Here is a 71900-nt window from a genome sequence, read left to right on the forward strand (position 1 = left end):
GTAAGTCCGATAATAACGCAATAAGTGTGAGGGGGGTCAAGCTGATAGTGACTCAGTAAGTGTGAGCAGTCTCGCAGATATTGATGCAGCAAGTGAGAGATGGTCAGTCTGATAGTGACACAGTAAGTGTGATGGTATCAGGGAGATACTGACGCAGTGAGTGTAAGGGATCAGTCTGATAGTGACGCAGTAAGTGTGATGGTATCAGGGAGATACTGACGCAGTGAGTGTAAGGGGTCAGGGTGATAGTGACATAGTAAGTGTGATGGTATCAGGGAGATACTGACGCAGTGAGTGTAAGGGGTCAGGGTGATAGTGACACAGTAAGTGTGATGGTATCAGGGAGATACTGACGCAGTGAGTGTAAGGGGTCAGTCTGATAGTGACGCAGTAAGTGTGATGGTATCAGGGAGATACTGACGCAGTGAGTGTAAGGGGTCAGGGTGATAGTGACACAGTAAGTGTGATGGTATCAGGGAGATACTGACGCAGTGAGTGTAAGGGGTCAGGGTGATAGTGACGCAGTAAGTGTGAGAGCATCAGGCTGATAGTGACACAGTAAGTGTGAGATGGTCAGGCTGATAGTGACACAGTAATTGTGAGAGCATCAGCCTGATAGTGACACAGTAAGTGTGAGGCAGTCTGTCTGATGGTGACGCAGTAAGTGTGAGATGGTCAGCCTGATAGTGACACAGTAAGTGTGAGGCTGCCAGGCTGAGAGTGACGGAATAAGTGTGAGGGCAGCGGGCTGATAGTGAGGAAGAAGGTGTGACGGGGTCAGGCTGATAGTTATGCCATAAGTGTGAGGGGGTCAGGGTGATAGTGATGTAATGAGTGTGAGGGGGTCAGGGTGATAGTGATGTAATGAGTGTGAGGGGATCAGGGAGCTAGTGACCCGATTAGTGTGTGGGGGGGTGGGGGGGTGTCAGGCTGATAGTGACACAGTAATTGTGATGCAGTAAGTTTGAGGCGGTCAGGGTGATAGTGATGTAATGAGTGTGAGGCGGTCAGGGTGATAGTGATGTAATGAGTGTGAGGGGGTCAGGGTGCTAGTGATGTAATGAGTGTGAGGGGGTCAGGGTGATAGTGATGTAATGAGTGTGAGGGGATCAGGGTGCTAGTGATGTAATGAGTGTGAGGGGGTCAGGGTGATAGTGATGTAATGAGTGTGAGGGGGTCAGGGTGCTAGTGACCCGATTAGTGTGTGGGGGGGTGGGGGGGTGTCAGGCTGATAGTGACACAGTAATTGTGATGCAGTAAGTTTGAGGCGGTCAGGGTGATAGTAACATAGTACGTGTGAGGTAGTAAGTCCGATAATAACGCAATAAGTGTGAGGGGGGTCAAGCTGATAGTGACTCAGTAAGTGTGAGCAGTCTCGCAGATATTGATGCAGCAAGTGAGAGATGGTCAGTCTGATAGTGACACAGTAAGTGTGATGGTATCAGGGAGATACTGACGCAGTGAGTGTAAGGGGTCAGTCTGATAGTGACGCAGTAAGTGTGATGGTATCAGGGAGATACTGACGCAGTGAGTGTAAGGGGTCAGGGTGATAGTGACACAGTAAGTGTGATGGTATCAGGGAGATACTGACGCAGTGAGTGTAAGGGGTCAGGGTGATAGTGACACAGTAAGTGTGATGGTATCAGGGAGATACTGACGCAGTGAGTGTAAGGGGTCAGTCTGATAGTGACGCAGTAAGTGTGATGGTATCAGGGAGATACTGACGCAGTGAGTGTAAGGGGTCAGGGTGATAGTGACACAGTAAGTGTGATGGTATCAGGGAGATACTGACGCAGTGAGTGTAAGGGGTCAGGGTGATAGTGACGCAGTAAGAGTGAGAGCATCAGGCTGACAGTGACACAGTAAGTGTGAGATGGTCAGGCTGATAGTGACACAGTAAGTGTGAGGCTGTCAGGCTGATAGTGACACAGTAAGTGTGAGAGCATCAGCCTGATAGTGACACAGTAAGTGTGAGGCAGTCTGTCTGATGGTGACGCAGTAAGTGTGAGATGGTCAGCCTGATAGTGACACAGTAAGTGTGAGGCTGCCAGGCTGAGAGTGACGGAATAAGTGTGAGGGCAGCGGGCTGATAGTGAGGAAGAAGGTGTGACGGGGTCAGGCTGATAGTTATGCCATGAGTGTGAGGGGGTCAGGGTGATAGTGATGTAATGAGTGTGAGGGGGTCAGGGTGATATTGATGTAATGAGTGTGAGGGGATCAGGGAGCTAGTGACCCGATTAGTGTGTGGGGGGGTGGGGGGGTGTCAGGCTGATAGTGACACAGTAATTGTGATGCAGTAAGTTTGAGGCGGTCAGGGTGATAGTGATGTAATGAGTGTGAGGCGGTCAGGGTGATAGTGATGTAATGAGTGTGAGGGGGTCAGGGTGATAGTGATGTAATGAGTGTGAGGGGGTCAGGGTGCTAGTGATGTAATGAGTGTGAGGGGGTCAGGGTGATAGTGATGTAATGAGTGTGAGAGGATCAGGGTGCTAGTGATGTAATGAGTGTGAGGGGGTCAGGGTGATAGTGATGTAATGAGTGTGAGGGGGTCAGGGTGCTAGAAACCCGATTAGTGTGTGGGGGGGGTGGGGGGGTGTCAGGCTGATAGTGACACAGTAATTGTGATGCAGTAAGTTTGAGGCGGTCAGGGTGATAGTAACATAGTACGTGTGAGGTAGTAAGTCTGATAATAACGCAATAAGTGTGAGGGGGGTCAAGCTGATAGTGACTCAGTAAGTGTGAGCAGTCTCGCAGATATTGATGCAGCAAGTGAGAGATGGTCAGTCTGATAGTGACACAGTAAGTGTGATGGTATCAGGGAGATACTGACGCAGTGAGTGTAAGGGGTCAGTCTGATAGTGACGCAGTAAGTGTGATGGTATCAGGGAGATACTGACGCAGTGAGTGTAAGGGGTCAGGGTGATAGTGACACAGTAAGTGTGATGGTATCAGGGAGATACTGACGCAGTGAGTGTAATGGGTCAGGGTGATAGTGACACAGTAAGTGTGATGGTATCAGGGAGATACTGACGCAGTGAGTGTAAGGGGTCAGTCTGATAGTGACGCAGTAAGTGTGATGGTATCAGGGAGATACTGACGCAGTGAGTGTAAGGGGTCAGGGTGATAGTGACACAGTAAGTGTGATGGTATCAGGGAGATACTGACGCAGTGAGTGTAAGGGGTCAGGGTGATAGTGACGCAGTAAGTGTGATGGTATCAGGGAGATACAGACGCAGTGAGTGTAAGGGGTCAGTCTGATAGTGACGCAGTAAGTGTGATGGTATCAGGGAGATACTGACGCAGTGAGTGTAAGGGGTCAGGGTGATAGTGACACAGTAAGTGTGATGGTATCAGGGAGATACTGACGCAGTGAGAGTAAGGGGTCAGGGTGATAGTGACGCAGTAAGTGTGATGGTATCAGGGAGATACTGACGCAGTGAGTGTAAGGAGTCAGGGTGATAGTGACACAGTAAGTGTGATGGTATCAGGGAGATACTGACGCAGTGAGTGTAAGGGGTCAGGGTGATAGTGACACAGTAAGTGTGATGGTATCAGGGAGATACTGACGCAGTGATTGTAAGGGGTCAGTCTGATAGTGACGCAGTAAGTGTGATGGTATCAGGGAGATACTGAAGCAGTGAGTGTAAGGGGTCAGGGTGATAGTGACACAGTAAGTGTGATGGTATCAGGGAGATACTGACGCAGTGAGTGTAAGGGGTCAGGGTGATAGTGACACAGTAAGTGTGATGGTATCAGGGAGATACTGACGCAGTGAGTGTAAGGGGTCAGTCTGATAGTGACGCAGTAAGTGTGATGGTATCAGGGAGATACTGACGCAGTGAGTGTAAGGGGTCAGGGTGATAGTGACACAGTAAGTGTGATGGTATCAGGGAGATACTGACGCAGTGATTGTAAGGGGTCAGTCTGATAGTGACGCAGTAAGTGTGATGGTATCAGGGAGATACTGAAGCAGTGAGTGTAAGGGGTCAGGGTGATAGTGACACAGTAAGTGTGATGGTATCAGGGAGATACTGACGCAGTGAGTGTAAGGGGTCAGGGTGATAGCGACGCAGTAAGTGTGATGGTATCAGGGAGATACTGACGCAGTGAGTGTAAGGGGTCAGGGTGATAGTGACGCAGTAAGTGTGATGGTATCAGGGAGATACTGACGCAGTGAGTGTAAGGGGTCAGGGTGATAGTGACACAGTAAGTGTGATGGTATCAGGGAGATAGTGACGCAGTGAGTGTAAGGGGTCAGGGTGATAGTGACACAGTAAGTGTGATGGTATCAGGGAGATACTGACGCAGTGAGTGTAAGGGGTCAGTCTGATAGTGACGCAGTAAGTGTGATGGTATCAGGGAGATACTGACGCAGTGAGTGTAAGGGGTCAGGGTGATAGTGACGCAGTAAGTGTGAGAGCATCAGGCTGATAGTGACACAGTAAGTGTGAGATGGTCAGGCTGATAGTGACACAGTAAGTGTGAGATGGTCAGGCTGATAGTGACACAGTAAGTGTGAGAGCATCAGCCTGATAGTGACACAGTAAGTGTGATGGTATCAGGGAGATACTGACGCATTGAGTGTAAGGGGTCAGGGTGATAGTGACACAGTAAGTGTGATGGTATCAGGGAGATACTGACACAGTGAGTGTAAGGGGTCAGGGTGATAGTGACGCAGTAAGTGTGATGGTATCAGGGAGATACTGACGCAGTGAGTGTAAGGGGTCAGGGTGATAGTGACGCAGTAAGTGTGATGGTATCAGGGAGATACTGACGCAGTGAGTGTAAGGGGTCAGGGTGATAGTGACACAGTAAGTGTGATGGTATCAGGGAGATACTGACGCAGTGAGTGTAATGGGTCAGGGTGATAGTGACACAGTAAGTGTGATGGTATCAGGGAGATACTGACGCAGTGAGTGTGATGGGATCTGGGTGATAGTGATGCAGTAAGTGTGATGGTATCAGGGAGATACTGACGCAGTGAGTGTAAGGGGTCAGGGTGATAGTGACACAGTAAGTGTGATGGTATCAGGGAGATACTGACGCAGTGAGTGTAAGGGGTCAGTCTGATAGTGACACAGTAAGTGTGATGGTATCAGGGAGATACTGACGCAGTGAGTGTAAGGGGTCAGTCTGATAGTGACGCAGTAAGTGTGATGGTATCAGGGAGATACTGACGCAGTGAGTGTAAGGGGTCAGGGTGATAGTGACACAGTAACTGTGATGGTATCAGGGAGATACTGACGCAGTGAGTGTAAGGGGTCAGGGTGATAGTGACGCAGTAAGTGTGATGGTATCAGGGAGATACTGACGCAGTGAGTGTAAGGGGTCAGGGTGATAGTGACACAGTAAGTGTGATGGTATCAGGGTGATAGTGACGCAGTGAGTGTAAGGGGTCAGGGTGATAGTGACGCAGTAAGTGTGATGGTATCAGGGAGATACTGACGCAGTGAGTGTAAGGGGTCAGGGTGATAGTGACACAGTAAGTGTGATGGTATCAGGGAGATACTGACGCAGTGAGTGTAAGGGGTCAGTCTGATAGTGACGCAGTAAGTGTGATGGTATCAGGGAGAAACTGACGCAGTGAGTGTAAGGGGCCAGTCTGATAGTGACACAGTTTGTGTGATGGTATCAGGGAGATACTGACGCTGTGAGTGTAAGGGGTCAGTCTGATAGTGACGCAGTAAGTGTGATGGTATCAGGGAGGTACTGACGCAGTGAGTGTAAGGAGTCAGGGTGATAGTGACACAGTAAGTGTGACGGTATCAGGGAGATACTGACGCAGTGAGTGTAAGGGGTCAGGGTGATAGTGACGCAGTAAGTGTGATGGTATCAGGGAGATACTGACGCAGTGAGTGTAAGGGGTCAGGGTAATAGTGACACAGTAAGTGTGATGGTATCAGGGAGATAGTGACGCAGTGAGTGTAAGGGGTCAGGGTGATAGTGGCACAGTAAGTGTGACGGTATCAGGGAGATACTGACGCAGTGAGTGTAAGGGGCAGGGTGATAGTGACACAGTAAGTGTGACGGTACCAGGGAGATACTGACGCAGTGAGTGTAAGGGGTCAGGGTGAATGTGACACAGTAAGTGTGATGGTATCAGGGAGATACTGACGCAGTGAGTGTAAGGGGTCAGGGTGATAGTGACGCAGTAAGTGTGATGGTATCAGGGAGATACTGACGCAGTGAGTGTAAGGTGTCAGGGTGATAGTGACGCAGTAAGTGTGACGGTATCATGGAGATACTGACGCAGTGAGTGTAAGGGGTCAGGGTGATAGTGACTCAGTAAGTGTGACGGTATCAGGGAGATACTGACGCAGTGAGTGTAAGGGGTCAGGGTGATGGTGACACAGTAAGTGTGACGGTACCAGGGAGATACTGACGCAGTGAGTGTAAGGGGTCAGGGTGATAGTGATGCAGTAAGTGTGATGGTATCAGGGAGATACTGACGCAGTGAGTGTAAGGGGTCAGGGTGATAGTGACGCAGGAAGTGTGATGGTATCAGGGAGATACTGACGCAGTGAGTGTAAGGGGTCAGGGTGATAGTGACACAGTAAGTGTGATGGTATCAGGGTGATAGTGACACATTAAGTGTGAGGGTGTCAGGGAGATAGTGACTCAATAAGTGTGAGGGGATCAGGGTGTTAGTGACGCAGTAAGTGTGACGGGATCAGGGAGATAGTGACGCAGTAAGTGTGAGGGTGTCAGGGAGATAGTGACTCAATAAGTGTGAGGGGATCAGGGTGTTAGTGACGCAGTAAGTGTGAGGGGATCAGGATGATAGTGACGCAGTAAGTGTGATGGGATCAGGGAGATAGTGACGCAGTAAGTGTGAGGGTGTCAGGGAGATAGTGACTCAATAAGTGTGACGTGACAGGGTGATGGTGATGAAGTAAGTGTGATGTGGTCAGGGTGATAGTGATGCAGTAAATGTGAGGGGATCAGGGTGATAGTGACGCATTAAGTGTGAAGGGATCAGGGTGATAGAGAAGCAGTAAGGGTGAGGGGGTCAGGGTGATAGTGACGCAGTAAGTGTGAGTTGGTCAGGGTGATAGTGACGCAGTAAGTGTGATGGGATCAGGGTGATAGTGATGCAGTAAGTGTGATGGGGTCAGGGTGATAGTGACGCAGTAAGTGTGATTGGGTCATGATGATAGTGCCGCGATAAGTGTGATGGGGTGAGGGTGGTAGTGACGCAGTAAGTGTGATGGGATCAGGGAGATAGTGACGCAGTAAGTGTGATGGGATCAGGGTGATAGTGACGCAGTAAGTGTGATGGGATCAGGGTAATAGTGACACAGTACGTGTGATAGGGTCAGGGTGATAGTGATGCAGTAAGTGTGATGGGATCAGGGTGATAGTTACGCACTAAATGTGAGGGAAACAGGGCAATAGTGACACAGTAAGTGTGATGGGGTCAGGGTGTTAGTGATGCAGTAAGTGTGATGGGGTCAGGGTAATAGTGACACAGTAATTGTGATTGGGTCATGGTGATAGTGCCGTGATAAGTGTGATGGGGTCAGGGTGATAGTGACACAGTAAGTGTGATGGGGTTAGACTGATAGTGGTGCAGTAAGTGTGATGGGGTCAGGGTGATAGTGACACAATAAGTGTGATGGGGTCAGGGTGTTAGTGATGCAGTAAGTGTGATGGGATCAGGGTGATAGTGATGCAGTAAGTGTGATGGGGTCAGGCTGATAGTGACGCAGTAAGTGTGATTGGGTCATGGTGATAGTGCCGCGATAAGTGTGATGGGGTCAGGCTGATAGTGACACAGTAAGTGTGATGGGGTTAGATTGATAGTGTGCAGTAAGTGTGATGGGGTCATGGTGAAATTGACGCAGTAAGTGTGATGGGGTCAGGGTGATAGTGACGCAATAAGTGTGATGGGGTCAGAGTGATTGTGACACAGCAAGTGTGATGGGGTGAGACTGATAGCCATGCAGTAAGTGTGAGGGGGTCAGGGTGGTAGTGTTACAGTAAGTGTGAGGGGGTCATGGTGATAGTCACGCAGTAAGTGTGAGGGTGTCAGGGTGATAGTGACACAGTAAGTGTGATGGGGCCAGCGTGATAGTGACGCACTAAGTGTGAGGGGATCAGGGTGATAGTGACACAGTGAGTGTGATGGGTTTAGACTGATAGTGGTGTAGTAAGTGTGATGGGGTCAGGGTGTTAGTGCCGCAGTAAGTGTGATGGGGTCAGGGTGAAATTAACGCAGTAAGTGTGATGGGGTCAGGGTGTTAGTGACGCAATAAGTGTGAGGGGGTCAGGGTGGTAGTGACACAGTAAGTGTGAGGGGGCCATGGTGATAGTGACGCCGTAAGTGTGAGGGTGTCAGGGAGATCGTGAGGCATTAAGTGTGAGGGGATCAGTGTGATAATGATACAGTAAGTGCAAGGGGGTCATGGTGGTAATGACGCAGTAAGTGTGAGGGGGTCAGTGTGATTGCGACTCAGTAAGTGTAAGGGGGTCAGGGTGTTAGTGACGCAGTAAGTGTGATGGGGTCAGGGTGATATTGACACAGTAAGTGTGAGGGGGGCAGGGTGATAGTGACACAGTAAGTGTGAGGCTGTCAGGCTGATAGTGACACAGTAAGTGTGAGAGCATCAGCCTGATAGTGACACAGTAAGTGTGAGGCAGTCTGTCTGATGGTGACGCAGTAAGTGTGAGATGGTCAGCCTGATAGTGACACAGTAAGTGTGAGGCTGCCAGGCTGAGAGTGACGGAATAAGTGTGAGGGCAGCGGGCTGATAGTGAGGAAGAAGGTGTGACGGGGTCAGGCTGATAGTTATGCCATAAGTGTGAGGGGGTCAGGGTGACAGTGATGTAATGAGTGTGAGGGGGTCAGGGTGATAGTGATGTAATGAGTGTGAGGGGATCAGGGTGCTAGTGACCCGATTAGTGTGTGGGGGGGTGGGGGGGTGTCAGGCTGATATTGACAAAGTACGTGTAGGTACTAAGGCCGATAATAACGCAATAAGTGTGAGGGGGGTCAAGCTGATAGTGACTCAGTAAGTGTGAGCAGTCTCGCAGATATTGATGCAGCAAGTGAGAGATGGTCAGTCTGATAGTGACGCAGTGAGTGTAAGGGGTCAGGGTGATAGTGACACAGTAAGTGTGATGGCATCAGGGAGATACTGACGCAGTGAGAGTGAGGGGTCAGTCTGATAGTGACGCAGTAAGTGTGATGGTATCAGGGAGATACTGACGCAGTGAGTGTGAGGGGTCAGGGTGATCGTGACACAGTAAGTGTGATGGTATCAGGGAGATACTGACGCAGTGAGTGTAAGGGGTCAGGGTGATAGTGACACAGTAAGTATGATGGTATCAGGGAGATACTGACGCAGTGAGTGTAAGGGGTCAGGGTGAGAGTGACACAGTAAGTGTGATGGTATCAGGGTGATACTGACGCAGTGAGTGTAAGGGGTCAGGGTGATAGAGAAGCAGTAAGTGTGATGGTATCAGGGAGATACTGACGCAGTGAGTGTAAGGGGTCAGGGTGACAGTGACACAGTAAGTGTGATGGTATCAGGGAGATACTGACGCAGTGAGTGTAAGGGGTCAGGGTGAGAGTGACACAGTAAGTGTGATGGTATCAGGGTGATACTGACGCAGTGAGTGTAAGGGGTCAGGGTGATAGAGAAGCAGTAAGTGTGATGGTATCAGGGAGATACTGACGCAGTGAGTGTAAGGGGTCAGGGTGATAGTGACGCAGTAAGTGTGATGGTATCAGGGTGATACTGACGCAGTGAGTGTAAGGGGTCAGGGTGATAGTGACGCAGTAAGTGTGATGGTATCAGGGAGATACTGACGCAGTGAGTGTAAGGGGTCAGGGTGATAGTGACACAGTAAGTGTGATGGTATCAGGGAGATACTGACGCAGTGAGTGTAAGGGGTCAGGGTGATAGTGACACAGTAAGTGTGATGGTATCAGGGAGATACTGACGCAGTGAGTGTAAGGGGTCAGGGTGATAGAGAAGCAGTAAGTGTGATGGTATCAGGGAGATACTGACGCAGTGAGTGTAAGGGGTCAGGGTGATAGAGAAGCAGTAAGTGTGATGGTATCAGGGAGATACTGACGCAGTGAGTGTAAGGGGTCAGGGTGATATGACACAGTAAGTGTGATGGTATCAGGGAGATACTGACGCAGTGAGTGTAAGGGGTCAGGGTGATAGTGACGCAGTAAGTGTGATGGTATCAGGGAGATACTGACGCAGTGAGTGTAAGGGGTCAGGGTGATAGTGACACAGTAAGTGTGATGGTATCAGGGAGATACTGACGCAGTGAGTGTAAGGGGTCAGGGTGATAGTGACGCAGTAAGTGTGATGGTATCAGGGAGATACTGAAGCAGTGAGTGTAAGGGGTCAGGGTGATCGTGACACAGTAAGTGTGATGGTATCAGGGAGATACTGACGCAGTGAGTGTAAGGGGTCAGGGTGATAGTGACACAGTAAGTGTGATGGTATCAGGGAGATACTGACGCAGTGAGTGTAAGGGGTCAGGGTGATAGTGACGCAGTAAGTATGATGGTATCAGGGAGATACTGACGCAGTGAGTGTAAGGGGTCAGGGTGATAGTGACACAGTAAGTGTGATGGTATCAGGGAGATACTGACGCAGTGAGTGTCAGGGGTCAGGATGATAGTGACACAGTAAGTGTGATGGTATCAGGGAGATACTGACGCAGTGAGTGTAAGGGGTCAGGGTGATAGTGACACAGTAAGTGTGATGGTATCAGTGTGATAGTGACGCATTAAGTGTGAGGGTGTCAGGGAGATAGTGACTCAATAAGTGTGAGGGGATCAGGGTGTTAGTGATGCAGTAAGTGTGATGGGATCAGGGAGATAGTGACGCAGTAACTGTGAGGGTGTCAGGGAGATAGTGACTCAATAAGTGTGAGGGGATCAGGGTGTTAGTGACGCAGTAAGTGTGATGGGATCAGGGAGATAGTGACGCAGTAAGTGTGAGGGTGTCAGGGAGATGGTGACTCAATAAGTGTGACGTGACAGGGTGATGGTGATGAAGTAAGTGTGATGTGGTCAGGGTGATAGTGCCGCAGTAAGTGTGATGGGGTCAGGGTGATAGTGACGCACTAAGTGTGAAGGGATCAGGGTGATAGTGACACAGTAAGTGTGAGGGGGTCAGGGTGATAGTGACGCAGTAAGTGTGATTGGGTCATGATGATAATGCCGCGATAAGTGTGATGGGGTCAGGGTGGTAGTGACACAATAAGTGTGATGGGGTTAGACTGATAGTGATGCAGTAAGTGTGATTGGGTCAGGATGATAGTGCCGCAGTAAGTGTGATGGGGTCAGGATGAAATTGACGCAGTAAGTGTGATGGGACCAGGGTGATAGTGACGCAGTAAGTGTGATGGGGTCAGTGTGATAGTGACGCAGTAAGTGTGATGGGATCAGGGTAATAGTGACATTTTACGTGTGATAGGGTCAGGGTGATAGTGATGCAGTAAGTGTGATGGGATCAGGGTGATAGTTACGCAGTAAGTGTGATGGGGTCAGGGTGATAGTGACGCACTAAATGTGATGGGAACAGGGCAATAGTGACACAGTAAGTGTGATGGGGTCAGGGTGTTAGTGATGCAGTAAGTGTGATGGGGTCAGGGTAATAGTGACACAGTAAGTGTGATTGGGTCATGGTAAAAGTGCCGTGATAAGTGTGATGGGGTCAGGGTGATAGTGATACAGTAAGTGTGATGGGATCACGGTGATAGTGATGCAGTAAGTGTGATGGGGTCAGGCTGATAGTGACGCAGTAATTGTGATTGGGTCATGGTGATAGTGCCGCGATAAGTGTGTTGGGGTCAGGGTGATAGTGGTGCAGTAAGTGTGATGGGGACAGGGTGATAGTGACACAGTAAGTGTGATGGGGTTAGACTGATAGTGGTGCCGTAAGTGTGATGGGGTCAGGGTGAAATTGACGCAGTAAGTGTGATGGGATCAGGGTGATAGTTATGCAGGAAGTGTGATGGGGTCAGGGTGATAGTGACGCACTAAATGTGAGGGGAACAGGGCAATAGTGACACAGTAAGTGTGATGGGGTCATGGTGATAGTGATGCAGTAAGTGTGATGGGATCAGGGTGATAGTTACGCAGTAAGTGTGATGGGGTCAGGGTGATTGTGACGCACTAAATGTGATGGGAACAGGGCAATAGTGACACAGTAAGTGTGATGGTGTCAGGGTGTTAGTGATGCAGTAAGTGTGATGGGGTCAGGGTAATAGTGACACAGTAAGTGTGATTGGGTCATGGTAAAAGTGCCGTGATAAGTGTGATGGGGTCAGGGTGATAGTGATACAGTAAGTGTGATGGGGTTAGACTGATAGTGGTGCAGTAAGTGTGATGGGGTCAGGGTGATAGTGACACAATACGTGTGATGGGGTCAGGGTGTTAGTGATGCAGTAAGTGTGATGGGATCACGGTGATAGTGATGCAGTAAGTGTGATGGGGTCAGGCTGATAGTGACACAGTAATTGTGATTTGGTCATGGTGATAGTGCCGCGATAAGTGTGATGGGGTCAGGATGATAGTGGTGCAGTAAGTGTGATGGGGTCAGGGTGATAGTGACACAGTAAGTGTGATGGGGTTAGACTGATAGTGGTGCCGTAAGCGTGATGGGGTCAGGGTGAAATTGACGCAGTAAGTGTGATGGGGTCAGGGTGATAGTGACGCAATAAGTGTGATGGGGTCAGAGTGATTGTGACACAGCAAGTGTGATGGGGTGAGACTGATAGCCATGCAGTAAGTGTGAGGGGGTCAGGGTGGTAGTGTTACAGTAAGTGTGAGGGGGTCATGGTGATAGTGACGCAGGAAGTGTAAGGGTGTCAGGATGATCGTGATGCAGTAAGTATGTGGGTGTCAGGGATATAGTGACGCAGTAAATGTGTGGGGATAAGGGTGATAGTGACGCAGTAAGTGTGAGGGATCAGGCTGATACTGACGCAATAAGTGTGATGGGATAAGGCTGATAGTGATGCAGTAAGTGTGAGGGGTCAGGATGATAGTGATGCAGTAATTGTGAGTGGATCAGGGTGATAGTGATGCATTAAGTGTGATGGGATCAGGGTGATAGTGACACAGAAAGTGTGAGGGGATCAGGGTAATAGTGACACAGTAAGTGTGATGGGGTCAGGGTGTTAGTGATGCAGTAAGTGTGATGGAATCAGGTTGACAGTGACACATTAAGTGTGATGGGGTCAGGGTGATAGTGACGCACTAAGTGTGAGGGGATCAGAGTGATCGTGACACAGTAAATGTGATGGGGTCAGTGTGATAGTGACGCAGTAAGTGTGATTGGGTCATGGTGATTGTGCCGTGATAAGTGTGATGGGGGCAGGGTGATAGTGACACAGTAAGTGTGATGGGGTTAGACTGATAGTAGTGCTGTAAGTGTGATTGGGTCAGGGTGATAGTGCCACAGTAAGTGTGATGGGGTCAGGGTGAAATTAATGCAGTAAGTGTGATGGGGTCAGGGTGATAGTGACGCAATAAGTGTGATGGGGTCAGAGTGATAGTGACGCAGTAAGTGTGAGGGGGTCAGGGTGGTAGTGTCACAGTCAGTGTGAGGGGGCCATGGTGATAGTGACGCAGTAAGTGTGAGGGTGTCAGGGAGATCGTGAGGCATTAAGTGTGAGGGGATCAGTGTGATAATGATACAGTAAGTGCAAGGGGGTCATGGTGGTAATGACGCAGTAAGTGTGAGGGGGTCAGTGTGATTGCGACTCAGTAAGTGTAAGGGGGTCAGGGTGTTAGTGACGCAGTAAGTGTGATGGGGTCAGGGTGATATTGACACAGTAAGTGTGAGGTGGGCAGGGTGATAGTGACGCAGTAAGTGTGAGGGTGTCAGGGAGATAGTGACTCAATAAGTGTGATGGGGTCAGGGTGATAGTGGTGCCGTAAGTGTGATGGGGTCAGGGTGAAATTGACGCAGTAAGTGTGATGGGGTCAGGGTGATAGTGACGCAATAAGTGTGATGGGGTCAGAGTGATTGTGACACAGCAAGTGTGATGGGGTGAGACTGATAGCCATGCAGTAAGTGTGAGGGGGTCAGGGTGGTAGTGTTACAGTAAGTGTGAGGGGGTCATGGTGATAGTGACGCAGGAAGTGTAAGGGTGTCAGGGTGATCGTGATGCAGTAAGTATGAGGGTGTCAGGGATATAGTGACGCAGTAAATGTGTGGGGATAAAGGTGATAGTGACGCAGTAAGTGTGAGGGATCAGGCTGATACTGACGCAATAAGTGTGATGGGATAAGGCTGATAGTGATGCAGTAAGTGTGAGGGGTCAGGATGATAGTGATGCAGTAATTGTGAGTGGATCAGGGTGATAGTGATGCATTAAGTGTGATGGGATCAGGGTGATAGTGACGCAGAAAGTGTGAGGGGATCAGGGTAATAGTGACACAGTAAGTGTGATGGGGTCAGGGTGTTAGTGATGCAGTAAGTGTGATGGAATCAGGTTGACAGTGACACATTAAGTGTGATGGGGTCAGGGTGATAGTGACGCACGAAGTGTGAGGGGATCAGGGTGATCGTGACACAGTAAATGTGATGGGGTCAGTGTGATAGTGACGCAGTAAATGTGATTGGGTCATGGTGATTGTGCCGTGATAAGTGTGATGGGGTCAGGGTGATAGTGACAAAGTAAGTGTGATGGGGTTAGACTGATAGTAGTGCAGTAAGTGTGATTGGGTCAGGGTGATAGTGCCACAGTAAGTGTGATGGGGTCAGGGTGAAATTAACGCAGTAAGTGTGATGGGGTCAGGGTGATAGTGACGCAATAAGTGTGATGGGGTCAGAGTGATAGTGACGCAGTAAGTGTGAGGGGGTCAGGGTGGTAGTGTCACAGTAAGTGTGAGGGGGCCATGGTGATAGTGACGCAGTAAGTGTGAGGGTTTCAGGGAGATCGTGAGGCATTAAGTGTGAGGGGATCAGTGTGATAATGATACAGTAAGTGCAAGGGGGTCATGGTGGTAATGACGCAGTAAGTGTGAGGGGGTCAGTGTGATTGCGACTCAGTAAGTGTAAGGGGGTCAGGGTGTTAGTGACGCAGTAAGTGTGATGGGGTCAGGGTGATATTGACACAGTAAGTGTGAGGTGGGCAGGGTGATAGTGACGCAGTAAGTGTGAGGGTGTCAGGGAGATAGTGACTCAATAAGTGTGAGGGGCTCAGGGTGTTAGTGACGCAGTAAGTGTGAGGAGATCAGGATGATAGTGACGCAGTAAGTGTGATGGGATCAGGGAGATAGTGATGCAGTAAGTGTGAGGGTGTCAGGGAGATGGTGACTCAATAAGTGTGACGTGACAGGGTGATGGTGATGCAGTAAGTGTGATGTGGTCAGGGTGATAGTGATGCAGTAAGTGTGAGGGGATCAGGGTGATAGTGATGCAGTAAGTGTGATGGGATCAGGGTGATAGTTACGCAGTAAGTGTGATGGGGTCAGGGTGATAGTGACGCACTCAATGTGATGGGAACAGGGCAATAGTGACACAGTAAGTGTGATGGGGTCAGGGTGTTAGTGATGCAGTAAGTGTGATGGGGTCAGAGTAATAGTGACACAGTAAGTGTGATTGGGTCATGGTGAAAGTGCCGTGATAAGTGTGATGGGGTCAGGGTGATAGTGACACAGTAAGTGTGATGGGGTTAGACTGATAGTGGTGCAGTAAGTGTGATGGGGTCAGGGTGATAGTGACACAATAAGTGTGATGGGGTCAGGGTGTTAGTGATGCAGTAAGTGTGATGGGATCACGGTGATAGTGATGCAGTAAGTGTGATGGGGTCAGGCTGATAGTGACGCAGTAAGTGTGATTGGGTTATGGTGATAGTGCCGCGATAAGTGTGATGGGGTCAGGGTGATAGTGGTGCAGTAAGTGTGATGGGGTCAGGGTGATAGTGACACAGTAAGTGTGATGGGGTCAGGGTGATAGTGACACAGTAAGTGTGATGGGGTTAGACTGATAGTGGTGCCGTAAGTGTGATGGGGTCAGGGTGAAATTGACGCAGTAAGTGTGATGGGGTCAGGGTGATAGTGACGCAATAAGTGTGATGGGGTCAGAGTGATTGTGACACAGCAAGTGTGATAGGGTGAGACTGATAGCCATGCAGTAAGTGTGAGGGGGTCAGGGTGGTAGTGTTACAGTAAGTGTGAGGGGGTCATGGTGATAGTGACGCAGGAAGTGTGAGGGTGTCAGGGTGATCGTGATGCAGTAAGTATGAGGGTGTCAGGGATATAGTGACGCAGTAAATGTGTGGGGATAAGGGTGATAGTGACGCAGTAAGTGTGAGGGATCAGGCTGATACTGACGCAATAAGTGTGATGGGATAAGGCTGATAGTGATGCAGTAAGTGTGAGGGGTCAGGATGATAGTGATGCAGTAATTGTGAGTGGATCAGGGTGATAGTGATGCAGTAAGTGTGATGGGATCAGGGTAATAGTGACACAGTAAGTGTGAGGGGGTCAGGGTGATAGTGACGCAGGAAGTGTGAGTGGATCAGGGTAATAGTGACACAGTAAGTGTAATAGGGTCAGTGTGTTAGTGATGCAGTAAGTGTGATAGAATCAGGTTGACAGTGACACATTAAGTGTGATGGGGTCAGGGTGATAGTGACGCACTAAGTGTGAGGGGATCAGGGTGATCGTGACACAGTAAATGTGATGGGGTCAGTGTGATAGTGACGCAGTAAGTGTGATTGGGTCATGGTGATTGTGCCGTGATAAGTGTGATGGGGTCAGGGTGATAGTGACACAGTAAGTGTGATGGGGTTAGACTGATAGTAGTGCAGTAAGTGTGATTGGGTCAGGGTGATAGTGCCACAGTAAGTGTGATGGGGTCAGGGTGAAATTAACGCAGAAATTGTGATGGGGTCAGGGTGATAGTGACGCAATAAGTGTGATGGGGTCAGAGTGATAGTGACGCAGTAAGTGTGAGGGGGTCAGGGTGGTAGTGTCACAGTAAGTGTGAGGGGGCCATGGTGATAGTGACGCAGAAAGTGTGAGGGTGTCAGGGAGATCGTGAGGCATTAAGTGTGAGGGGATCAGTGTGATAATGATACAGTAAGTGCAAGGGGGTCATGGTGGTAATGACGCAGTAAGTGCGAGGGGGTCAGTGTGATTGCGACTCCGTAAGTGTAAGGGGGACAGGGTGTTAGTGACGCAGTAAGTGTGATGGGGTCAGGGTGATATTGACACAGAAAGTGTGAGGTGGGCAGGGTGATAGTGACGCAGTAAGTGTGAGGGTGTCAGGGAGATAGTGACTCAATAAGTGTGAGGGGATCAGGGTGTTAGTGATGCAGTAAGTGTGAGGGGATCAAGATGATAGTGACGCAGTAAGTGTGATGGGATCAGGGAGATAGTGATGCAGTAAGTGTGAGGGTGTCAGGGAGATGGTGACTCAATAAGTGTGACGTGACAGGGTGATGGTGATGCAGTAAGTGTGATGTGGTCAGGGTGATAGTGATGCAGTAAGTGTGAGGGGATCAGGGTGATAGTGATGCAGTAAATGTGATGGGATCAGGGTGATAGTTACGCAGTAAGTGTGATGGGGTCAGGGTGATAGTGACGCACTAAATGTGATGGGAACAGGGCAATACTGACACAGTAAGTGTGATGGGGTCAGGGTGTTAGTGATGCAGTAAGTGTGATGGGGTCAGAGTAATAGTGACACAGTAAGTGTGATTGGGTCATGGTGAAAGTGCCGTGATAAGTGTGATGGGGTCAGGGTGATAGTGACACAGTAAGTGTGATGGGGTTAGACTGATAGTGGTGCAGTAAGTGTGATGGGGTCAGGGTGATAGTGACACAATAGGTGTGATGGGGTCAGGGTGTTAGTGATGCAGTAAGTGTGATGGGATCAGGGTGATAGTGATGCAGTAAGTGTGATGGGGTCAGGCTGATAGTGACGCAGTAAGTGTGATTGGGTTATGGTGATAGTGCCGCGATAAGTGTGATGGGGTCAGGGTGATAGTGACACAGTAAGTGTGATGGGGTCAGGGTGATAGTGACACAGTAAGTGTGATGGGGTTAGACTGATAGTGGTGCCGTAAGTGTGATGGGGTCAGGGTGAAATTGACGCAGTAAGTGTGATGGGGTCAGGGTGATAGTGACGCAATAAGTGTGATGGGGTCAGGGTGATATTGACACAGTAAGTGTGAGGGGGGCAGGGTGATAGTGACACTGTAAGTGTGAGGCTGTCAGGCTGTTGGTGACACAGTAAGTCTGAGAGCATCAGCCTGATAGTGACACAGTAAGTGTGAGGCTGTCAGGCTGATAGTGACACAGTAAGTGTGAGAGCATCAGCCTGATAGTGACACAGTAAGTGTGAGGCAGTCTGTCTGACGGTGACGCAGTAAGTGTGAGATGGTCAGCCTGATAGTGACACAGTAAGTGTGAGGCTGCCAGGCTGAGATTGACGGAATAAGTGTGAGTGCAGCGGGCTGATAGTGAGGAAGAAGGTGTGACGGGGTCAGGCTGATAGTTATGCCATGAGTGTGAGGGGGTCAGGGTGATAGTGATGTAATGAGTGTGAGGGGGTCAGGGAGATAGTGGTGTAATGAGTGTGAGGGGGTCAGGGTGCTAGTGACCCGATTAGTGTGTGGAGGGGTGGGGGGGTGTCAGGCTGATAGTGACACAGTAATTGTGATGCAGTAAGTTTGAGGCAGTCAGGGTGATAGTAACATAGTATGTGTAGGTAGTAAGGCCGATAATAATGCAATAATTGTGAGGGGGGTCAAGCTGATAGTGACTCAATAAGTGTGAGCAGTCTCGTAGATATTGATGCAGCAAGTGAGAGATGGTCAGTCTGATAGTGACGCTGAAAGTGTGAGGGTGTCAGGGAGATACTGACGCAGTGAGTGTAAGGGGTCAGGGTGATAGTGACACAGTAAGTGTGATGGTATCAGGGAGATACTGACGCAGTGAGTGTAAGGGGTCAGGGTGATAGTGACACAGTAAGTGTGATGGTATCAGGGAGATACTGACGCAGTGAATGTAAGGGGTCAGTCTGATAGTGACGCAGTAAGTGTGATGGTATCAGGGAGATACTGACGCAGTGAGTGTAAGGGGTCAGGGTGATAGTGACGCAGTAAGTGTGATGGTATCAGGGAGATACTGACGCAGTGAGTGTAAGGGGTCAGGGTGATAGTGACGCAGTAAGTGTGATGGTATCAGGGAGATACTGACGCAGTGAGTGTAAGGGGTCAGGGTGATAGTGACGCAGTAAGTGTGATGGTATCAGGGAGATACTGACGCAGTGAGTGTAAGGGGTCAGGGTGATAGTGACGCAGTAAGTGTGATGGTATCAGGGAGATACTGACGCAGTGAGTGTAAGGGGTCAGGGTGATAGTGACGCAGTAAGTGTGATGGTATCAGGGAGATACTGACGCAGTGAGTGTAAGGGGTCAGGGTGATAGTGACACAGTAAGTGTGACGGTATCAGGGAGATAGTGACGCAGTGAGTGTAAGGGGTCAGGGTGATAGTGACACAGTAAGTGTGACGGTATCAGGGAGATAGTGACGCAGTGAGTGTAAGGGGTCAGGGTGATAGTGACGCAGTAAGTGTGATGGTATCAGGGAGATACTGACGCAGTGAGTGTAAGGGGTCAGGGTGATAGTGACGCAGTAAGAGTGCTGGTATCAGGGTGATAGTGACGCAGTAAGTGTGATGGGATCAGGGAGATAGTGACGCAGTAAGTGTGAGGGTGTCAGGGAGATGGTGACTCAATACGTGTGACGTGACAGGGTGATGGTGATGCAGTAAGGGTGATGTGGTCAGGGTGATAGTGACGCAGTAAGTGTGATGGTATCAGGGTGATAGTGACACAGTGAGTGTAAGGGGTCAGGGTGATACTGACGCAGTAAGTGTGATGGTATCAGGGAGATACTGACGCAGTGAGTGTAAGGGGTCAGGGTGATAGTGACGCAGTAAGTGTGATGGTATCAGGGAGATACTGACGCAGTGAGTGTAAGGGGTCAGGGTGATAGTGACGCAGTAAGTGTGATGGTATCAGGGAGATACTGACGCAGTGAGTGTAAGGGGTCAGGGTGATAGTGACGCAGTAAGTGTGATGGTATCAGGGAGATACTGACGCAGTGAGTGTAAGGGGTCAGGGTGATAGTGACGCAGTAAGTGTGATGGTATCAGGGAGATACTGACGCAGTGAGTGTAAGGGGTCAGGGTGATAGTGACGCAGTATGTGTGATGGTATCAGGGAGATACTGACGCAGTGAGTGTAAGGGGTCAGGGTGATAGTGACACAGTAAGTGTGATGGTATCAGGGAGATAGTGACGCAGTGAGTGTAAGGGGTCAGGGTGATAGTGACGCAGTAAGTGTGATGGTATCAGGGAGATACTGACGCAGTGAGTGTAAGGGGTCAGGGTGATAGTGACGCAGTAAGTGTGATGGTATCAGGGAGATACTGACGCAGTGAGTGTAAGGGGTCAGGGTGATAGTGACACAGTAAGTGTGATGGTATCAGGGTGATAGTGACGCATTAAGCGTGAGGGTGTCAGGGAGATAGTGACTCAATAAGTGTGAGGGGATCAGGGTGTTAGTGACGCAGTAAGTGTGACGGGATCAGGGAGATAGTGACGCAGTAAGTGTGAGGGTGTCAGGGAGATAGTGACTCAATAAGTGTGAGGGGATCAGGGTGTTAGTGACGCAGTAAGTGTGAGGGGATCAGGATGATAGTGACGCAATAAATGTGATGGGATCATGGAGATAGTGACGCAGTTAGTGTGAGGGTGTCAGGGAGGTGGTGACTCAATACGTGTGACGTGACAGGGTGATGGTGATGCAGTAAGTGTGATGTGGTCAGGGTGATAGTGATGCAGTAAGTGTGAGGGGATCAGGGTGATAGTGACGCAGTAAGTGTGAGGGGGTCAGGGTGATAGTGACGCAGTAAGTGTGATGGGGTCAGGGTGATAGTGATGCAGTAAGTGTGATGGGCTCAGGGTGATAGTGACGCACTAAGTGTGAAGGGATCAGGGTGATAGTGACACAGTAAGTGTGATGGGGTCAGGGTGATAGTGACGCAGTAAGTGTGATTGGGTCATGATGATAGTGCCGCGATAAGTGTGATGGGGTCAGGGTGGTAGTGACGCAGTAAGTGTGATGGGGTTAGACTGATAGTGATGCAGTAAGTGTGATTGGGTCAGGATGATAGTGCCGCAGTAAGTGTGATGGGGTCAGGGTGAAATTGACGCAGTAAGTGTGATGGGACCAGGGTGATAGTGACGCAGTAAGTGTGATGGGGTCAGTGTGATAGTGACACAGTAAGTGTGATGGGATCAGGGTAATAGTGACACAGTACGTGTGATAGGGTCAGGGTGATAGTGATGCAGTAAGTGTGATGGGATCAGGGTGATAGTTACGCAGTAAGTGTGATGGGGTCAGGGTGATAGTGACGCACTAAGTGTGAGGGGAACAGGGCAATAGTGACACAGTAAGTGTGATGGGGTCAGGGTGTTAGTGATGCAGAAAGTGTGATGGGGTCAGGGTAATAGTGACACAGTAAGTGTGATTGGGTCATGGTGATAGTGCCGTGATAAGTGTGATGGGGTCAGGGTGATAGTGACACAGTAAGTGTGATGGGGTTAGACTGATAGTGGTGCAGTAAGTGTGATGGGGTCAGGGTGATAGTGACACAGTAAGTGTGATGGGCTCAGGGTGTTAGTGATGCAGTAAGTGTGATGGGATCAGGGTGATAGTGACGCAGTAAGTGTGATGGGGTCAGGGTGATTGTGACACAGCAAGTGTGATGGGGTGCGACTGATAGCCATGCAGTAAGTGTGAGGGGGTCAGGGTGGTAGTATTACAGTAAGTGTGAGGGGGTCATGATGATAGTTACGCAGTAAGTGTGAGGGTGTCAGGGTGATCGTGATGCTGTAAGTATGAGGGTGTCAGGGATATAGTGACGCTGTAAATGTGTGGGGATAAGGGTGATAGTGACGCAGTAAGTGTGAGGGATCAGGCTGATAGTGACGCAATAAGTGTGATGGGATAAGGCTGATAGTGATGCAGTAAGTGTGAGGGGTCAGGATTATAGTGATGCAGTAATTGCGAGTGGATCAGGGTGATAGTGATGCAGTAAGTGTGATGGGATCAGGGTAATAGTGACACAGTAAGTGTGAGGGGGTCAGGGTGATAGTGACGCATTAAGTGTGAGGGGATCAGGGTGTTAGTGATGCAGTAGTGTGATGGAATCAGGGTGACAGTGACACATTAAGTGTGATGGGGTCAGGGTGATAGTGACGCACTAAGTGTGAGGGGATCAGGGTGATCGTGACACAGTAAATGTGATGGGGTCAGTGTGATAGTGACGCAGTAAGTGTGATGGGGTCAGGGTGTTAGTGATGCAGCAGTGTGATGGAATCAGGGTGACAGTGACACATTAAGTGTGATGGGGTCAGGGTGATAGTGACGCACTAAGTGTGATGGTATCAGGGAGATACTGACGCAGTGGGTGTAAGGGGTCAGGGTGATAGTGACGCAGTAAGTGTGATGGTATCAGGGAGATACTGACGCAGTGAGTGTAAGGGGTCAGGATGATAGTGACGCAGTAAGTGTGATGGTATCAGGGAGATACTGACGCAGTGAGTGTAAGAGGTCAGGGTGATAGTGACGCAGGAAGTGTGATGGTATCAGGGAGATACTGACGCAGTGAGTGTAAGGGGTCAGGGTGATAGTGACACAGTAAGTGTGATGGTATCAGGGTGATAGTGACGCAGTGAGTGTAAGGGGTCAGGGTGATAGTGACGCAGTAAGTGTGATGGTATCAGGGAGATACTGACGCAGTGAGTGTAAGGGGTCAGGGTGATAGTGACGCAGTATGTGTGAGTGTATCAGGGAGATACTGACGCAGTGAGTGTAAGGGGTCAGGGTGATAGTGACACAGTAAGTGTGATGGTATCATGGTGATAGTGACGCAGTGAGTGTAAGGGGTCAGGGTGATAGTGACGCAGTAAGTGTGATGGTATCAGGGAGATACTGACGCAGTGAGTGTAAGGGGTCAGGGTGATAGTGACGCAGTAAGTGTGATGGTATCAGGGAGATACTGACGCAGTGAGTGTAAGGGGTCAGGGTGATAGTGACGCAGTAATTGTGATGGTATCAGGGAGATACTGACGCAGTGAGTGTAAGGGGTCAGGGTGATAGTGACGTAGTAAGTGTGATGGTATCAGGGAGATACTGACGCAGTGAGTGTAAGGGGTCAGGGTGATAGTGACACAGTAAGTGTGATGGTATCAGGGTGATAGTGACGCAGTGAGTGTAAGGGGTCAGGGTGATAGTGACGCAGTAAGTGTGATGGTATCAGGGAGATACTGACGCAGTGAGTGTAAGGGGTCAGGGTGATAGTGACGCAGTATGTGTGATGGTATCAGGGAGATACTGACGCAGTGAGTGTAAGGGGTCAGGGTGATAGTGACACAGTAAGTGTGATGGTATCAGGGTGATAGTGACGCAGTGAGTGTAAGGGGTCAGGGTGATAGTGACGCAGTAAGTGTGATGGTATCAGGGAGATACTGACGCAGTGAGTGTAAGGGGTCAGGGTGATAGTGACGCAGTAAGTGTGATGGTATCAGGGAGATACTGACGCAGTGAGTGTAATAGGTCAGGGTGATAGTGACGCAGTAAGTGTGATGGTATCAGGGAGATACTGACGCAGTGAGTGTAAGGGGTCAGGGTGATAGTGACACAGTAAGTGTGATGGTATCAGGGAGATACTGACGCAGTGAGTGTAAGGGGTCAGGGTGATAGTGACACAGTAAGTGTGATGGTATCAGGGTGATAGTGACGCAGTAAGTGTGATGGTATCACGGAGATAGTGACGCAGTAAGTGTGATGGTATCAGGGAGATACTGACGCAGTGAGTGTAAGGGGTCAGGGTGATAGTGACGCAGTAAGTGTGATGGTATCAGGGAGATACTGACGCAGTGAGTGTAAGGGGTCAGGGTGATAGTGACGCAGTAAGTGTGATGGTATCAGGGAGATACTGACGCAGTGAGTGTAAGGGGTCAGAGTGATAGTGACGCAGTAAGTGTGATGGTATCAGGGAGATACTGACGCAGTGAGTGTAAGGGGTCAGGGTGATAGTGACGCAGTAAGTGTGATGGTATCAGGGAGATACTGACGCAGTGGGTGTAAGGGGTCAGGGTGATAGTGATGCAGTAAGTGTGATGGTATCAGGGAGATACTGACGCAGTGAGTGTAAGGGGTCAGGGTGATAGTGACACAGTAAGTGTGATGGTATCAGGGAGATACTGACGCAGTGAGTGTAAGGGGTCAGGGTGATAGTGACGCAGGAAGTGTGATGGTATCAGGGAGATACTGACGCAGTGAGTGTAAGGGGTCAGGGTGATAGTGACACAGTAAGTGTGATGGTATCAGGGTGATAGTGACGCAGTGAGTGTAAGGGGTCAGGGTGATAGTGACGCAGTAAGTGTGATGGTATCAGGGAGATACTGACGCAGTGAGTGTAAGGGGTCAGGGTGATAGTGACGCAGTATGTGTGATGGTATCAGGGAGATACTGACGCAGTGAGTGTAAGGGGTCAGGGTGATAGTGACACAGTAAGTGTGATGGTATCAGGGTGATAGTGACGCAGTGAGTGTAAGGGGTCAGGGTGATAGTGACGCAGTAAGTGTGATGGTATCAGGGAGATACTGACGCAGTGAGTGTAAGGGGTCAGGGTGATAGTGACGCAGTAAGTGTGATGGTATCAAGGAGATACTGACGCAGTGAGTGTAAGGGGTCAGGGTGATAGTGACACAGTAAGTGTGATGGTATCAGGGAGATACTGACGCATTAAGCGTGAGGGTGTCAGGGAGATAGTGACTCAATAAGTGTGAGGGGATCAGGGTGTTAGTGACGCAGTAAGTGTGACGGGATCAGGGAGATAGTGACGCAGTAAGTGTGAGGGTGTCAGGGAGATAGTGACTCAATAAGTGTGAGGGGATCAGGGTGTTAGTGACGCAGTAAGTGTGAGTGGATCAGGATGATAGTGACGCAATAAATGTGATGGGATCATGGAGATAGTGACGCAGTTAGTGTGAGGGTGTCAGGGAGATGGTGACTCAATACGTGTGACGTGACAGGGTGATGGTGATGCAGTAAGTGTGATGTGGTCAGGGTGATAGTGATGCAGTAAGTGTGAGGGGATAGGGTGATCGTGACGCAGTAAGTGTGAGGGGGTCAGGGTGATAGTGACGCAGTAAGTGTGATGGGATCAGGGTGATAGTGATGCAGTAAGTGTGATGGGCTCAGGGTGATAGTGACGCACTAAGTGTGAAGGGATCAGGGTGATAGTGACACAGTAAGTGTGATGGGGTCAGGGTGATAGTGACGCAGTAAGTGTGATTGGGTCATGATGATAGTGCCGCGATAAGTGTGATGGGGTCAGTGTGGTAGTGACGCAGTAAGTGTGATGGTGTTAGACTGATAGTGATGCAGTAAGTGTGATTGGGTCAGGATGATAGTGCCGCAGTAAGTGTGATGGGGTCAGGGTGAAATTGACACAGTAAGTGTGATGGGACCAGGGTGATAGTGACGCAGTAAGTGTGATGGGGTCAGTGTGATAGTGACACAGTAAGTGTGATGGGATCAGGGTAATAGTGACACAGTACGTGTGATAGGGTCAGGGTGATAGTGATGCAGTAAGTGTGATGGGATCAGGGTGAGAGTTACGCAGTAAGTGTGATGGGGTCAGGGTGATAGTGACGCACTAAGTGTGAGGGGAACAGGGCAATAGTGACACAGTAAGTGTGATGGGGTCAGGGTGTTAGTGATGCAGAAAGTGTGATGGGGTCAGGGTAATAGTGACACAGTAAGTGTGATTGGGTCATGGTGATAGTGCCGTGATAAGTGTGATGGGGTCAGGGTGATAGTGACACAGTAAGTGTGATGGGGTTAGACTGATAGTGGTGCAGTAAGTGTGATGGGGTCAGGGTGATAGTGACACAGGAAGTGTGATGGGCTCAGGGTGTTAGTGATGCAGTAAGTGTGATGGGATCAGGGTGATAGTGACGCAGTAAGTGTGATGGGGTCAGGGTGATTGTGACACAGCAAGTGTGATGGGGTGTGACTGATAGCCATGCAGTAAGTGTGAGGGGGTCAGGGTGGTAGTGTTACAGTAAGTGTGAGGGGGTCATGGTGATAGTTACGCAGTAAGTGTGAGGGTGTCAGGGTGATCGTGATGCTGTAAGTATGAGGGTGTCAGGGATATAGTGACGCAGTAAATGTGTGGGGATAAGGGTGATAGTGATGCAGTAAGTGTGAGGGTGTCAGGGTGATCGTGATGCTGTAAGTATGAGGGTGTCAGGGATATAGTGACGCAGTAAATGTGTGGGGATAAGGGTGATAGTGACGCAGTAAGTGTGAGGGATCAGGCTGATAGTGATGCAATAAGTGTGATGGGATAAGGCTGATAGTGATGCAGTAAGTGTGAGGGGTCAGGATTATAGTGATGCAGTAATTGTGAGTGGATCAGGGTGATAGTGATGCAGTAAGTGTGATGGGATCAGGGTAATAGTGACACAGTAAGTGTGAGGGGGTCAGGGTGATAATGACGCATTAAGTGTGAGGGGATCAGGGTTATAGTGACACAGTAAGTGTGATGGGGTCAGGGTGTTAGTGATGCAGTAGTGTGATGGAATCAGGGTGACAGTGACACATTAAGTGTGATGGGGTCAGGGTGATAGTGACGCACTAAGTGTGAGGGGATCAGGGTGATCGTGACACAGTAAATGTGATGGGGTCAGTGTGATAGTGATGCAGTAAGTGTGATGGGGTCAGGGTGTTAGTGATGCAGTAGTGTGATGGAATCAGGGTGACAGTGACACATTAAGTGTGATGGGGTCAGGGTGATAGTGACGCACTAAGTGTGATGGTATCAGGGAGATACTGACGCAGTGGGTGTAAGGGGTCAGGGTGATAGTGACGCAGTAAGTGTGATTGTATCAGGGAGATACTGACGCAGTGAGTGTAAGGGGTCAGGGTGATAGTGACGCAGTAAGTGTGATTGTATCAGGGAGATACTGACGCAGTGAGTGTAAGGGGTCAGGGTGATAGTGACGCAGGAAGTGTGATGGTATCAGGGAGATACTGACGCAGTGAGTGTAAGGGGTCAGGGTGATAGTGACACAGTAAGTGTGATGGTATCAGGGTGATAGTGACGCAGTGAGTGTAAGGGGTCAGGGTGATAGTGACACAGTAAGTGTGATGGTATCAGGGTGATAGTGACGCAGTAAGTGTGATGGTATCAGGGAGATAGTGACGCAGTAAGTGTGATGGTATCAGGGAGATACTGACGCAGTGAGTGTAAGGGGTCAGGGTGATAGTGACGCAGTAAGTGTGATGGTATCAGGGAGATACTGACGCAGTGAGTGTAAGGGGTCAGGGTGATAGTGACGCAGTAAGTGTGATGGTATCAGGGAGATACTGACGCAGTGAGTGTAAGGGGTCAGAGTGATAGTGACGCAGTAAGTGTGATGGTATCAGGGAGATACTGACGCAGTGAGTGTAAGGGGTCAGGGTGATAGTGACGCAGTAAGTGTGATGGTATCAGGGAGGTACTGACGCAGTGGGTATAAGGGGTCAGGGTGATAGTGATGCAGTAAGTGTGATGGTATCAGGGAGATACTGACGCAGTGAGTGTAAGGGGTCAGGGTGATAGTGACGCAGTAAGTGTGATGGTATCAGGGAGAGACTGACGCAGTGAGTGTAAGCGGTCAGGGTGATAGTGACGCAGGAAGTGTGATGGTATCAGGGAGATACTGACGCAGTGAGTGTAAGGGGTCAGGGTGATAGTGACACAGTAAGTGTGATGGTATCAGGGTGATAGTGACGCAGTGAGTGTAAGGGGTCAGGGTGATAGTGACGCAGTAAGTGTGATGGTATCAGGGAGATACTGACGCAGTGAGTGTAAGGGGTCAGGGTGATAGTGACGCAGTATGTGTGATGGTATCAGGGAGATACTGACGCAGTGAGTGTAAGGGGTCAGGGTGATAGTGACACAGTAAGTGTGATGGTATCAGGGTGATAGTGACGCAGTGAGTGTAAGGGGTCAGGGTGATAGTGACGCAGTAAGTGTGATGGTATCAGGGAGATACTGACGCAGTGAGTGTAAGGGGTCAGGGTGATAGTGACGCAGTAAGTGTGATGGTATCAGGGAGATACTGACACAGTGAGTGTAAGGGGTCAGGGTGATAGTGACACAGTAAGTGTGATGGTATCAGGGTGATAGTGACGCATTAAGCGTGAGGGTGTCAGGGAGATAGTGACTCAATAAGTGTGAGGGGATCAGGGTGTTAGTGACGCAGTAAGTGTGAGGGGGTCAGGGTGATAGTGACGCAGTAAGTGTGATGGGATCAGGGTGATAGTGATGCAGTAAGTGTGATGGGCTCAGGGTGATAGTGACGCACTAAGTGTGAAGGGATCAGGGTGATAGTGACACAGTAAGTGTGATGGGGTCAGGGTGATAGTGATGCAGTAAGTGTGAGGGGATCAGGGTGATAGTGACGCAGTAAGTGTGAGGGGGTCAGGGTGATAGTGACGCAGTAAGTGTGATGGGATCAGGGTGATAGTGATGCAGTAAGTGTGATGGGCTCAGGGTGATAGTGACGCACTAAGTGTGAAGGGATCAGGGTGATAGTGACACAGTAAGTGTGATGGGGTCAGGGTGATAGTGACGCAGTAAGTGTGATTGGGTCATGATGATAGTGCCGCGATAAGTGTGATGGGGTCAGCGTGGTAGTGACGCAGTAAGTGTGATGGGGTTAGACTGATAGTGATGCAGTAAGTGTGATTGGGTCAGGATGATAGTGCCGCAGTAAGTGTGATGGGGTCAGGGTGAAATTGATGCAGTAAGTGTGATGGGACCAGGGTGATAGTGACGCAGTAAGTGTGATGGGGTCAGTGTGATAGTGACACAGTAAGTGTGATGGGATCAGGGTAATAGTGACACAGTACGTGTGATAGGGTCAGGGTGATAGTGATGCAGTAAGTGTGATGGGATCAGGGTGATAGTTACGCAGTAAGTGTGATGGGGTCAGGGTGATAGTGACGCACTAAGTGTGAGGGGAACAGGGCAATAGTGACACAGTAAGTGTGATGGGGTCAGGGTGTTAGTGATGCAGAAAGTGTGATGGGGTCAGGGTAATAGTGACACAGTAAGTGTGATTGGGTCATGGTGATAGTGCCGTGATAAGTGTGATGGGGTCAGGGTGATAGTGACACAGTAAGTGTGATGGGGTTAGACTGATAGTGGTGCAGTAAGTGTGATGGGGTCAGGGTGATAGTGACACAGTAAGTGTGATGGGCTCAGGGTGTTAGTGATGCAGTAAGTGTGATGGGATCAGGGTGATAGTGACGCAGTAAGTGTGATGGGGTCAGGGTGATTGTGACACAGCAAGTGTGATGGGGTGCGACTGATAGCCATGCAGTAAGTGTGAGGGGGTCAGGGTGGTAGTATTACAGTAAGTGTGAGGGGGTCATGGTGATAGTTACGCAGTAAGTGTGAGGGTGTCAGGGTGATCGTGATGCTGTAAGTATGAGGGTGTCAGGGATATAGTGACGCTGTAAATGTGTGGGGATAAGGGTGATAGTGACGCAGTAAGTGTGAGGGATCAGGCTGATAGTGACGCAATAAGTGTGATGGGATAAGGCTGATAGTGATGCAGTAAGTGTGAGGGGTCAGGATTATAGTGATGCAGTAATTGTGAGTGGATCAGGGTGATAGTGATGCAGTAAGTGTGATGGGATCAGGGTAATAGTGACACAGTAAGTGTGAGGGGGTCAGGGTGATAGTGACGCATTAAGTGTGAGGGGATCAGGGTGTTAGTGATGCAGTAGTGTGATGGAATCAGGGTGACAGTGACACATTAAGTGTGATGGGGTCAGGGTGATAGTGACGCACTAAGTGTGAGGGGATCAGGGTGATCGTGACACAGTAAATGTGATGGGGTCAGTGTGATAGTGACGCAGTAAGTGTGATGGGGTCAGGGTGTTAGTGATGCAGCAGTGTGATGGAATCAGGGTGATAGTGACGCACTAAGTGTGATGGTATCAGGGAGATACTGACGCAGTGGGTGTAAGGGGTCAGGGTGATAGTGACGCAGTAAGTGTGATGATATCAGGGAGATACTGACGCAGTGAGTGTAAGGGGTCAGGGTGATAGTGACGCAGTAAGTGTGATGGTATCAGGGAGATACTGACGCAGTGAGTGTAAGGGGTCAGGGTGATAGTGACGCAGGAAGTGTGATGGTATCAGGGAGATACTGACGCAGTGAGTGTAAGGGGTCAGGGTGATAGTGACACAGTAAGTGTGATGGTATCAGGGAGATACTGACGCAGTGAGTGTAAGGGGTCAGGGTGATAGTGACACAGTAAGTGTGATGGTATCAGGGTGATAGTGACGCAGTAAGTGTGATGGTATCACGGAGATAGTGACGCAGTAAGTGTGATGGTATCAGGGAGATACTGACGCAGTGAGTGTAAGGGGTCAGGGTGATAGTGACGCAGTAAGTGTGATGGTATCAGGGAGATACTGACGCAGTGAGTGTAAGGGGTCAGGGTGATAGTGACGCAGTAAGTGTGATGGTATCAGGGAGATACTGACGCAGTGAGTGTAAGGGGTCAGAGTGATAGTGACGCAGTAAGTGTGATGGTATCAGGGAGATACTGACGCAGTGAGTGTAAGGGGTCAGGGTGATAGTGACGCAGTAAGTGTGATGGTATCAGGGAGATACTGACGCAGTGGGTGTAAGGGGTCAGGGTGATAGTGACGCAGTAAGTGTGATGGTATCAGGGAGATACTGACGCAGTGAGTGTAAGGGGTCAGGGTGATAGTGACGCAGTAAGTGTGATGGTATCAGGGAGATACTGACGCAGTGAGTGTAAGGGGTCAGGGTGATAGTGACGCAGGAAGTGTGATGGTATCAGGGAGATACTGACGCAGTGAGTGTAAGGGGTCAGGGTGATAGTGACACAGTAAGTGTGATGGTATCAGGGTGATAGTGACGCAGTGAGTGTAAGGGGTCAGGGTGATAGTGACGCAGTAAGTGTGATGGTATCAGGGAGATACTGACGCAGTGAGTGTAAGGGGTCAGGGTGATAGTGACGCAGTATGTGTGATGGTATCAGGGAGATACTGACGCAGTGAGTGTAAGGGGTCAGGGTGATAGTGACACAGTAAGTGTGATGGTATCAGGGTGATAGTGACGCAGTGAGTGTAAGGGGTCAGGGTGATAGTGATGCAGTAAGTGTGATGGTATCAGGGAGATACTGACGCAGTGAGTGTAAGGGGTCAGGGTGATAGTGACACAGTAAGTGTGATGGTATCAGGGTGATAGTGACGCATTAAGCGTGAGGGTGTCAGGGAGATAGTGACTCAATAAGTGTGAGGGGATCAGGGTGTTAGTGACGCAGTAAGTGTGACGGGATCAGGGAGATAGTGACGCAGTAAGTGTGAGGGTGTCAGGGAGATAGTGACTCAATAAGTGTGAGGGGATCAGGGTGTTAGTGACGCAGTAAGTGTGAGGGGATCAGGATGATAGTGACGCAATAAATGTGATGGGATCATGGAGATAGTGACGCAGTTAGTGTGAGGGTGTCAGGGAGATGGTGACTCAATACGTGTGACGTGACAGGGTGATGGTGATGCAGTAAGTGTGATGTGGTCAGGGTGATAGTGATGCAGTAAGTGTGAGGGGATAGGGTGATCGTGACGCAGTAAGTGTGAGAAGGTGGTGGGTGATAGTGACGCAGTAAGTGTGATGGGATCAGGGTGATAGTGATGCAGTAAGTGTGATGGGCTCAGGGTGATAGTGACGCACTAAGTGTGAAGGGATCAGGGTGATAGTGACACAGTAAGTGTGATGGGGTCAGGGTGATAGTGACGCAGTAAGTGTGATTGGGTCATGATGATAGTGCCGCGATAAGTGTGATGGGGTCAGGGTGGTAGTGACGCAGTAAGTGTGATGGTGTTAGACTGATAGTGATGCAGTAAGTGTGATTGGGTCAGGATGATAGTGCCGCAGTAAGTGTGATGGGGTCAGGGTGAAATTGACGCAGTAAGTGTGATGGGACCAGGGTGATAGTGACGCAGTAAGTGTGATGGGGTCAGTGTGATAGTGACACAGTAAGTGTGATGGGATCAGGGTAATAGTGACACAGTACGTGTGATAGGGTCAGGGTGATAGTGATGCAGTAAGTGTGATGGGATCAGGGTGATAGTTACGCAGTAAGTGTGATGGGGTCAGGGTGATAGTGACGCACTAAGTGTGAGGGGAACAGGGCAATAGTGACACAGTAAGTGTGATGGGATCAGGGTGTTAGTGATGCAGAAAGTGTGATGGGGTCAGGGTAATAGTGACACAGTAAGTGTGATTGGGTCATGGTGATAGTGCCGTGATAAGTGTGATGGGGTCAGGGTGATAGTGACACAGTAAGTGTGATGGGGTTAGACTGATAGTGGTGCAGTAAGTGTGATGGGGTCAGGGTGATAGTGACACAGTAAGTGTGATGGGCTCAGGGTGTTAGTGATGCAGTAAGTGTGATGGGATCAGGGTGATAGTGACGCAGTAAGTGTGATGGGGTCAGGGTGATTGTGACACAGCAAGTGTGATGGGGTGTGACTGATAGCCATGCAGTAAGTGTGAGGGGGTCAGGGTGGTAGTGTTACAGTAAGTGTGAGGGGGTCATGGTGATAGTTACGCAGTAAGTGTGAGGGTGTCAGGGTGATAGTGATGCTGTAAGTATGAGGGTGTCAGGGATATAGTGACGCAGTAAATGTGTGGGGATAAGGGTGATAGTGACGCAGTAAGTGTGAGGGTGTCAGGGTGATCGTGATGCTGTAAGTATGAGGGTGTCAGGGATATAGTGACGCAGTAAATGTGTGGGGATAAGGGTGATAGTGATGCAGTAAGTGTGAGGGTGTCAGGGTGATCGTGATGCTGTAAGTATGAGGGTGTCAGGGATATAGTGACGCAGTAAATGTGTGGGGATAAGGGTGATAGTGACGCAGTAAGTGTGAGGGATCAGGCTGGTAGTGATGCAATAAGTGTGATGGGATAAGGCTGATAGTGATGCAGTAAGTGTGAGGGGTCAGGATTATAGTGATGCAGTAATTGTGAGTGGATCAGGGTGATAGTGATGCAGTAAGTGTGATGGGATCAGGGTAATAGTGACACAGTAAGTGTGAGGGGGTCAGGGTGATAATGACGCATTAAGTGTGAGGGGATCAGGGTTATAGTGACACAGTAAGTGTGATGGGGTCAGGGTGTTAGTGATGCAGTAGTGTGATGGAATCAGGGTGACAGTGACACATTAAGTGTGATGGGGTCAGGGTGATAGTGACGCACTAAGTGTGAGGGGATCAGGGTGATCGTGACACAGTAAATGTGATGGGGTCAGTGTGATAGTGATGCAGTAAGTGTGATGGGGTCAGGGTGTTAGTGATGCAGTAGTGTGATGGAATCAGGGTGACAGTGACACATTAAGTGTGATGGGGTCAGGGTGATAGTGACGCACTAAGTGTGATGGTATCAGGGAGATACTGACGCAGTGGGTGTAAGGGGTCAGGGTGATAGTGACGCAGTAAGTGTGATTGTATCAGGGAGATACTGACGCAGTGAGTGTAAGGGGTCAGGGTGATAGTGACGCAGTAAGTGTGATGGTATCAGGGAGATACTGACGCAGTGAGTGTAAGGGGTCAGGGTGATAGTGACGCAGTAAGTGTGATGGTATCAGGGAGATACTGACGCAGTGAGTGTAAGGGGTCAGGGTGATAGTGACACAGTAAGTGTGATGGTATCAGGGTGATAGTGACGCAGTGAGTGTAAGGGGTCAGGGTGATAGTGACGCAGTAAGTGTGATGGTATCAGGGAGATACTGACGCAGTGAGTGTAAGGGGTCAGGGTGATAGTGACGCAGTATGTGTGATGGTATCAGGGAGATACTGACGCAGTGAGTGTAAGGGGTCAGGGTGATAGTGACACAATAAGTGTGATGGTATCAGGGTGATAGTGACGCAGTGAGTGTAAGGGGTCAGGGTGATAGTGACGCAGTAAGTGTGATGGTATCAGGGAGATACTGACGCAGTGAGTGTAAGGGGTCAGGGTGATAGTGACGCAGTAAGTGTGATGGTATCAGGGAGATACTGACGCAGTGAGTGTAAGGGGTCAGGGTGATAGTGACACAGTAAGTGTGATGGTATCAGGGAGATAGTGACGCAGTGAGTGTAAGGGGTCAGGGTGATAGTGACACAGTAAGTGTGATGGTATCAGGGAGATACTGACGCAGTGAGTGTAAGGGGTCAGGGTGATAGTGACGCAGGAAGTGTGATGGTATCAGGGAGATACTGACGCAGTGAGTGTAAGGGGTCAGGGTGATAGTGACGCAGTAAGTGTGATGGTATCAGGGAGATACTGACGCAGTGGGTGTAAGGGGTCAGGGTGATAGTGACGCAGTAAGTGTGATGGTATCAGGGAGATACTGACGCAGTGAGTGTAAGGGGTCAGGGTGATAGTGACGCAGTAAGTGTGATGGTATCAGGGAGATACTGATGCAGTGAGTGTAAGGGGTCAGGGTGATAGTGACGCAGTATGTGTGATGGTATCAGGGAGATACTGACGCAGTGAGTGTAAGGGGTCAGGGTGATAGTGACACAGTAAGTGTGATGGTATCAGGGTGATAGTGACGCAGTGAGTGTAAGGGGTCAGGGTGATAGTGACGCAGTAAGTGTGATGGTATCAGGGAGATACTGACGCAGTGAGTGTAAGGGGTCAGGGTGATAGTGACGCAGTAAGTGTGATGGTATCAGGGAGATACTGACGCAGTGAGTGTAAGGGGTCAGGGTGATAGTGACACAGTAAGTGTGATGGTATCAGGGTGATAGTGACGCATTAAGCGTGAGGGTGTCAGGGAGATAGTGACTCAATAAGTGTGAGGGGATCAGGGTGTTAGTGACGCAGTAAGTGTGACGGGATCAGGGAGATAGTGACGCAGTAAGTGTGAGGGTGTCAGGGAGATAGTGACTCAATAAGTGTGAGGGGATCAGGGTGTTAGTGACGCAGTAAGTGTGAGGGGATCAGGATGATAGTGACGCAATAAATGTGATGGGATCATGGAGATAGTGACGCAGTTAGTGTGAGGGTGTCAGGGAGATGGTGACTCAATACGTGTGACGTGACAGGGTGATGGTGATGCAGTAAGTGTGATGTGGTCAGGGTGATAGTGATGCAGTAAGTGTGAGGGGATCAGGGTGATAGTGACGCAGTAAGTGTGAGGGGGTCAGGGTGATAGTGACGCAGTAAGTGTGATGGGATCAGGGTGATAGTGATGCAGTAAGTGTGATGGGCTCAGGGTGATAGTGACGCACTAAGTGTGAAGGGATCAGGGTGATAGTGACACAGTAAGTGTGATGGGGTCAGGGTGATAGTGACGCAGTAAGTGTGATTGGGTCATGATGATAGTGCCGCGATAAGTGTGATGGGGTCAGGGTGGTAGTGACGCAGTAAGTGTGATGGGGTTAGACTGATAGTGATGCAGTAAGTGTGATTGGGTCAGGATGATAGTGCCGCAGTAAGTGTGATGGGGACAGGGTGAAATTGACGCAGTAAGTGTGATGGGACCAGGGTGATAGTGACGCAGTAAGTGTGATGGGGTCAGTGTGATAGTGACACAGTAAGTGTGATGGGATCAGGGTAATAGTGACACAGTACGTGTGATAGGGTCAGGGTGATAGTGATGCAGTAAGTGTGATGGGATCAGGGTGATAGTTACGCAGTAAGTGTGATGGGGTCAGGGTGATAGTGACGCACTAAGTGTGAGGGGAACAGGGCAATAGTGACACAGTAAGTGTGATGGGGTCAGGGTGTTAGTGATGCAGAAAGTGTGATGGGGTCAGGATAATAGTGACACAGTAAGTGTGATTGGGTCATGGTGATAGTGCCGTGATAAGTGTGATGGGGTCAGGGTGATAGTGACACAGTAAGTGTGATGGGGTTAGACTGATAGTGGTGCAGTAAGTGTGATGGGGTCAGGGTGATAGTGACACAGTAAGTGTGATGGGCTCAGGGCGTTAGTGATGCAGTAAGTGTGATGGGATCAGGGTGATAGTGACGCAGTAAGTGTGATGGGGTCAGGGTGATTGTGACACAGCAAGTGTGATGGGGTGTGACTGATAGCCATGCAGTAAGTGTGAGGGGGTCAGGGTGGTAGTGTTACAGTAAGTGTGAGGGGGTCATGGTGATAGTTACGCAGTAAGTGTGAGGGTGTCAGGGTGATCGTGATGCTGTAAGTATGAGGGTGTCAGGGATATAGTGACGCAGTAAATGTGTGGGGATAAGGATGATAGTGACGCAGTAAGTGTGAGGGATCAGGCTGATAGTGACGCAATAAGTGTGATGGGATAAGGCTGATAGTGATGCAGTAAGTGTGAGGGGTCAGGATTATAGTGATGCAGTAATTGTGAGTGGATCAGGGTGATAGTGATGCAGTAAGTGTGATGGGATCAGGGTAATAGTGACACAGTAAGTGTGAGGGGGTCAGGGTGATAGTGACGCATTAAGTGTGAGGGGATCAGGGTTATAGTGACACAGTAAGTGTGATGGGGTTAGACTGATAGTGGTGCAGTAAGTGTGATGGGGTCAGGGTGATAGTGACACAGTAAGTGTGATGGGCTCAGGGTGTTAGTGATGCAGTAAGTGTGATGGGATCAGGGTGATAGTGACGCAGTAAGTGTGATGGGGTCAGGGTGATTGTGACACAGCAAGTGTGATGGGGTGTGACTGATAGCCATGCAGTAAGTGTGAGGGGGTCAGGGTGGTAGTGTTACAGTAAGTGTGAGGGGGTCATGGTGATAGTTACGCAGTAAGTGTGAGGGTGTCAGGGTGATCGTGATGCTGTAAGTATGAGGGTGTCAGGGATATAGTGACGCAGTAAATGTGTGGGGATAAGGGTGATAGTGACGCAGTAAGTGTGAGGGATCAGGCTGATAGTGACGCAATAAGTGTGATGGGATAAGGCTGATAGTGATGCAGTAAGTGTGAGGGGTCAGGATTATAGTGATGCAGTAATTGTGAGTGGATCAGGGTGATAGTGATGCAGTAAGTGTGATGGGATCAGGGTGATAGTGATGCAGTAAGTGTGATGGGCTCAGGGTGATAGTGACGCACTAAGTGTGAAGGGATCAGGGTGATAGTGACACAGTAAGTGTGATGGGGTCAGGGTGATAGTGACGCAGTAAGTGTGATTGGGTCATGATGATAGTGCCGCGATAAGTGTGATGGGGTCAGGGTGGTAGTGACGCAGTAAGTGTGATGGGGTTAGACTGATAGTGATGCAGTAAGTGTGATTGGGTCAGGATGATAGTGCCGCAGTAAGTGTGATGGGGACAGGGTGAAATTGACGCAGTAAGTGTGATGGGACCAGGGTGATAGTGACGCAGTAAGTGTGATGGGGTCAGTGTGATAGTGACACAGTAAGTGTGATGGGATCAGGGTAATAGTGACACAGTACGTGTGATAGGGTCAGGGTGATAGTGATGCAGTAAGTGTGATGGGATCAGGGTGATAGTTACGCAGTAAGTGTGATGGGGTCAGGGTGATAGTGACGCACTAAGTGTGAGGGGAACAGGGCAATAGTGACACAGTAAGTGTGATGGGGTCAGGGTGTTAGTGATGCAGAAAGTGTGATGGGGTCAGGATAATAGTGACACAGTAAGTGTGATTGGGTCATGGTGATAGTGCCGTGATAAGTGTGATGGGGTCAGGGTGATAGTGACACAGTAAGTGTGATGGGGTTAGACTGATAGTGGTGCAGTAAGTGTGATGGGGTCAGGGTGATAGTGACACAGTAAGTGTGATGGGCTCAGGGTGTTAGTGATGCAGTAAGTGTGATGGGATCAGGGTGATAGTGACGCAGTAAGTGTGATGGGGTCAGGGTGATTGTGACACAGCAAGTGTGATGGGGTGTGACTGATAGCCATGCAGTAAGTGTGAGGGGGTCAGGGTGGTAGTGTTACAGTAAGTGTGAGGGGGTCATGGTGATAGTTACGCAGTAAGTGTGAGGGTGTCAGGGTGATCGTGATGCTGTAAGTATGAGGGTGTCAGGGATATAGTGACGCAGTAAATGTGTGGGGATAAGGATGATAGTGACGCAGTAAGTGTGAGGGATCAGGCTGATAGTGACGCAATAAGTGTGATGGGATAAGGCTGATAGTGATGCAGTAAGTGTGAGGGGTCAGGATTATAGTGATGCAGTAATTGTGAGTGGATCAGGGTGATAGTGATGCAGTAAGTGTGATGGGATCAGGGTAATAGTGACACAGTAAGTGTGAGGGGGTCAGGGTGATAGTGACGCATTAAGTGTGAGGGGATCAGGGTTATAGTGACACAGTAAGTGTGATGGGGTTAGACTGATAGTGGTGCAGTAAGTGTGATGGGGTCAGGGTGATAGTGACACAGTAAGTGTGATGGGCTCAGGGTGTTAGTGATGCAGTAAGTGTGATGGGATCAGGGTGATAGTGACGCAGTAAGTGTGATGGGGTCAGGGTGATTGTGACACAGCAAGTGTGATGGGGTGTGACTGATAGCCATGCAGTAAGTGTGAGGGGGTCAGGGTGGTAGTGTTACAGTAAGTGTGAGGGGGTCATGGTGATAGTTACGCAGTAAGTGTGAGGGTGTCAGGGTGATCGTGATGCTGTAAGTATGAGGGTGTCAGGGATATAGTGACGCAGTAAATGTGTGGGGATAAGGGTGATAGTGACGCAGTAAGTGTGAGGGATCAGGCTGATAGTGACGCAATAAGTGTGATGGGATAAGGCTGATAGTGATGCAGTAAGTGTGAGGGGTCAGGATTATAGTGATGCAGTAATTGTGAGTGGATCAGGGTGATAGTGATGCAGTAAGTGTGATGGGATCAGGGTAATAGTGACACAGTAAGTGTGAGGGGGTCAGGGTGATAGTGACGCATTAAGTGTGAGGGGATCAGGGTTATAGTGACACAGTAAGTGTGATGGGGTCAGGGTGTTAGTGATGCAGTAGTGTGATGGAATCAGGGTGACAGTGACACAGTAAGTGTGATGGGGTCAGGGTGATAGTGACGCACTAAGTGTGAGGGGATCAGGGTGATCGTGACACAGTAAATGTGATGGGGTCAGTGTGATAGTGACGCAGTAAGTGTGATGGCGACAGGGTGTTAGTGATGCAGTAGTGTGATGGAATCAGGGTGACAGTGACACATTAAGTGTGATGGGGTCAGGGTGATAGTGACGCACTAAGTGTGAGGGGATCAGGGTGATAGTGCCACAGTAAGTGTGATTGGGTCAGGCTGATAGTGCCGCAGTAAGTGTGATGGGGTCAGGGTGATAGTGATGCAATAAGTGTGATGGGGTCAGAGTGATAGTGACGCAGTAAGTGTGATGGGGTCAGGGTGGTAGTGTCACAGTAAGTGTGAGGGGGCCATGGTGAGAGTGACGCAGTAAGTGTGAGGGTGTCAGGGAGATCGTGAGGCATTAAGTGTGAGGGGATCAGTGTGATAATGATACAGTAAGTGCTAGGGGGTCATGGTGGTAATGACGCAGTAAGTGTGAGGGGGTCAGTGTGATTGCGACTCAGTAAGTGTAAGGGGGTCAGGGTGTTAGTGACGCAGTAAGTGTGATGGGGTCAGGATGATATTGACACAGTAATTGTGAGGTGGGCAGGGTGATATTGACACAGTAAGTGTGAGGGGGGCAGGGTGATAGTGATGCAGTAAGTGTGAGGGGGTCAGGGTCGTAGTTATGCAGTAAGTGTGATGGGGTCAGGGTGATAGTTACACAGTAAGTGTGAGGGGGACAGGGTGATAGTGATGCCTTAAGTGTGAGAGGGCAATGGTGATAATGGCGCAGTAAATGTGATGGGGTCAGGGTGATAGTGATGCAGTAAGTGTGATGGGATCAGGGTGATATTGACACAGTAAGTGTGAGGGGGTCATGGTGATAATGACGCAGTAAGTGTGATGGGGTCAGGTTGATAGTGACGCAATAAGTGTGATGGGGTCAGAGTGATAGCCATGCAGTAGATGTGATGGGATCAGGGTGATAGTGCCGCAGTAAGTGTGATGGGGTCAGGGTGATAGTGACACAATAATTGTGAGGGGGCCAGGTGATATTGACGCAGTAAGTGTGATAGGGTCAGGGTGATAGTGATGCTTTAAGTGTGAGGGGTAAGGGTGATAAGTGACGCAGTAAGTGTGATGGGGTCAGGGTGATAATGATGCAATAAGTGTGAAGGGATCAGGGGTGATGGTGATGCAGTAAGTGTGCTGGGGTCAGGGTGACAGTGACTCAGTAAGTGTGAGCGGGCCATGGTGATAATGACGCAGTAAATGTGATGGGGTCAGGGTGATAGTGATGCAGTAAGAGTGATGGGGTCAGGGTGACCGTGACTCAGTAAGTGTGAGAGGGCCATGTTTTGAAAGATGCAGTAAATGTGAGGGGGTCAGAGTGATAATGACACAGTAATTGTGAGGGGGTCCTTGGGGATAGTTATGCAGTAAGTGTGAGGGTGTCAGAGAGATCGCGATGCAGAAAGTGTGAGGGGGTCAGGGATATAATGACGCAGTAAATGTGAGGGGGTCAGGGATATAATGACGCAGTAAGTTTAAGGGCGTCAGGGAGATAGTGACAGAGTAAGTGTGAGGGGATCAGGGTAATAGTGACGCAGTAAGTGTGAGGGATCAGGCTGATAGTGACACAGTAAGTGTGATGGGGTCAGGGAGATAGTGACACAGTAAGTGTGATGGGGTCAGGGAGATAGTGACGCAGTAAATGTGATGGGGTTAGACTGATAGTGATGCAGTAAGTGTGATGGGGTCAGGGTGATAGTGATGCAGTAAGTGTGAGGGGGTCAGTGTGATAGTGACGCAGTAAGTGTGAGTGGCTCTGGGTGATTTGGAGCAGTGAGTGTGATGGGATCAGTGTGATAGTGACGCAGTAAGTGTAAGGGGGTCAGAGAGATAGTGACAGAGTAAGTGTGAGGGGATCAGGGTAATAGTGACGCAGTAAGTGTGAGGGATCAGGGTGATAGTGACACAGTAAGTGTGTTGGGATCAAGGTGATAGTGACACAGTAAGTGTGATGGGGTCAGGGTGATAGTGACGCAGTAAGTGTGATGGGGTCAGGGTGACAGTGACGCAGTAAATGTGATGGGGTTAGACTGATAGTGATGCAATAAGTGTGATGGGGTCAGGGTGATAGTGCCGCAGTAATTGTGATGGGGTTAGACTGATAGTGACACAGTAAGTGTGATGGGGTCAGGGTGACAGTGACGCAGTAAGTGTGATGGGGTCAGGGTGACAGTGATGCAGTAAGTGTGAGGGGGTCAGTGTGAAAGTGACGCAGTATGTGTGAGTGGCTCTGGGTGATTTGGAGCAATGAGTGTGATGGGATCAGTGTGATAGTGACGCAGGAAGTGTGAGGGTGTCAAGGAGATCGTGACGCAGTAAGTTTAAGGGGGTCAGGGTGATAGTGACCCAGTAAGTGTGAGGCAGTCAGGGTGGTAGTGTCACAGTAAGTGTGAGAGGTTCATGGTGATAGTGACGCAGTAAGTGTAAGGGTGTCAGGGAGATTGTGCCGCAGTAAGTGTGAGGGGTCTGGAATAAAGTGACGCAGAAAATGTGAGGGGATCAGGTTGATAGTGACACAGTAAGTGTGAGTAGGTCAGGGTAGTAGTGATGCAGTAAGTGTGAGGGGATCAGGGTGATAATGACACAGTAAGTGTGATGGGGTCAGTATGAGAGTGAGGCAGTAAGTGTGATGGGATCAGGGTAATCGTGACGCACTAAGCGTGAGGGTTCAGAGTGATAGTGATGCAGTAAGTGTGAGCGGCTCAGGGTGATAGTGAGGCAGTAAGTGTGATGGGGTCAGGGAAATAATGTCGTAGTAAGTGTGATGGGGTCAGGATGATAGTGATGCAGTAAGTGTGAGGGGATCAGGATGATAGTGATGCAGTAAGTGTGAGGGGATCAGGATGATAGTGATGCAGTAAGTGTGAAGGGTTCAAGGTGATAGTGACTCAGTAAGAGTAAGCGGGTCAGGGCGACAGTGACTCAGTAAGTGTGATGGGGTCAGGGTGATAGTGATGCAGTAAGTGTGAGGGTCAGGATGATAGTGACGCAGGAAGTGTAATGGGGTCAGTGTGGTAGCGTCACAGTAAGTATGGTGATAATGACACAATAAGTGTGAGTGGCTCTGGGTGGTTTTGACGCAGTGAGTGTGAGGGGGGCAGGGTGATAGTGATGCCTTAAGTGTGAGAGGTCCATGGAGATAATAACGCAGTAAATGTGATGGGATCAGGCGTGATAGTGATGCAGTAAGTGTGATGGGATCAGCGTGATAGTGACACAGTAAGTGTGATGGGGTCAGGGTGATAGTGAAGCAGTAAGTGAGAGGGGATCAGGGTGATAGTGACGCAGTAAGTGTGATGGGGTCATGGTGATCGTGACGCAGTAAGTGTGATGGGATCTGCGTGATAGTGACGCAGTAACTGTGATGGGGTCAGGGTGATCGTGATGTAGTAAGTGTGAGGGGATCAGGGTGATAGTGACTCAGTACGTGTGATGGGATCAGTGTGATAGTGACTCAGTACGTGTGAGGAGGTAAGGGAGACAGTGACCCATAATTTGGATGGGGTCAGGGTGTTAGTGACGCAGTAAGTGTGAGGGATCTGGGTGATAGTGATGCAGTCAGTATGATGGGTTCAGGGTGATAGCGACACACTAAGTGTGAGGGTTCAGGGTGATATTCGATGCAGTAAGTGTGAGTGGGTCAGGGTGACAATGTCGCAGTAAGTGTGATTGTGTCAGGGTGATAGTGATGCATTAAGTGTCATGGGTACAGGTTGATAACAACACACTAAGTGTGAGGGTTAATGGTGACAATAACGCAGTAAGTGTGATGGGGTCAGGGTGATAGTGACGCAGTAAGTGTGATGGGGTCTGGGTGATTTTGATGCACTAAGTGTGATGGGGTCAGGGTGACAATAACGCAGTAAGTGTGATGGCGTCAGGGTGATAGTGACGCAGTAAGTGTGAGGGGATCAGGGTGATAGTGACTCAGTACGTGTGATGGGATCAGTGTGATAGTGATTTAGTAAGTGTGAGGTGGTCAGGGAGACAGTGACCCAGTAATTGTGATGGGGTCAGGCTGTTAGTAACGCAGTAAGTGTGATGGGGTCAGGGTGATCGTGACGCAGTATGTGTGATGGTTTCAGGGTGATAGCGACACACTAATTGTGAGGGTTCAGGGTGATATCGATGCAGTAAGTGTGAGCGGGTCAGGGTGACAATGACCCAGTAAGTGTGATGGGGTCAGGGTGATAGTGACACATTTAGTGTGATGGGGTCAGGGTGATATTGCCACAATAATTGTGAGGGGGCCGGGTGATATTGACGCAGTAAGTGTGATAGGGTCAGGGTGATAGTGATGCCTTAAGTGTGAGGGGTCAGGGTGATAGTGACGCAGTAAGTGTGATGGGGTCAGGGTGATAATGATGCAGTAAGTGTGAAGGGATCAGGGGTGATGGTGATTCAGTAAGTGTGCTGGGGTCAGGGTGACAGTGACTCAGTAAGTGTGAGCGGGCCATGGTGATAATGACGCAGTAAATGTGATGGGGTCAGGGTGATAGTGATGCAGTAAGAGTGATGGGGTCAGGGTGACCGTGACTCAGTAAGTGTGAGAGGGCCATGTTTTGAAAGATGCAGTAAATGTGAGGGGGTCAGAGTGATAATGACACAGTAATTGTGAGGGGGTCCTTGGGGATAGTTATGCAGTAAGTGTGAGGGTGTCAGAGAGATCGCGATGCAGAAAGTGTGAGGGGGTCAGGGATATAATGACGCAGTAAATGTGAGGGGGTCAGGGATATAATGACGCAGTAAGTTTAAGGGCGTCAGGGAGATAGTGACAGAGTAAGTGTGAGGGGATCAGGGTAATAGTGACGCAGTAAGTGTGAGGGATCAGGGTGATAGTGACACAGTAATTGTGATGGGGTCAGGGTGATAGTGACACAGTAATTGTGAGGGGGTCCTTGGGGATAGTTATGCAGTAAGTGTGAGGGTGTCATAGAGATCGCGATGCAGAAAGTGTGAGGGGGTCAGGGATATAATGACGCAGTAAATGTGAGGGGGTCAGGGATATAGTGACAGAGTAAGTGTGAGGGGATCAGGGTAATAGTGACGCAGTAAGTGTGAGGGATCAGGGTGATAGTGACACAGTAATTGTGATGGGGTCAGGGTGATAGTGACACAGTAAGTGTGATGGGGTCAGGGAGATAGTGATGCAGTAAGTGTGATGGGGTCAGGGTGACAGTGACGCAGTAAGTGTGATGGGGTCAGGGTGACAGTGATGCAGTAAGTGCGAGGGGGTCAGTGTGATAGTGACGCAGTAAGTGTGAGTGGCTATGGGTGATTTGGAGCAGTGAGTGTGGTGGGATCAGTGTGATAGTGACGCAGTAAGTGTAAGGGCGTCAAGGAGATAGTGACAGAGTAAGTGTGAGGGGATCAGGGTAATAGTGACGCAGTAAGTGTGAGGGATCAGGGTGATAGTGACACAGTAAGTGTGTTGGGATCAGGTTGATAGTGACACAGTAAGTGTGATGGGGTCAGGGTGATAGTGATGCAGTAAATGTGATGGGGTTAGACTGATAGTGATGCAATAAGTGTGATGGGGTCAGGGTGATAGTGACGCAGTAAGTGTGATGGGGTCAGGGTGACAGTGATGCAGTAAGTGTGAGGGGGTCAGTGTGAAAGTGACGCAGTAAGTGTGAGTGGCTCTGGGTGATTTGGAGCAATGAGTGTGATGGGATCAGTGTGATAGTGACGCAGGAAGTGTGATGGGGTCAGGGTGATAGTGATGCAGTAAGTGTGAGGGTCAGGATGATAGTGACGCAGAAGTGTAATGGGGTCAGTGTGGTAGTGTCACAGTAAGTGTGAGGAGGTCATGGTGATAATGACACAATAAGTGTGAGTGGCTCTGGGTGGTTGTGACGCAGTGAGTGTGATGGGATCATGGTGATAGGGACGCAGTAAGTGTGAGGGGGTCAAGGAGATCATGACGCAGTAAGTTTAAGGGGGTCAGGGTGATAGTGACCCAGTAAGTGTGAGGCAGTCAGGGTGGTAGTGTCACAGTAAGTGTGAGGGGTTCATGTTGATAGTGACGCAGTAAGTGTAAGGGTGTCAGGGAGATTGTGCCGCAGTAAGTGTGAGGGGTCAGGAATAAAGTGACGCAGTAAATGTGAGGGGATCAGGGTGATAGTGACGCAGTAAGTGTGAGGGGGTCAGGGTGGTAGTGTCACAGTAAGTATGAGGGGGTTATGGTGATAGTGACGCAATAAGTGTGAGGGTGTCTGGGAGATCGCAATGCATTAAGTGTGAGGCGATCAGTGTGATAGTTACATCGTAAGTGCGAGGGGGTCATGGTAATAATGATGCAGGAAGTGTGAGGGGGTCAGTGTGATTGCGACTCAGTAAGTGTGAGGGTGTCGAGGAGACAATGACGCAGCAATTGTGATGGGGTCAGGGTGTTAGTGACGCAGTAAGTGTGTAGGGGTCAGGGAGATAATGGCGCAATATGTGTAAGGGGTCAGGGATATAGTGATGCAGGAAATGTGAGGGGATCTGGGTGATAGTGATGCAGTAAGTGTGATGGGGTCAGGGTGATAGTGATGCAGTAAGTGTGATGGGATCAGGTATGATAGTGACGCAGTAAGTGTGATGGGGTCAGGGTGACAGTGACTCAGTAAGTGTGAGAGGGCCATGGTGATAATGGCGCAGTAAATGTGATGGGGTCAGGGTGATAGTGATGCAGTAAGTGTGATGGGATCAGGATGATAGTGACGCAGTAAGTGTGAGGGGGTTATGGTGATAGTGACGCAATAAGTGTGAGGGTGTCTGGGAGATCGTGATGCATTAGGTGTGAGGCGATCAGTGTGATAGTGACACCGTAAGTGCAAGGGGGTCATGGTGATAATGATGCAGTAAGTGTGAGGGGGTCAGTGTGATTTTGACTCAGTAAGAGTGAGGGGGTCAGGGAGACAGTGACGCAGTAATTGTGATGGTGTCGGCGTGTTAGTGATGCAGTTAGTGTGCAGGGGTCAGGGAGATTATGGCGCAATAAGTGTAAGGGGTCAGGGATATAGTGATGCAGGAAATGTGAGGGGATCTGGGTGATAGTGACACAGTAAGTGTGATGGGGTCAGGGTGACATTGACACAGTAAGTGTGAGGGGGGCAGGGTGATAGTGACGCAGTTAGTGCGATGGGGTCAGGGTGATAGAGATGCAGTAAGTGTGATGGGGTCAGGGTGATAGTGATGCAGTAAGTGTGATGGGATCAGACGTGATAGTGACGCAGTAAGTGTGATGGGGTCAGGGTGACAGAGACGCAGTAAATGTGTGAGGGGGTCATAGTGATAATGACGCAGTAAATGTGAGCGGGTCAGGGTGATAGTGACACAGTAAGTGTGAGGGGGTCATGGTGATAATGACGCTGTAAGTGTGAGGGGGTCAGGGTGATAGTGACACAGTAAGTGTGAGGGGCTCAGGATGATAGTGATGCAGTAAGTGTGATGGGGTCAGGGTGATCGTGACGCTGTAAGTGTGAGCGGGTCAGGGCGACAGTGACGCAGTAAGTGTGATGGTGTCAGGGTGATAGCGCTGCAGTAAGTGTGAGCGGGTCAGGGTGACAGTGACGCAGTAAGTGTGATGGGGTCAAGGAGATAGTGACGCAGTAAGAGTGAATGGATCAGGATGATGTTTGATGCAATAAGTGTGATGGGGTCAGGGTGATAGTGATGCAGTAAGTGAGAGGGGATCAGGGTGATAGTGACGCAGTAAGTGTGAAGGGGTCAGGCTAATAATGACGCACTAAGAGTGAGGGTTCAGGGTGATAGCAATGCAGTAAGTGTGAGCGGGTCAGGGTGATAGTGACGCATTAAGTGTGATGGGGTCAGGGTGACAGTGACTCAGTAAGTGTGAGAGGGCCATGGTGATAATGGCGCAGTAAATGTGATGGGGTCAGGGTGATAGTGATGCAGTAAGTGTGATGGGATCAGGATGATAGTGACGCAGTAAGTGTGAGGGGGTCAGGTTGATAGTGACGCAGTAAGTGTGAGGGGGTTATAGTGATAGTGACGCAATAAGTGTGAGGGTGTCTGGGAGATCGTGATGCATTAAGTGTGAGGCGATCACTGTGATAGTGACACCGTAAGTGCAAGGGGGTCATGGTGATAATGATGCAGTAAGTGTGAGGGGGTCAGTGTGATTTCGACTCAGTAAGTGTGAGGGGGTCAGGGAGACAGTGATGGGGTCAGGGTGTTAGTGACGCAGTAAGTGTGCAGGGGTCAGGGAGATTATGCCGCAAAAAGTGTATGGGGTCAGGGATATAGTGATGCAGGAAATGTGAGGGGATCTGGGTGATAGTGACGCAGTAAGTGTGAGGGGGTCAGGCTGATAATGACGCAGTAAGTGTGAGGGGATCAGGATGATAGTGACACAGTAAGTGTGATGGGGTCAGGGTGATATTGACACAGTAAGTGGGATGGGATCAGGCGTGATAGTGACGCAGTAAGTTTGATGGGGTCAGGGTGACAGTGATGCAGTAAGTGTGATGGGATCAGGCGTGATAGTGACGCAGTAAGTGTGATGGGGTCAGGGTGACAGTGACGCAGTGAATGTGTGAGGGGGTCATAGTGATAATGACGCAGTAAATGTGAGGGGGTCAGGGTGATAGTGTTGCAGTAAGTGTGATGGGGTCAGGGTGATAGTGATGCAGTAAGTGTGATGGGATCAGGCGTGATAGTGACGCAGTAAGTGTGATGGGGTCAGGGTGACAGTGACGCAGTGAATGTGTGAGGGGGTCATAGTGATAATGACGCAGTAAATGTGAGGGGGTCAGGGTGATCGTGACACAGTAAGTGTGAGGGGGTCATGGTGATAATGACGCTGTAAGTGTGAGGGGGCCAGTGTGATAGTGACACAGTAAGTGTGAGGGGATCAGCATGATAGTGATGCAGTAAGTATGATGCGGTCAGGGTGATCGTGACTCAGTAAGTGTGAGCGGGTCAGGGCGACAGTGACGCAGTAAGTGTGATGGTGTCAGGGTGATAGTGATGCAGTAAGTGTGAGGGTTCAGGGTGATAGCGATGCAGTAAGTGTGAGCGGGTCAGGGTGACAGTGACGCAGTAAGTGTGATGGGGTCAAGGAGATAGTGACGCAGTAAGAGTGAGTGGATCAGGATGATGGCGATGCAATAAGTGAAATGGGGTCAGGATGATAGTGACAAAGTAAGTGTGAGGGTTCAGGGTGATAGCAATGCAGTAAGTGTGAGGGGGAGCAGGGTGATAGTGACGCAGTAAGTGTGAGAGGGCCATGGTGATAATGGCGCAGGAAATGTGATGGGGTCAGGGTGATAGTGATGCAATAAGTGAGAGGGGATCAGGGTGACAGTGACACAGTAAGTGTGATGGTGTCAGGGTGATAGTGATGCATTAAGTGTGATTGTGTCAGGGTGATAGTGATGCAGTAAGTGAGAGGGGAACAGGGTGATAATGACGCAGTAAGTGTGATGGGGTCAGGGTGACAATGACTCAGTAAGTGTAAGAGGGCCATGGTGATAATGGAGCAGTAAATGTGATGGGGTCAGGGTGATAGTGATGCAATAAGTGAGAGGGGATCAGGGTGACAGTGACACAGTAAGTGTGATGGTGTCAGGGTGATAGTGATGCATTAAGTGTGATTGTGTCAGGGTGATAGTGATGCAGTAAGTGTGATGGGTTCAGGGTGATAGCGACACACTAAGTGTGAGGATTCAGGGTGATATTCGATGCAGTAAGTGTGAGCGAGTCAGGGTGACAATGATGCAGTCAGGGTGATAGTGATGCATTAGGTGTGAGGGGATCAGGGTGATAGTGATGCAGTAAGTGTCATGGGGTCAGGGTGATTTTGATGCACTAAGTGTGATGGGGTCAGGGTGACAATAACGCAGTAAGTGTGATGGTGTCAGGATGATAGTGACGCAGTAAGTGTGAGTGGATCAGGGTGATAGTGACTCAGTACGTGTGATGGGATCAGTGTGATAGTGATTTAGTAAGTGTGAGGGTGTCAGGGAGACAGTGACCCAGTAATTGTGATGGGGTCAGGCTGTTAGTAACGCAGTAAGTGTGATGGGGTCAGGGTGATCGTGACGCAGTATGTGTGATGGTTTCAGGGTGATAGCGACACACTAATTGTGAGGGTTCAGGGTGACAATGATGCAGTAAGTGTGATGGGGTCAACGAGATAGTGACGCAGTAAGTGTGATGGGGTCAAGCTAATAGTGATGCACTAAGTGTGAGGGTTCAGGATGATTGTGATGCAGAAAGTGAGAGGGGTCAGGGTGATCGTGACGCAGTAAGTGTGAGGGGATCAGGGTGACAGTGACTCAGTAAGTGTGAGAGGGCCATGGTGATAATGGCGCATTAAATGTGATGGGGTCAAGGTGACAGTGACTCAGTAAGTGTGAGAGGGCCATGGTGATAATGGCGCAGTAAATGTGATGGGGTCAGGGTGATAGTGATGCAGTAAGTGTGATGGGATCAGGGCGGCACGGTGGCACAGTGGTTAGCACTGCTGCCTCACAGCGCCAGAGGCCCCGGTTCAATTCCCGCCTCAGACAACTGACTATGTGGAGTTTGCACGTTCTCCCCGTGTCTGCGTGGGTTTCCTCCAGGTGCTCCAGTTTTCTCCCACAGTCCAAAAATGTGCAGGTTAGGTGAATTGGCCATGCTAAATTGCCGTAGTGTTTGGGGCAGGGGTAAATGTAAGGGAATGGGTCTGGGTGGGTTGGGCTTCAATTTGGGCGGCATGGTGGCACAGTGGTTAGCACTGCTGCCTCACAGTGCCAGAGACCCGGGTTCAATTCCCGCCTCAGGTGACTGACTGTGTGGAGTTTGCACATTCTCCCCGTGTCTGCGTGGGTTTCCTCCGGGTGCTCCGGTTTCCTCCCACAGTCCAAAGATGTGCAGGTCAGGTGAATTGGCCATGCTAAATTGCCCGTAGTGTTAGGTAAGGGGTAGATGTAGGAGTATGGGTGGGTTGCGCTTCGGCGGGTCGGTGTGGACTTGTTGGGCCGAAGGGCCTGTTTCCACACTGTAAGTAATCTAATCTAATCTAATCTAATTCTGATAGTGACGCAGTAAGTGTGAGGGGGTCAGGTTGATAGTGACGCATTAAGTGTGAGGGGGTTATGGTGATAGTGACACAATAAGTGTGAGGGTGTCTGGGAGATCGTGATGCATTAAGTGTGAGGTGATCAGTGTGATAGTGACACCGTAAGTGCAAGGGGGTCATGGTGATAATGATGCAGTAAGTGTGAGGGGGTCAGTGTGATTTCGACTCAGTAAGTGTGAGGGGATCAGGGAGAGAGTGACGCAGTAATTGTGATGGGGTCAGGGTGTTAGTGACGCAGTAAGTGTGCAGGGGTCAGGGAGATTATGGCGCAATAAGTGTAAGGGGTCAGGGATATAGTGATGCAGGAAATGTGAGGGGATCTGGGTGATAGTGACGCAGTAAGTGTGAGGGGGTCAGGGTGATAGTGACGCAGTAAGTATGAGGGGATCAGGGTGATAGTGACACAGTAAGTGTGATGGGGTCAGGGTGATATTGACACAGTAAGTGTGAGGGGGTCAGGGTGATAGTGATGCCTTAAGTGTGATGGGATCAGGCGTGATAGTGACACAGTAAGTGTGATGGGGTCAGGGTGACAGTGACGCAGTGAATGTGTGAGGGGGTCATAGTGACAATGACGCAGTAAATGTGAGGGGGTCAGGGTGATCGTGACACAGTAAGTGTGAGGGGGTCATGGTGATAATGATGCTGTAAGTGTGAGGGAACCATTGTGATAGTGACACAGTAAGTGTGAGGGGACCAGGATGATAGTGATGCAGTAAGTGTGATGCGGTCAGGGTGATCGTGACTCAGTAAGTGTGAGCGGGTCAGGGTGACAGTGACGCAGTAAGTGTGATGGTGTCAGGGTGATAGTGAGGCAGTAAGTGTGAGGGTTCAGGGTGATAGCGATGCAGTAAGTGTGAGCGGGTCAGGGTGACCATGACGCAGTAAATGTGATGGGGTCAAGGAGATAGTGACGCAGTACGAGTGAGTGGATCAGGATGATGGTGATGCAATAAGTGAAATGGGGTCAGGATGATAGTGATGCAGTAAGTGAGAGGAGATCAGGGTGATAGTGACACAGTAAGTGTGATGGGGTCAGGGTGATAGTGACACACTAAGTGTGAGGGTTCAGGGTGATAGCAATGCAGTAAGTGAGAGGGGAGCAGGGTGACAGTGACGCAGTAAGTGTGAAGGGGTCAAGGAGATAGTGACGCAGTAAGAGTGATGGGGTCAGGGTGACCGTGACTCAGTCAGTGTGAGAGGGCCATGGTGATAATGGCGCAGTAAATGTGATGGGGTCAGGGTGATAGTGATGCAGTAAGTGAGAGGTGATCAGGGTGATAGTGATGCAGTAAGTGTGATGGTGTCAGGGTGATAGCGATGCAGTAAGTGTGAGCGGGTCGGGGTGACAGTGACGCAGTAAGTGTGAGGGGGTCAAGGAGATAGTGACGCAGTAAGAGTGAATGGATCAGGATGATGGTGATGCAATAAGTGTGATGGGGTCAGAGTGATAGTGACGCAGTAAGTGTGAAGGGGTCAGGCTAATAATGTCGCACTAAGTGTGAGGGTTCAGGGTGATAGCAATGCAGTAAGTGTGAGTGGGTCAGGGTGATAGTGACGCAGTAAGTGTGTTGGGGTCAAGCTAATAGTGACGCACTAAGTGTGAGGGTTCAGAGTGATAGCAATGCAGCAAGTGAGAGGGGATAGGGTGATAGTGACGCAGTAAGTGTGATGGGGTCAGGGTGACCGTGACTCAGTCAGTGTGAGAGGGCCATGGTGATAATGGCGCAGTAAATGTGATGGGGTCAGGGTGATAGTGATGCAGTAAGTGAGAGGTGATCAGGGTGATAGTGACGCAGTAAGTGTGATGGGGTCAGGGTGACAGTGACTCAGTAAGTGTGAGAGGGCCATGGTGATAATGGCGCAATAAATGTGATGGGGTCAGGGTGATAGTGATGCAGTAAGTGTGATGGGGTCAGGGTGATAGTGACGCAGTAAGTGTGAGGGGGTCAGGTTAATAGTGACGCAGTAGTGTGAGGGGGTTATGGTGATAGTGACGCGATAAGTGTGAGGGTGTCTGGGAGATCGTGATGCATTAAGTGTGAGGCGATCAGTGTGATAGTGACACTGTAAGTGCAAGGGGGTCATAGTGATAATGATGCAGTAAGTGTGAGGGGGTCAGTGTGATTTCGACTCAGTAAGTCTGAGGGGGTCAGGGAGACAGTGACGCAGTAATTGTGATGGGGTCAGGGTGTTAGTGACGCAGTAAGTGTGCAGGGGTCAGAGAGATTATGGCGCAATAAGTGTATGGGGTCAGGGATATAGTGATGCAGGAAATGTGAGGGGATCTGGGTGATAGTGACACAGTAAGTGTGAGGGGGTCAGGCTGATAATGACGCAGTAAGTGTGAGGGGATCAGGATGATAGTGACACAGTAAGTGTGATGGGGTCAGGGTGATAGTGACACACTAAGTGTGAGGGTTCAGGGTGATATTCGATGCAGTAAGTGTGAGCGGGTCAGGGTGACAATGTCGCAGTAAGTGTGATGGGGTCAGGGTTTGAGTGACGCAGTAAGTGTGATTGTGTCAGGGTGATAGTGATGCATTAAGTGTCATGGGTACAGGGTGATAACAACACACTAAGTGTGAGGGTTAATGGTGACAATAACGCAGTAAGTGTGATAGGGTCAGGGTGATAGTGACACAGTAAGTGTGAGGGTTCAGGGTGACAATGATGCAGTAAGTGTGATGGGGTCAGGGTGATAGTGATGCAGTAGGTGTCATGGGTTCAGGGTGATAGCGACACACTAAGTGTGAGGGTTCAGGGTGACAATAACGCAGTAAGTGTGTTGGCGTCAGGGTGATAGTGACGCAGTAAGTGTGATGGGGTCAGGGTGACAGTGACTCAGTAAGTGTGAGAGGGCCATGGTGATAATGGCGCAATAAATGTGATGGGGTCAGGGTGATAGTGATGCAGTAAGTGTGATGGGGTCAGGGTGATAGTGACGCAGTAAGTGTGAGGGGGTCAGGTTAATAGTGACGCAGTAGTGTGAGGGGGTTATGGTGATAGTGACGCGATAAGTGTGAGGGTGTCTGGGAGATCGTGATGCATTAAGTGTGAGGCGATCAGTGTGATAGTGACACCGTAAGTGCAAGGGGGTCATAGTGATAATGATGCAGTAAGTGTGAGGGGGTCAGTGTGATTTCGACTCAGTAAGTCTGAGGGGGTCAGGGAGACAGTGACGCAGTAATTGTGATGGGGTCAGGGTGTTAGTGACGCAGTAAGTGTGCAGGGGTCAGAGAGATTATGGCGCAATAAGTGTATGGGGTCAGGGATATAGTGATGCAGGAAATGTGAGGGGATCTGGGTGATAGTGACACAGTAAGTGTGACGGGGTCAGGCTGATAATGACGCAGTAAGTGTGAGGGGATCAGGATGATAGTGACACAGTAAGTGTGATGGGGTCAGGGTGATAGTGACACACTAAGTGTGAGGGTTCAGGGTGATATTCGATGCAGTAAGTGTGAGCGGGTCAGGGTGACAATGTCGCAGTAAGTGTGATGGGGTCAGGGTTTGAGTGACGCAGTAAGTGTGATTGTGTCAGGGTGATAGTGATGCATTAAGTGTCATGGGTACAGGGTGATAACAACACACTAAGTGTGAGGGTTAATGGTGACAATAACGCAGTAAGTGTGATAGGGTCAGGGTGATAGTGACACAGTAAGTGTGAGGGTTCAGGGTGACAATGATGCAGTAAGTGTGATGGGGTCAGGGTGATAGTGATGCAGTAGGTGTCATGGGTTCAGGGTGATAGCGACACACTAAGTGTGAGGGTTCAGGGTGACAATAACGCAGTAAGTGTGTTGGCGTCAGGGTGATAGTGACGCAGTAAGTGTGATGGGGTCAGGGTGATTTTGATGCACTAAGTGTGATGGGGTCAGGGTGACAATAACGCAGTAAGTGTGTTGGAGTCAGGATGATAGCGACGCAGTAAGTGAGAGGGGATCAGGGTGATAGTGACTCAGTACGTGTGATGGGATCAGTGTGATAGTGATTTAGTAAGTGTGAGGGGGTAGGGAGACAGTGACCCAGTAATTGTGATGGGGTCAGGGTGTTAGTAACGCAGTAAGTGTGATGGGGTCAGGGTGATCGTGACGCAGTATGTGTGATGGTTTCAGGGTGATAGCGACACACTAATTGTGATGGTTCAAGGTGATATCGATGCAGTAAGTGTGAGCGGGTCAGGGTGACAATGACCCAGCAAGTGTGAAGGGGTCAGGGTGTTAGTGACGCAGTAAGTGTGCTGGTGTCAGGATGATAGTGATGCATTAAGTGTGAGGGGATCAGAGTGATAGTGACGCAGCAAGTTTGATGGGTTCAGGGTGATAGTGATACAGTAAGTGAGAGGGGATTAGTGTGATAGTGACGCAGTAAATGTGATGGGGTCAGGGTGATCGTGACGCAGTAAGTGTGAGGGGATCAGGGTGATAGTAACTCAGTACGTGTGAGGGGTTAAGGGAGACCGTGACCCATAATTTTGATGGGGTCAGGGTGTTAGTGATGCAGTAAGTGTGATGGTGTCAGGGTGATAGTGATGCATTAAGTGTGAAAGGATCAGGGTGATAGTGATGCAGTCAGTGTGATGGGTACGGGTGATAGCGACACACTAAGTGTGAGGGTTCAGGGTGATATTCGATGCAGTAAGTGTGAGCGGGTCAGGGTGACAATGTCGCAGTAAGTGTGATGGGGTCAAGGTGTTAGTGACACAGTAAGTGTGATTGTGTCAGGGTGATAGTGATGCATTAAGTATCATGGGTTCAGGATGATAGCGACACACTAAGTGTGAGGGTTAATGGTGACAATAATGCAGTAAGTGTGATGGGGTCAGGGTGATAGTGACGCAGTAAGTGTGATGGGGTCAGGGTGATTTTGATGCACTAAGTGTGATGGGGTCAGGGTGACAATAACGCAGTAAGTGTGATGGCGTCAGGGTGATAGTGACGCAGTAAGTGTGAGGGGATCAGGGTGATAGTGACTCAGTACGTGTGATGGGATCAGTGTGATAGTGATTTAGTAAGTGTGAGGGGGTCAGGGAGACAGTGACCCAGTAATTGTGATGGGGTCAGGCTGTTAGTAACGCAGTAAGTGTGATGGTGTTAGGGTGATCGTGACGCAGTAAGTGTGATGTTTTCAGGGTGATAGCGACACACTAATTGTGAAGGTTCAGGGTGATATCGATGCAGTGAGCATGAGCGGGTCAGGGTAACAATGACTCAGCAAGTGTGATGGGGTCAAGGAGATAGTGACACAGTAAGTGTGAGTGGATCAGGATGATGGTGATGCAATAAGTGAGAGGAGATCAGGGTGATCGTGACGCAGTAAGGGTGTGGGGGTCAGGGTGATATTGATACAGTAAGTGTGAGGGGGCCTGGGTGATAGTGACGCAGTAAGTGTGAGGGGGTCAGGGATATAGTGATGCAGGAAATGTGAGGGGATCAGGGTGATAGTGATGCAGTAAGTGTGATGGGATCAGGCGTGGTAGTGACACAGTAAGTGTGATGGGGTCATGGTGATAATGACGCTGTAAGTGTGAGTGGGTCAGTGTGATAGTGACACAGTAAGTGTGAGGGGATCAGGATGATAGTGATGCAGTAAGTGTGATGGGGTCAGGGTGATCGTGACTCAGTAAGTGTGAGCGGGTCAGGGTGACAGTGTCGCTGTAAGTGTGATGTGGTCAGGGTTTTAGTGATGCAGTAAGTGTGATTGTGTCAGGGTGATAGTGATGCATTAAGTGTCATGGATTCAGGGTGATAGCGACACACTAAGTGTGAGGGTTAATGGTGACAATAACGCAGTAAGTGTGATGGGGTCAGGGTGACAATAACGCAGTAAGTGTGATGGCGTCAGGGTGATAATGACGCAGTAAGTGTGAGGGGATCAGGGTGATAGTGACTCAGTACGTGTGATGGGATCAGTGTGATAGTGATTTAGTAAGTGTGAGGGGGTCAGGGAGACAGTGACCCAGTAATTGTGATGGGGTCAGGCTGTTAGTAACGCAGTAAGTGTGATGGTGTTAGGGTGATTGTGACGCAGTAAGTGTGATGTTTTCAGGGTGATAGCGACACACTAATTGTGAGGGTTCAGGGTGATATCGATGCAGTAAGCGTGAGCGGGTCAGGGTAACAATGACTCAGCAAATGTGATGGGGTCAAGGAGATAGTGACGCAGTAAGTGTGAGTGGATCAGGATGATGGTGATGCAATAAGTGTGATGGGGTCAGGATGATAGTGATGCAGTAAGTGAGAGGGGATCAGGGTGATCGTGACGCAGTAAGTGTGTGGGGGTCAGGGTGATATTGACACAGTAAGTGTGAGGGGGCCTGGGTGATAGTGACGCAGTAAGTGTGAGGGGGTCAGGGATATAGTGATGCAGGAAATGTGAGGGGATCTGGGTGATAGTGACGCAGTAAGTGTGATGGGGTCAGGGTGATATTGAACAGTAAGTGTGAGGGGGGAAGGTGATAGTGATGCCTTAAGTGTGATGGGGTCAGGGTGATAGTGATGCAGTAAGTGTGATGGGATCAGGCGTGATAGTGACGCAGTAAGTGTGATGGGGTCATGGTGATAATGACGCTGTAAGTGTGAGTGGGTCAGTTTGATAGTGACACAGTAAGTGTGAGGGGATCAGGATGATAGTGATGCAGTAAGTGTGATGGGGTCAGGGTGATCGTGACTCAGTAAGTGTGAGCGGGTCAGGGCGACAGTGACACAGTAAGTGTAATGGTGTCAGGGTGATAGTGATGCAGTAAGTGTGAGGGTTCAGGGTGATAGCGATGCAGTAAGTGTGAGCGGGTCAGGGTGACAGTGACACAGTAAGTGTGATGGGGTCAAGGAGATAGTGAGTGGATCAGGATGATGGTGATGCAATAAGTGAAACGGGGTCAGATTGATAGTGATGCAGTAAGTGAGAGGGGATCAGGGTAATAGTGACGCAGTAAGTGTGATGGGGTCAGGGTTTTAGTGACGCAGTAAGTGTGATTGTGTCAGGGTGATAGTGATGCATTAAGTGTCATGGGTACAGGGTGATAACAATACACTAAGTGTGAGGGTTAATGGTGACAATAACGCAGTAAGTGTGATAGGGTCAGGGTGATAGTGACGCAGTAAGTGTGAGGGTTCAGGGTGACAATGATGCAGTAAGTGTGATGGGGTCAGGGTGATAGTGATGCATTAAGTGTGAGGGGATCAGGGCGATAGTGATGCAGGAGGTGTCATGGGTTCAGGGTGATAGCGACACACTAAGTGTGAGGGTTCAGGGTGACAATAACGCAGTAAGTGTGTTGGCGTCAGGGTGATAGTGACGCAGTAAGTGTGATGGGGTCAGGGTGATTTTGATGCACTAAGTGTGATGGGGTCAGGGTGACAATAACGCAGTAAGTGTGATGGCGTCAGGATGATAGTGACGCAGTAAGTGAGAGGGGATCAGGGTGATAGTGACTCAGTACGTGTGATGGGATCAGTGTGATAGTGATTTAGTAAGTGTGAGGGTGTCAGGGAGACAGTGACCCAGTAATTGTGATGGGGTCAGGCTGTTTGTAACGCAGTAAGTGTGATGGGGTCAGGGTGATCGTGACGCAGTATGTGTGATGGTTTCAGGGTGATAGCGACACACTAATTGTGATGGTTCAGGGTGATATCGATGCAGTAAGTGTGAGCGGGTCAGGGTGACAATGACGCAGCAAGTGTGATGGGGTCAACGAGATAGAGACGCAGTAAGTGTGATGGGGTCAAGCTAATAGTGACGCACTAAGTGTGATGGGTCAGGATGATAGTGATGCAGTAAGTGAGAGGGTTCAGGCTGATATCGATGCAGTAAGTGTGAGTGGGTCAGGGTGACAATGATGCAGCAAGTGTGATGGGGTCAAGGAGATAGTGACGCAGTAAGTGTGAGTGGATCAGGATGATGGTGATGCAATAAGTGTGATGGGGTCAGGATGATAGTGATGCAGTAAGTGTGAGTGGATCAGGGAGATAGTGACACAGTAAGTGTGAGGGGGTAAGGGAGACAGTGATCCATAATTTTGATGGGGTCAGGGTGTTAGTGACACAGTAAGTGTGAGGGTTCAGGGTGATATCGATGCAGTAAGTGTGAGTGGGTCAGGGTGACAATGATGCAGCAAGTGTGATGGGGTCAAGGAGATAGTGATGCAGTAAGTGTGAGTGGCTCAGGATGATGGTGATGCAATAAGTGTGATGGGGTCAGGATGATAGTGATGCAGTAAGTGAGAGGGGTCAGGGTGATCGTGACGCAGTAACTGTGAGGGGATCAGGGTGATAGTGACTCTGTACGTGTGAGCGGGTCAGGGTGACAATGACCCAGTAAGTGTGATGGGGTCAGGGTGTTAGTGACGCAGTAAGTGTGATGGTGTCAGGGTGATAGTGATGCATTAAGTGTGAGAGGATCAGGGTGATATTGATGCAGTAAGTGTCATGGGTTCAGGGTGATAGCGAAACACTAAGTGTGAGGGTTCAGGTTGACAATAACGCAGTAAGTGTGATGGCGTCAGGGTGATAGTGACTCAGTACGTGTGATGGGATCAGTGTGATAGTGATTTAGTAAATGTGAGGGGGTCAGGGAGACAGTGACCCAGTAATTGTGATGGGGTCAGGGTGTTAGTAATGCAGTAAGTGTGATGGGATCAGGGCGATAGTGACGCTGTAAGTGTGTGGGGGTCAGGTTGATAGTGACGCAGTAAGTGTGAGGGGGTCAGGGTGGTAGTGACGCAGTAAGTGTGAGGGGGGGTCAGGGTGATATTGACACAGTAAGTGTGAGGGTGGCAGGGTGATATTGTCCCGGTAAGTGTGATGAGGTCAGAGTGATATTGACGTGGTAAGTGTGATGGGGTCAGGTTGATAGTGACGCAATAAGTGTGAGGGGGTCAGGGTGGTAGTGTCACAGTAAGTGTGAGGGGGTTATGGTGATAGTGACGCAATAAGTGTGAGGGTGTCTGGGAGAACGCAATGCATTAAGTGTGAGGGCATCAGTGTGATAGTTACATCGTAAGTGCGAGGGTGTTATGGTAATAATGATGCAGTAAATGTGAGGGGGTCAGTGTGATTGCGACTCAGTAAGTGTGAGGGCGTCGAGGAGACAATGACGCAGCAATTGTGATGGGGTCAGGGTGTTAGTGACACAGTGTGATGTGGTCAAGGAGATAGTGACGCAGTAAGTGTGAGTGGATCAGGATGATGGTGATGCAATAAGTGTGATGGGGTCAGGATGATAGTGATGCAGTAAGTGTGAGTGGATCAGGGAGATAGTGACACAGTAAGTGTGAGAGGGCTTTGGTGACAATGATGCAGTAAATGTGAGGGGGTTAGGGTGATAGTGAAAAAGTAAATGTGATGGGGTCAGGGTGATAGTGACGCAATAAGTATGATGGGGTCAGAGTGATCGTGACGCAGCAAGTGTGATGGGGTGAGACTGATAGCCATGCAGTAAGTGTGATGGGGTCAGGGTGATAGTGAAGCAGTAAGTGTGAGGGGATCAGGGTGTTTGTGATTTAGTAAATGTGAGGGGGCCAGGGAGACAGTGACCCAGTAATTGTGAGGGGGCCAGGGTGTTAGTAATGCAGTAAGTGTAATGGGATCAGGGCGATAGTGACGCTGTAAGTGTGTGGGGGTCAGGTTGACAGTGACGCAGTAAGTGTGAGGGGGGTCAGGGTGATATTGACACAGTAAGTGTGAAGGGGGCAGGGTGATATTGACGCGGTAAGTGTGATGGGGTCAGGGTGATATTGACGTGGTAAGTGTGATGGGGTCAGGTTGATAGTGACGCAGTAAGTGTGAGGGGGTCAGGGTGGTAGTGTCACAGTAAGTGTGAGGGGGTTATGGTTATAGTGACGCAATAAGTGTGAGGGTGTCTGGGAGATCGCAATGCATTAAGTGTGAGGGCATCAGTGTGATAGTTACATCGTAAGTGCGAGGGGGTCATGGTAATAATGATGCAGGAAGTGTGAGGGGGTCAGTGTGATTGTGACTCAGTAAGTGTGAGGGGATCAGTGTGATAGCGACTCAGTAAGTGTGAGGGGGTCAGGGAGACAATGACGCAGCAATTGTGATGGGGTCAGGGTGTTAGTGACGCAGTAAGTGTGCAGGGGTCAGGGAGATAATGGCGCAATATGTGTAAGGGGTCAGGGATATAGTGATGCAGGAAATGTGAGGGGATCTGGGTGATAGTGACGCAGTAAGTGTGATGGGGTCAGGGTGACAGTGACTCAGTAAGTGTGAGAGGGCCATGGTGATAATGGCGCAGTAAATGTGATGCGTTCATGTTGATAGAGATGCAGTAAGTGTGATGGGATCAGGGTGATAGTGACGCAGTAAGTGTGATGGGGTCAGGGTGACAGTGAGTCAGTAAGTGTGAGAATGCCATGATGATAATGGTGCAGTAAATGTGATGGGGTCAGGGTGATAGTGACGCAGTAAGTGTGGGGGGGTCAGGTTGATAGTGACACAGTAAGTGTGAGGGGGTCAGGGTGGTAGTGTCTCAATAAGTGTGAGAGGGTTATGGTGATAGTGACGCAATAAGTGTGAGGGTGTCTGGGAGATCGTGATGCATTAAGTGTGAGGCGATCAGTGTGATAGTGACACCGTAAGTGCAAGGGGGTCATGGTGATAATGATGCAGTAAGTGTGAGGGGGTCAGTGTGATTTCGACTCAGTAAGTGTGAGGGGGTCAGGGAGACAGTGACGCAGTAATTGTGATGGTGTCGGGGTGTTAGTGACGCAGTAAGTGTGCAGGGGTCAGGGAGATTATGGCGCAATAAGTGTAAGGGGTCAGGGATATAGTGATGCAGGAAATGTAAGGGGATCTGAGTGATAGTGACACACTAAGTGTGAGGGTTCAGAGTGATAGCAATGCAGTAAGTGAGAGGGCAGCAGGGTGATAGTGACACAGTAAATGTGATGGGGTCAGGGAGAGAGTGACGCAGTAAATGTGAGGGGGTCATGGTGATAATGACGCTGTTAGTGTGAGAGGGTCAGTGTGATAGTGACACAGTAAGTGTGAGGGGATCAGGATGATAGTGATGCAGTAAGTGTGATGGGGTCAGGGTGATAGTGACGCAGTAATTGTGAGGGGGTCAGGGTGATAGTGACGCAGTTAGTGTGAGGGGATCAGGATGATAGTGACACAGTAAGTGTGAGGGGGTCATGGTGATAATGACGCTGTTAGTGTGAAAGGGTCAGTGTGATAGTGACACAGTAAGTGTGAGGGGATCAGGGATATAGTGATGCAGTAAGTGTGATGGGGTCAGGGTGATAGTGACGCAGTAATTGTGAGGGGGTCAGGGTGATAGTGACGCAGTTAGTGTGAAGGGATCAGGATGATAGTGACACAGTAAGTGTGATGGGGTCAGGGTGATATTGACACAGTAAGTGTGAGGGGGGCAGGGTAATAGTGATGCCTTAAGTGTGAGAGGGCCATGGTGATAGTGACGCAGTAAATGTGATGGGGTCAAGGTGATAGTGACGCAGTAAGTGTGATGGGGTCAGGGCGACAGTGACTCAGTAAGTGTGAGAGGGCCATGGTGATAATGACGCAGTAAATGTGATGGCGTCAGGGTGATAGTGATGCAGTAAGTGTGATGGGATCAGGGTGATAGTGACGCAGTAAGTGTGAGGGGGTCAGGTTGATAGTGACGCAGTAAGTGTGAGCGGGTCAGGGTGATAGTGACGCAGTAATTGTGAGGGGGTCAGGATGATAGCGACGCAGTTAGTGTGAGGGGATCTGGATGATAGTGACACAGTAAATGTGATGGGGTCAGGGAGAGAGTGACGCAGTAAATGTGAGGGGGTCATGGTGATAATGACGCTGTTAGTGTGAGAGGGTCAGTGTGATAGTGACACAGTAAGTGTGAGGGGATCAGGATGATAGTGATGCAGTAAGTGTGATGGGGTCAGGGTGATAGTGACGCAGTAATTGTGAGGGGGTCAGGGTGATAGTGACGCAGTTAGTGTGAGGGGATCAGGATGATAGTGACACTGTAAGTGTGAGGGGGTCATGGTGATAATGACGCTGTTAGTGTGAAAGGGTCAGTGTGATAGTGACATAGTAAGTGTGAGGGGATCAGGATGATAGTGATGCAGTAAGTGTGATGGGGTCAGGGTGATAGTGACGCAGTAATTGTGAGGGGGTCAGGGTGATAGTGACGCAGTTAGTGTGAGGGGGTCAGGATGATAGTGACACTGTAAGTGTGAGGGGGTCATGGTGATAATGACGCTGTTAGTGTGAGAGGGTCAGGGTGATAGTGACACAGTAAGTGTGAGGGGATCAGGGTGATAGTGACGCAGTAAGTGTGATGGGGTCAAGCTAATAGTAACGCACTAAGTGTGAGGGTTCAGGGTGATAGCAATGCAGTAAGTGAGAGGGGATCAGGGTGATAGTGACGCAGTAAGTGTGATGGGGTCAGGGTCACAGTGACTCAGTAAGTGTGCGAGGGCCATGGTGATAATGGCGCAGTAAATGTGATGGGGTCAGGGTGATAGTGATGCAGTAAGAGAGAGGGGATCAGGGTGATAGTGACGCAGTAAGTGTGATGGGTTCAGGATGACAGTGACTCAGTAAGTGTGAGAGGGTCATGGTGATAATGGCGCAGTAAATGTGATGGGATCAGGGTGATAGTGACGCAGTAAGTGTGATGGGGTCAGGGTGACAGTGACTCAGTAAGTGTGAGAGGGCCATGGTGATAATGACACAGTAAATGTGATGGGTCATGGTGATAGTGACGCAGTAAGTGTGGGGGGTGGTCAGGTTGATAGTGACGCAGTAAGTGTGAGGGGGCCAGGGTGGTAGTGTCTCAGTAAGTGTGAGGGGGTTATGGTGATAGTGACGGAATAAGAGTGAGGGTGTCTGGGAGATCGTGATGCATTAATTGTGAGGCGATCAGTGTGATCGTGACACCGTAAGTGCAAGGGGGTCATGGTGATAATGATGCAGTAAGTGTGAGGGGGTCAGTGTGATTTTGACTCAGTAAGTGTGAGGGGGTCATGGAGACAGTGACGCAGTAATTGTGATGGTGTCGGCGTGTTAGTGACGCAGTAAGTGTGCAGGGGTCAGGGAGATTATGGCGCAATAAGTGTAAGGGGTCAGGGATATAGTGATGCAGGAAATGTGAGGGGATCTGGCTGATAGTGACGCAGTAAGTGTGAGGGGGTCAGTGTGATAGTGACGCAGTTAGTGTGAGGGGATCAGGATGATATTGACACAGTAAGTGTGATGGGGTCAGGGTGATATTGACACCGTAAGTGTGAGGGGGGCAGGGTGATAGTGATGCCTTAAGTGTGATGGGGTCAGGGTGATAGTGATGCAGTAAGTGTGATGGGATCAGGCGTGATAGTGACGCAGTAAGTGTGATGGGGTCAGGGTGACAGTGACGCAGTAAATGTGTGAGGGGGTCATAGTGATAATGACGCAGTAAATGTGAGGTGGTCAGGGTGATAGTGACACAGTAAGTGTGAGGGGCTCAGGATGATAGTGATGCAGTAAGTGTGATGGGTTCAGGGTGATCGTGATGCAGCAAGTGTGAGCGGGTCAGGGCGACAGTGATGCAGTAAGTGTGATGGTGTCAGGGTGATAGCGATGCAGTAAGTGTGAGCGGGTCAGGGTGACAGTGATGCAGTAAGTGTGATGGGGTCAAGGAGATAGTGACGCAGTAAGAGTGAATGGATCAGGATGATGGTGATGCAATAAGTGTGATGGGGTCAGGGTGATAGTGATGCAGTAAGTGAGAGGGGATCGGGTGATAGTGACGCAGTAAGTGTGAAGGGGTCAGGCTAATAATGACGCACTAAGTGTGAGGGTTCAGGGTGATAGCAATGCAGTAAGTGTGAGCGGGTCAGGGTGATAGTGACGCAGTAAGTGTGATGGGGTCAAGCTAATAGTGACGCACTAAGTGTGAGGGTTCAGGGTGATAGCAATGCAGTAAGTGAGAGGGGATCAGGGTGATAGTGATGCAGTCATTGTGATGGGGTCAGGGTGACAGTGACACAGTCAGTGTGAGAGGGCCATGGTGATAATGACGCAGTAAATGTGATGGCGTCAGGGTGATAGTGATGCAGTAAGTGAGAGGGGATCAGGGTGATAGTGACGCAGTCAGTGTGGTGGGGTCAGGGTGACAGTCACTCAGTTAGTGTGAGAGGGCCATGGTGATAATGACGCAGTAAATGTGATGGGGTCAGGGTGATAGTGATGCAGTAAGTGTGATGGGGTCAGGGTGACAGTGACTCAGTAAGTGTGAGAGGGCCATGGTGATAATGACGCAGTAAATGTGATGGCGTCAGGGTGATAGTGATGCAGTAAGTGTGATGGGATCAGGGTGATAGTGACGCAGTAAGTGTGAGGGGTTCAGGTTGATAGTGACGCAGTAAGTGTGAGCGGGTCAGGGTGATAGTGACACACTAAGTGTGAGGGTTCAGGGTGATAGCAATGCAGTAAGTGAGAGGGGAGCAGGGTGATAGTGACGCAGTAAGTGTGATGGGGTCAGTGTGACAGTGACTCAGTAAGTGTGAGAGGGCCATGGTGATAATGGCGCAGGAAATGTGATGGGGTCAGTGTGATAGTGATGCAGTAAGTGAGAGGGGATCAGGGTGATAGTGACGCATTAAGTGTGATTGGGTCAGGGTGACAGTGACTCAGTAAGTGTGATGGTGTCAGGGTGATAGTGATGCAGTAACTGTGAGGGGATCAGGGTGATAGTGACTCAGTAAGTGTGAGGGTTCAGGGTGATATTCGATGCTGTAAGTGTGAGCGGGTCAGGGTGACAATGATGCAGTAAGTGTGATGGGGTCAGGGTGATAGTGATGCATTAAGCGTGAGGGGATCAGGGTGATAGTGATGCAGTAAGTGTCATGGGTTCAGGGTGATAGCGACACACTAAGTGTGAGGGTTCAGGGTGACAATAACGCAGTAAGTATGTTGGCGTCAGGGTGATACTGACGCAGTAAGTGTGATGGGGTCAGGGTGATTTTGATTCACTAAGTGTGATGGCGTCAGGGTGACAATAACGCAGTAAGTGTGATGAGGTCAGGGTGATATTGACGTGGTAAGTGTGATGGGGTCAGGTTGATAGTGACGCAGTAAGTGTGAGGGGGTCAGGGTGGTAGTGTCACAGTAAGTGTGAGGGGGTTATGGTTATAGTGACGCAATAAGTGTGAGGGTGTCTGGGAGATCGCAATGCATTATGTGTGAGGGCATCAGTGTGATAGTTACATCGTAAGTGCGAGGGGGCCATGGTAATAATGATGCAGGAAGAGTGAGGGGGTCAGTGTGATTGCGACGCAGTAAGTGTGATGGGGTCAGGGAGACAGTGACGCAGTAAATGTGTGAGGGGGTCATAGTGATAATGACGCAGTAAATGTGAGGTGGTCAGGGTGATAGTGACACAGTAAGTGTGAGGGGCTCAGGATGATAGTGATGCAGTAAGTGTGATGGGTTCAGGGTGATCGTGATGCAGCAAGTGTGAGCGGGTCAGGGCGACAGTGATGCAGTAAGTGTGATGGTGTCAGGGTGATAGCGATGCAGTAAGTGTGAGCGGGTCGGGGTGACAGTGATGCAGTAAGTGTGATGGGGTCAAGGAGATAGTGACGCAGTAAGAGTAAATGGATCAGGATGATGGTGATGCAATAAGTGTGATGGGGTCAGGGTGATAGTGATGCAGTAAGTGAGAGGGGATCGGGTGATAGTGACGCAGTAAGTGTGAAGGGGTCAGGCTAATAATGACGCACTAAGTGTGAGGGTTCAGGGTGATAGTGACACAGTAAGTGTGAGGGGATCAGGGTGATAGTGACGCAGTAAGTGTGATGGGGTCAAGCTAATAGTAACGCACTAAGTGTGAGGGTTCAGGGTGATAGCAATGCAGTAAGTGAGAGGGGATCAGGGTGATAGTGACGCAGTAAGTGTGATGGGGTCAGGGTCACAGTGACTCAGTAAGTGTGCGAGGGCCATGGTGATAATGGCGCAGTAAATGTGATGGGGTCAGGGTGATAGTGATGCAGTAAGAGAGAGGGGATCAGGGTGATAGTGACGCAGTAAGTGTGATGGGTTCAGGATGACAGTGACTCAGTAAGTGTGAGAGGGTCATGGTGATAATGGCGCAGTAAATGTGATGGGATCAGGGTGATAGTGACGCAGTAAGTGTGATGGGGTCAGGGTGACAGTGACTCAGTAAGTGTGAGAGGGCCATGGTGATAATGACACAGTAAATGTGATGGGTCATGGTGATAGTGACGCAGTAAGTGTGGGGGGTGGTCAGGTTGATAGTGACGCAGTAAGTGTGAGGGGGCCAGGGTGGTAGTGTCTCAGTAAGTGTGAGGGGGTTATGGTGATAGTGACGGAATAAGAGTGAGGGTGTCTGGGAGATCGTGATGCATTAATTGTGAGGCGATCAGTGTGATCGTGACACCGTAAGTGCAAGGGGGTCATGGTGATAATGATGCAGTAAGTGTGAGGGGGTCAGTGTGATTTTGACTCAGTAAGTGTGAGGGGGTCATGGAGACAGTGACGCAGTAATTGTGATGGTGTCGGCGTGTTAGTGACGCAGTAAGTGTGCAGGGGTCAGGGAGATTATGGCGCAATAAGTGTAAGGGGTCAGGGATATAGTGATGCAGGAAATGTGAGGGGATCTGGCTGATAGTGACGCAGTAAGTGTGAGGGGGTCAGTGTGATAGTGACGCAGTTAGTGTGAGGGGATCAGGATGATATTGACACAGTAAGTGTGATGGGGTCAGGGTGATATTGACACCGTAAGTGTGAGGGGGGCAGGGTGATAGTGATGCCTTAAGTGTGATGGGGTCAGGGTGATAGTGATGCAGTAAGTGTGATGGGATCAGGCGTGATAGTGACGCAGTAAGTGTGATGGGGTCAGGGTGACAGTGACGCAGTAAATGTGTGAGGGGGTCATAGTGATAATGACGCAGTAAATGTGAGGTGGTCAGGGTGATAGTGACACAGTAAGTGTGAGGGGCTCAGGATGATAGTGATGCAGTAAGTGTGATGGGTTCAGGGTGATCGTGATGCAGCAAGTGTGAGCGGGTCAGGGCGACAGTGATGCAGTAAGTGTGATGGTGTCAGGGTGATAGCGATGCAGTAAGTGTGAGCGGGTCAGGGTGACAGTGATGCAGTAAGTGTGATGGGGTCAAGGAGATAGTGACGCAGTAAGAGTGAATGGATCAGGATGATGGTGATGCAATAAGTGTGATGGGGTCAGGGTGATAGTGATGCAGTAAGTGAGAGGGGATCGGGTGATAGTGACGCAGTAAGTGTGAAGGGGTCAGGCTAATAATGACGCACTAAGTGTGAGGGTTCAGGGTGATAGCAATGCAGTAAGTGTGAGCGGGTCAGGGTGATAGTGACGCAGTAAGTGTGATGGGGTCAAGCTAATAGTGACGCACTAAGTGTGAGGGTTCAGGGTGATAGCAATGCAGTAAGTGAGAGGGGATCAGGGTGATAGTGATGCAGTCATTGTGATGGGGTCAGGGTGACAGTGACACAGTCAGTGTGAGAGGGCCATGGTGATAATGACGCAGTAAATGTGATGGCGTCAGGGTGATAGTGATGCAGTAAGTGAGAGGGGATCAGGGTGATAGTGACGCAGTCAGTGTGGTGGGGTCAGGGTGACAGTCACTCAGTTAGTGTGAGAGGGCCATGGTGATAATGACGCAGTAAATGTGATGGGGTCAGGGTGATAGTGATGCAGTAAGTGTGATGGGGTCAGGGTGACAGTGACTCAGTAAGTGTGAGAGGGCCATGGTGATAATGACGCAGTAAATGTGATGGCGTCAGGGTGATAGTGATGCAGTAAGTGTGATGGGATCAGGGTGATAGTGACGCAGTAAGTGTGAGGGGTTCAGGTTGATAGTGACGCAGTAAGTGTGAGCGGGTCAGGGTGATAGTGACACACTAAGTGTGAGGGTTCAGGGTGATAGCAATGCAGTAAGTGAGAGGGGAGCAGGGTGATAGTGACGCAGTAAGTGTGATGGGGTCAGTGTGACAGTGACTCAGTAAGTGTGAGAGGGCCATGGTGATAATGGCGCAGGAAATGTGATGGGGTCAGTGTGATAGTGATGCAGTAAGTGAGAGGGGATCAGGGTGATAGTGACGCATTAAGTGTGATTGGGTCAGGGTGACAGTGACTCAGTAAGTGTGATGGTGTCAGGGTGATAGTGATGCAGTAACTGTGAGGGGATCAGGGTGATAGTGACTCAGTAAGTGTGAGGGTTCAGGGTGATATTCGATGCTGTAAGTGTGAGCGGGTCAGGGTGACAATGATGCAGTAAGTGTGATGGGGTCAGGGTGATAGTGATGCATTAAGCGTGAGGGGATCAGGGTGATAGTGATGCAGTAAGTGTCATGGGTTCAGGGTGATAGCGACACACTAAGTGTGAGGGTTCAGGGTGACAATAACGCAGTAAGTATGTTGGCGTCAGGGTGATACTGACGCAGTAAGTGTGATGGGGTCAGGGTGATTTTGATTCACTAAGTGTGATGGCGTCAGGGTGACAATAACGCAGTAAGTGTGATGAGGTCAGGGTGATATTGACGTGGTAAGTGTGATGGGGTCAGGTTGATAGTGACGCAGTAAGTGTGAGGGGGTCAGGGTGGTAGTGTCACAGTAAGTGTGAGGGGGTTATGGTTATAGTGACGCAATAAGTGTGAGGGTGTCTGGGAGATCGCAATGCATTATGTGTGAGGGCATCAGTGTGATAGTTACATCGTAAGTGCGAGGGGGCCATGGTAATAATGATGCAGGAAGAGTGAGGGGGTCAGTGTGATTGCGACGCAGTAAGTGTGATGGGGTCAGGGAGACAGTGACGCAGTAAATGTGTGAGGGGGTCATAGTGATAATGACGCAGTAAATGTGAGGTGGTCAGGGTGATAGTGACACAGTAAGTGTGAGGGGCTCAGGATGATAGTGATGCAGTAAGTGTGATGGGTTCAGGGTGATCGTGATGCAGCAAGTGTGAGCGGGTCAGGGCGACAGTGATGCAGTAAGTGTGATGGTGTCAGGGTGATAGCGATGCAGTAAGTGTGAGCGGGTCGGGGTGACAGTGATGCAGTAAGTGTGATGGGGTCAAGGAGATAGTGACGCAGTAAGAGTAAATGGATCAGGATGATGGTGATGCAATAAGTGTGATGGGGTCAGGGTGATAGTGATGCAGTAAGTGAGAGGGGATCGGGTGATAGTGACGCAGTAAGTGTGAAGGGGTCAGGCTAATAATGACGCACTAAGTGTGAGGGTTCAGGGTGATAGCAATGCAGTAAGTGTGAGCGGGTCAGGGTGATAGTGACGCAGTAAGTGTGATGGGGTCAAGCTAATAGTGACGCACTAAGTGTGAGGGTTCAGGGTGATAGCAATGCAGTAAGTGAGAGGGGATCAGGGTGATAGTGATGCAGTCATTGTGATGGGGTCAGGGTGACAGTGACACAGTCAGTGTGAGAGGGCCATGGTGATAATGACGCAGTAAATGTGATGGGGTCAGGGTGATAGTGATGCAGTAAGTGTGATGGGGTCAGGGTGACAGTGACTCAGTAAGTGTGAGAGGGCCATGGTGATAATGACGCAGTAAATGTGATGGCGTCAGGGTGATAGTGATGCAGTAAGTGTGATGGGATCAGGGTGATAGTGACGCAGTAAGTGTGAGGGGTTCAGGTTGATAGTGACGCAGTAAGTGTGAGCGGGTCAGGGTGATAGTGACACACTAAGTGTGAGGGTTCAGGGTGATAGCAATGCAGTAAGTGAGAGGGGAGCAGGGTGATAGTGACGCAGTAAGTGTGATGGGGTCAGTGTGACAGTGACTCAGTAAGTGTGAGAGGGCCATGGTGATAATGGCGCAGGAAATGTGATGGGGTCAGTGTGATAGTGATGCAGTAAGTGAGAGGGGATCAGGGTGATAGTGACGCATTAAGTGTGATTGGGTCAGGGTGACTGACTCAGTAAGTGTGATGGTGTCAGGGTGATAGTGATGCAGTAACTGTGAGGGGATCAGGGTGATAGTGACTCAGTAAGTGTGAGGGTTCAGGGTGATATTCGATGCTGTAAGTGTGAGCGGGTCAGGGTGACAATGATGCAGTAAGTGTGATGGGGTCAGGGTGATAGTGATGCATTAAGCGTGAGGGGATCAGGGTGATAGTGATGCAGTAAGTGTCATGGGTTCAGGGTGATAGCGACACACTAAGTGTGAGGGTTCAGGGTGACAATAACGCAGTAAGTATGTTGGCGTCAGGGTGATACTGACGCAGTAAGTGTGATGGGGTCAGGGTGATTTTGATTCACTAAGTGTGATGGCGTCAGGGTGACAATAACGCAGTAAGTGTGATGAGGTCAGGGTGATATTGACGTGGTAAGTGTGATGGGGTCAGGTTGATAGTGACGCAGTAAGTGTGAGGGGGTCAGGGTGGTAGTGTCACAGTAAGTGTGAGGGGGTTATGGTTATAGTGACGCAATAAGTGTGAGGGTGTCTGGGAGATCGCAATGCATTATGTGTGACGGCATCAGTGTGATAGTTACATCGTAAGTGCGAGGGGGCCATGGTAATAATGATGCAGTAAGTGTGAGGGGGTCAGTGTGATTGCGACTCAGTAAGTGTGATGGGGTCAGGGAGACAATGACGCAGCAATTGTGATGGGGTCAGGGTGTTAGTGACGCAGTAAGTGTGCAGGGGTCAGGGAGATAATGGCGCAATATGTGTAAGGGGTCAGGGATATAGTGATGCAGGAAATGTGAGGGGATCTGGGTGATAGTGATGCAGTAAGCGTGAGGGGGTCTGGGTGATAGTGACGCAGTAAGTGTGAGGGGATCAGGATGATAGTGACACAGTATGTATGATGGGGTCAGGGTGATATTGACACAGTAAGTGTGAGGGGGGCAGGGTGATAGTGATGCCTTAAGTGTGAGGGGTCAGGGTGATAGTGACGCAGTAAGTGTGATGTGGTCAGGGTGATAGTGATGCAGTAAGTGTGAAGGGATCAGGCATGATAGTGACGCAGTAATTGTGAGAGGGTCAGGGTGACAGTGACTCAGTAAGTGTGAGAGGGCCATGGTGATAATGGCGCAGTAAATGTGATGGGGTCAGGGTGATAGTGATGCAGTAAGTGTGATGGGATCATGGTGATAGTGACGCAGTACGTGTGATGGGATCAGGGTGATAATGACGCAGTACGTGTGAGGGGTCAGGGTGGTAGTGTCTCAATAAGTGTGAGAGGGTTATGGTGATAGTGACGCAATAAGTGTGAGGGTGTCTGGGAGATCGTGATGCATTAAGTGTGAGGCGATCAGTGTGATAGTGACACCGTAAGTGCAAGGGGGTCATGGTGATACTGATGCAGTAAGTGTGAGGGGGTCAGTGTGATTTCGACTCAGTAAGTGTGAGGGGGTCAGGGAGACAGTGACGCAGTAATTGTGATGGTGTCGGGGTGTTACTGACGCAGTAAGTGTGCAGGGGTCAGGGAGATAATGGCACAATAAGTGTAAGGGGTCAGGGATATAGTGATGCAGGAAATGTGAGGGGATCTGGGTGATAGTGATGCAGTAAGTGTGAGGGGGTCAGGGTGATAGTGACTCAGTAAGTGTGATGGGATCAGGATGATATTGACACAGTAAATGTGATGGGGTCAGGGTGATATTGACACAGTAAGTGTGATGGGGTCAGTGA

Source organism: Chiloscyllium plagiosum, unplaced genomic scaffold (genome assembly GCF_037043375.1).
Source record: "Chiloscyllium plagiosum isolate Xiang-an unplaced genomic scaffold, Cpla_swu_hap1 HiC_scaffold_42, whole genome shotgun sequence".
NCBI classification, from domain to species: Eukaryota; Metazoa; Chordata; class Chondrichthyes; order Orectolobiformes; family Hemiscylliidae; genus Chiloscyllium; species Chiloscyllium plagiosum.